The sequence below is a fragment of the Diadema setosum genome, chromosome 8 (assembly GCF_964275005.1).
Source record: "Diadema setosum chromosome 8, eeDiaSeto1, whole genome shotgun sequence".
Lineage (NCBI taxonomy): Eukaryota > Metazoa > Echinodermata > Echinoidea > Diadematoida > Diadematidae > Diadema > Diadema setosum.
Window position 1 is genome coordinate 36,993,339 of NC_092692.1, and position 72,089 is coordinate 37,065,427.

General features: G+C 38.9%; 1 protein-coding gene across 1 annotated transcript; it reads left to right on the forward strand.

Annotated features, from left to right (window-relative positions):
* The first annotated feature begins 226 nt into the window (after positions 1–226).
* LOC140232277 (uncharacterized) lies at positions 227–32,801 on the forward strand. Its single transcript, XM_072312408.1, has 8 exons — positions 227–232; positions 1,376–1,569; positions 2,283–2,348; positions 3,666–3,771; positions 4,467–4,582; positions 5,804–5,895; positions 8,691–8,776; positions 32,492–32,801. Exons 2-8 carry the CDS (start codon positions 1,559–1,561, stop codon positions 32,621–32,623), a joined length of 609 nt encoding a protein of 202 aa, XP_072168509.1. The 5' UTR covers positions 227–232; positions 1,376–1,558; the 3' UTR covers positions 32,624–32,801.
* The last annotated feature ends 39,288 nt before the right edge of the window (positions 32,802–72,089 follow it).

Here is a 72,089-nt window from a genome sequence, read left to right on the forward strand (position 1 = left end):
AACCCATCTTTGATTCCCCTTCACAGAATCTTAAATGACATACACATTATATACTGATGTATGCATGCTCACATAAATATTTTGAAACAGGTCTGTTCATGCAATCCTACAGATGAACTTTTCTGTAACGTCTGCTTTAAATGACCAGGTAGAACAGAAACACATTCCTCTAGTTCCAGTGATTTTGGACTTCAATACTCATTTGCCTGAGATGGAGCATTTTGTAAAGGAGGTAAGTTGCTCCTCTCTCTCTTTATTTTAAAGAGTGCTGTGGTTCTGCACCATACCGTAAATGTAGAATATTTCACTGAGATTTTGCAAAAGTGTTTGCAAAGGTACAAGTAGCACAATGTCAATCAATATTAGATCTGACTTTGCCAAAAAACAGAATGATGTCAGACAAACAGAGTAAAGCCAACAAATAGAAGAGTAGAAGTTACATTAAATTCAGATGTAAAAAAGAAATTGCACCTAACTTTGTAAATCTGCATAGGTATTCTGCAAATGCTTTATCGTGTTTCATCTGTGAAATACTGAGAAACACACAGGTGAAACATGCAGGGTTTTGTAATATTTTTTTAATACCCTTTTGTCTGCTTCGGCATACGGTAGCCATGACAGCTCTATATTACAGATATTAGCTCTTTAGCCGTGCTTGTGTCAAAAAAGGAAGAGCATTCCATACAGCCTGACATTTGCATCAAATATTTGCATATTTGTTTTTGATTAAGTGGGTGTGGCCAAAGCCAGACACAGAAGTTGATGCTTGACTTCAACTTCGTAATTTCTTCTTATTTTATTTTATTTTTAAAAATTTTTTTTTTGCCTCCTCCTCTTCCCTCTGCCTTGTTGCTTCCTACCTTCTCTCCTTGATTCTTTACCCCTTCGCTCCCTCATTAGAGGAGACCTTCGGATGATTTTCAGATTTTTACATTTGAACAACTATAAATTAGTCATACTGAGGACAGAGTTACAGAATTTATGATAATTGAATGAAGAATAAGAATATTTTCAAAATTTATAACAAATTGCCATGAACAAGGATGATGACATGGCAGGGTCACCATAGGAATGCATGAGTTGGGGCTCAAGGAAGCAGGACAAAAGAAGAAGGCATGCATAGATTATACACAGGTGATCTCGCAAGCAAGCGGTATTGTAGTGGAATTACACTGCTACATTTCTGAAATATGTGAGCCTCCTGTGTCATCATCCTTGTTCAGTGTAATTTGTTTAAGGTTTTTTCAAAGTATTGTTTCTCTGCTCAAGAACCACAATGAATTCCACAAGTCTATACATGGAGCTGTTGATTAACGTACTACATGATGTGAAATTGTGAAAATCGTCTGGAATGCCCATTTTAACCTTCCCTCAGGCTGTGGAGGAGCTTCACAAGAAGGGTGTGTTGACTGATGAGGACCGGGATGCCCTGACCTACCGCCCCAGGGAGGATCCGGACGAGAAGTCCTCTGGCAAAGGGGGCGGCAGAAGCCATCTCAGCTTCCCCTACCCCGACATCCCTCTCGTCCGCTTCCTGGCCAATCTTATCGAGGACTGGATGTGGAATGGGTGAATAGAAATACATGGGGTCATCCCACTAGACTGACACCCACGAGTCATACAGCCCACGAGTTCGACATTGAAAACAGGTGCATGAGTCATACAGCCCATGAGTTTGACACTAGGTAAAAACAGCCTACGAGTTCGACAGATACAGCACAGGGCTTAATGTGTCAGTCTCGTGGGCTTTGTGAGCTTAGTGTCGAACTAATGGGCTGTATGACTCGTGAGCTGTATGACTCATGGGCTGTATGATTTGTGAGCTGTATGACTCGTGGGCTGAGATGCATTGTTATTATAACAAGTTCGACAATCTGATTTAATCCACGCTGTAGTCTCTTTGATCCCTTTCCAACAAGTTTCTAAAAATCTCCTTTATATCTGAAACTGGACTCACCAAGCTTCTTTGAGTAATTAATTGAATGCTTTATACAATTTGTCTTAAGATTTATGTGTCAGTCGTGGAGAAAATCACACGTAAATGAAAAGATTATGATGATAACAAAAAATGTGATGATGATGACTCAGATAGGGCTAAAAAGTAATGATAATCATAATAATGATGAAGTATATCAAGCTTCTGCAATTGATCTGTCAAAAAAAAAAAAAAAAAATCAATTACTTGGCCATAGTCCCGTTAATACAAAGTTTCTTGAAACTTATGGATGAAATGAGTGAAAATTGTGTAGCTGAATTTGTGTTCTAATCTTTCTCTCCCCCAGGACCTGCACAACTCGTGAGCTGAAGGTTTACGAGCACCTGGATGAGAGGGACGCAGACAGCAGGAGGTACTCTAAAAGCAAGATAGTTTTTAGCATGAAATTTTTGCGAATAGGAGCTGACGCCTTTTTTTGTGGCATAAAATTTTTGTGATATTGCCAATGGTGTTCAATGCGTGTGGTGTAGACAAGAATTTTGTCATGCATTTTAATTTTGCAAATTTTGGCTCGCGTGAAATTCACAAAATTAAAAAGCACACAAACATGTCTGGTTCTGAAGTATGTGATGCCACACTGTAAGACTGTAAGCTGCAGTACATAAAAACTGCTATCTGGGCAATTTAAGGCCAAAACAGAAGAATCACATTTGGTAGTCATGTTACCAGTTTTACTACTTGCATGATCATCTTTATGACCTTTAGAACTGCATTTGTTGTGCTTATGAAATTTTACTCTTTCTTTTTAGACTAACATTTAGACTAACATTAAGTGGTCTGGAATTAAGAGTCACATGTACATTGAATGATATCGCTTCAACTACCGCAGTTTTGTCCAAAACTTTCAAAACAGTATGATTCTAAATGGGGCAGTGTTTAATTATGACATTACATTAAAAGAAACCTGAACTAATATGAACAAAAAAATAACAGTGAGAACATTTACTGTCATGAAAGTCAGATAACTTGAGAAGAGGACGAAAATTCATATTTATCTTTTCACTCTCATCAGCCCAAGGATTAATCCTTATGTTCCCCCTCACCTCCTAAAAAAAAAAGCTTAGAGATCATTTCCCTCTCATGAATATCTGAGCAAATTAATTTCTGCTCATTCTAAACCTGTAGTAAATTTCACTCAGCTGTGGGAGGCTTCCAGTTTATCCCAATTTTCACATTTTATCTACATTTCCAAGTTGTGAAATTGTTGTTGTTCCAGATGTGATGCCCTTGAAAATGTATGTGTGACCATTCTTGCATGACAAAACCAACAAAAAGTTGCAGACCCTGATTTTACATGAGGACTCAAATAGGTGTAACTAGTCAACCTAGTCAATCTTGAGTTTATCATATTTTCTGAAACAAGCAATCTCCTGCATTATTCTAATGTTCTGGATCATGAAACGAATGGGAAATTGGGTTTTAGCAGTTTTTAGCAGGAGGAGGGGGGGGGGAGGATGGGGGTGGGGACTAATGAAGATACATGAAGAAAAACAACTGTCATTGCCTGTCTCTGTGGCCAAGCACTGATGTCCAGGGTACATGACTGCTGAAAACAAATGAATCAAACAAACAATCAAGCTAATAATCAAACTGATCAAAAACTTCTAATGTAGAGCCAGTTCTGCCTAGACTCAACTCCCAACTGTCCTCTGTCTTGTTTTCTATGCAGGAAGATGGTGATGGACACTGTTTCCTGTCACATGATGGGCCTGAGGTCCTCGTGGGATGGCCTGGAGGATGACATGAAGAAGTACAAGATTGTCCAGCTCCTAACGGTCAGTATTACTGACCAGCAGCAGGGGCGGATGCAGGAATTCTGTAAGGGGGGGGGGGGGGCACAAAAAAATATTTCTGGTGCTACTTCCGGGTTTTGTTTCATTCTTTCTTTTTTCTTTCTTTTTTCTTTCTTTTGTTTTAACAAAGAGTAAAGGGGGACATGCGCCCCGTGTGCCCCCCTCTGGTTCCGCCACTGACCAGCACTTGGTACCATTTGCTGACTATTACTAGTCACCTGGGGCAGTCTACACTATCTATTACTAGTCACCTGGGGCAGTCTACACTATCAAAAACATGATAATTAATTTTGGAAATGCTGTGACTTTCCATTTCATATAGATGCTTCACTTCATTTGATGCTTCAGTAGTGCTTGAAATGATATGATATTAGATATTTGAATGTGCACCTACTTGTACATGTTTGAGATTCAGGAATTTACTCTACCATCTCATGTACACATATATGAACAATGAACTCCCGTTATAACAAAGTCCCCGGAATCGGCAGTTTTCTTTTGTGATATCGAAATTTCATTATAACTGAACAAATAAACAAGGAGAATGCATAGAGTGAATAATGTTGCGGCCTTAATTTTTACTATGTTGTAACTGGAATTTCGTTATAACCGGGGTCGTTATGACAGGAGTGCACTGTAATCATATCATGTTATGTCTGGACCTTTTTCTCCACCAGGATCTTGGCAAGAGGGGCATGATGGATCTCGTAGGGGTGCGGGACACCGTCGGGACCCAGCTGGTCTTCCCTCCGACTCGAGACATCTTGGAGGAGAGTTTCAGGGAGCAAAACAAGTGAGTTATCCTCCTTTCGTCATCATCATCATCCCCTGCCTAAATTTAACCCGTTCCTCCCGCAATTCTACCAAAGCCTTCAATGCTCCCAAACGAGATTCTTTTTGTAGGTCAGCAGAGAACGGACAGGTTGGTAATCCGCCTGGGCGAGTGCAGTCAAGCAGTACATGTACCTCCTTTCCACGTTCAACTACATGTGCCATCAAACAATAAAAATATCGATTGGGCACAAGGTATGAATAGAGCGTGTACTGATGGACGCACAAATTCTTTTGTTACAGACAAAAGATATACCTGAATGGGGTCAGCGAAAGCAAATTTCTACTGAGCTCAGCTTTGATTGCTATGTACATCTTCATAGGAGTTTGATAGCAAAATAAGTGCATAATAATTGCTGATGATATTGCTATGCATGCTATGCATGCAGTTTTCAGACAAAAAAAAGCCCCCACTGATATTTATAGAAGAAACTCAAATCTTCCTATCAAAAGCCATTTTTCCTGGCAACAAAACACAAATAAACATGAATTTTGGCCACGAATGCAGGCACTCTCGTCTGCATTTTGGGAACTTGGTATACCAGGTTCTGTCAGGAATGGGTTAATATAATTAGGAATGATCTCTAGTTTTTTTAGAGCTCTGTGTGAAGCCTTTCCAGTTGTAGTAGTACTAAATGTAAGCTTGTGTGCTTTTATAATAATGCATTCAATCAAACCTATGGGCTGCTGTAGGTATGCTGATCTATTGAAAGCGAGGTGTAAAAACACTCTCAATTATAGCAAACCTCTTTATCTATGAGTAATCCAAATATTGCTTTGTGTCATGATATAGTAGAGGATTTTTGGAAGCAAGAATTATGTCCCGCAGAGAGCAAACATTTTTTGCCTGATTAAAAAGAACACATCTCACACAAAATAATGATGAGAAACACAGGGCAGGTTATTTCAAGATGGAAAATACCAATTTTTGCATTTCTTGGCAGTTTATAATGTATTTTTTCTGCCAAAATAATATCTTTCAAATTTTACTTCAGATACATCAGACAATCACTTGTGATACAATTTTAATCTTGATGGTAACTTTGCCAGTTCAAAGGTGCCTTCACATTGTATGATTGACAAAAAAAAAAAAAAAAAAAAGCTTGAAGAATGTACAACGTATGTAGTATGTTAGTTTTATGCATGTGATTTCTCTTGTATGAATGATGTGATGTCATCATAGGTCTGGCAGCGCTCTGACAGTTGGAGCGAGGGCACTAGCAAAGCACTGCCATCGAGATGAGTCTTCGAACTGGTGGGGGAACCTGTCTGGCTGTAAGTATGGTATCATTATACAGTCAAACCTTTACCTGTCTAATACATGGCCGGCGGAACCGTGGGGGCCGTGTCTAATACATGGCCGGCGGAACCTTGGGGGCCGTGTCTAATACATGGCCGGCGGAACCGTGGGGGCCGTGTCAAATACATGGCCGGCGGAACCGTGGGGGCCGTGGGGGCTGGGGCCCCCACACTTTTTGTGCACCATACAAAGGAATGCATATGGTGTCATCACTTTGGGCCCCCACACTTTTTTTTTTTTTGACTAAATAGAAATAGATCGAGATCTTGAAGTGTGAGCGCGGTAAGGTTATGTTTTTCCACTGAAGACCTTTTTTTTTTTGTCAATGGAAGGGGAGAGATGAGATGAGCTGAGGACCTTTTTTTTTTTTTTTTTTTTTTTTTTGCTTGTTACCTTATGAACCCCGGAAGTGGGCCCCCACACTTTTGAAAACGCTCCGCCAGCCCTGTAATAGGGACTACCTGTCTATAGAGAGGCCACCTGCTGTATGCAACCACTAAAAACAATTCCCACTGAGAGAAAAAGCACGTTAAAGAACCCATCTATAGGGGCTAGCTGTCTATAATGGCCACTTTTTGTCTCCCATGGGTGGCTCCTACAGACAGGTTTGAGTGTTTTATAATATTATTGCACTTTTTATGTAATTATAGGACAGAAGAAAGTACACATGAAATATAAAATGATAAACTGACATGTCCCTTCATAATGCTCAGTGCCCTTTATATATTGTAAATTGAAAACAGACTTCGGGCAACGTTTGGTTTTGCCAATAGTCCCTTTCTGTTCAAATTGATGACTGAATGTGACTCGGTCGAGAGGACCTTGGGAGAGCTACACTGAATTGACGGCCAGCGCATGTGCACACAAACATCTTATCAGTTCATGGATTTGAAATTTGTTCACATGTGATGTGTGCCAATGCGCTGGCCGTAGTATTCAGTGTATGTAGCTCTCCCAAGGTCCTCTCGACCGAGTCAAATTCAGTCATCAACTCGAACAGAAAGGGACTATTTGCAGAACCAAACGTTACCCGGAGCCTGTTTTCAATACTTCAACTTAATTGGTAAGTCTTCAAATTGAAGAAATTTTTGGATTTTAAGTTGATATTTACCCGCGATACTAAATCTTTCATGATCCTGAATACTACAGTGCGAAGCCCCATTACGCTATGCGTATGGGGCTGCTGGTCGCAGTTAATTGCATGATTACTAAGACATGAGAGCACTTTGGGGCGAGTAAGTCTCACAGTGTTAGTTATATGAAAGGTACTTTAACCTAAAACACAAACTAAGACAAGGAAATTCAGGGAAACTTTTGAGGTACCAAAATTTTATATTATCTTTAAAGCTTTAAATGTCTGTGCATTGCAAACAAACACTAAGGGATGATGAAAATTGTAACTGGCCAATATGACTGCGCATTTCTGTAAATCCAATTCTGTATACGCCATATATTTCGGGAGTCTAAATTTTCGCAAATTGAGACTTCCCAATGATTTCGGTTAAATTCGTGATCATGGAGTTCTGTACTGAACGGAGAGAGGTATTTGCATACGTCACGTTCATATCGGGATCAGAGTCAATATTTTCGCATGTCTTTAATTTTGCGAATAGCAGCTGACTCGTTAAATTGCGAAAATAAAAACCTCACGAAATATTCGTTCTATACAGTAATCATTTGAATGAAGATGTTGACTTCATTTTAATGTTACTACAGAATGTCAGACAATGAACGTAAGATCCTTCATCAGGTATATTGATCTTAATTGTTGTGATTTTGATTACTCATGTAAAAAGCAAAAAAGAAAAAGCACCTCCAAAACTTAAAGGGAAAGTCCAGACAATTTTCATATTTTCACATCATGAAGTATATAAATCAGCAGCTCCGTGTATAGATTTGTGGAATTTGTCGTCATCCTTCGGCAGAGAAACCAAACAAACAAATTGCGGTGAACAAGAATAATGACATAGGAGGCTCACATATTTCGGAAATGTAGCAATTTAATTCATTACAATACTGCTTTCCCAACAGGTTCACCTGTGTAGCATATTGTAATGTATGCTTTCGTCTTTTGTTCTGCTTCCTTGAACCCCCACTCATGCATTCTTATGGTGAAGCTACCATAGGACCTATGTCATCACCCGTGTTCATTATGATTTATTGTAAATTTGGAAGCGTTCTTATTCCTCATCCCAATCACTATAGATTTTGTAAATCTGTAGCCTTTACCGTATGTCCAAAAAAAAAATTACAACGGGACCCTCTGCAATGATAACTTTAAAAATAGTGAATCAATCCAAATACAATTTCAGGGTACGAAGCTATAACTCATTGCCCACATCATACAGAAAACCCCATTCGATTTGCTTCAGTGGTCAAAGAGAAATGAGGAATTTTGTAGAGCATGTCAGAAATCTCTTCCCTCCAAGTTCTGTGTATTGTGCTCACACACAAGAGCATCCAAGTGCTTTACTGGCAAAAACAGACTCGTGACATGCTTTACAGCAATCCACATTTCTCTGTGACCGCTTAACCAAACTGAATGGGGTTTTCTGCAAAATACAGCTAAGATGTTATGTTTTAAGACCCTGAAGTAGCATTTAGACAGTTTAATCATATTGGGTATTATCAATGTGAAAATCTGATTGTAATTTTTTGGGGACATACTGTATAACCCATTTATAGTTCAAGTAAAAGTCTGAAAATTAAGCTGTGCTCCATCCACTTTTGTTGGCTTACTGTGTATTTGTCCATTTTCTGTACATTTCAGCTGAGACAGCAAAGAATGAGAGTGCTGAAAAAGTTCTGAGGAAGATTCTTAACGATGTGGGATGGCTAAATATTCACCAGCTACCAGTGAGTACAAACCACTTCCTTCGTACACTTTGACCACTAAGGTCAATCTGCCGTCAAACTATTCAAAGAGGTGAAACACTTCAAACATGAAATAAAGTCAGAAACAATTTAAATCACTGTGAAAAGAGTCTGTGATATTCGTTTCTCTTTAATTGTGGAATAAGAAGCGTTAAAACACTTGTCAGCTGACCAGATGATGGGTGGTAAAGTGAAACAAAAACACAAACATTTTTATTTTAAGAGATTGAAGTTATGATCACTAAAATTACTTCTTTCATTCACTAACAAAATCTGTGATGTTCTGTGTGTATTTTCTGCGTGCACAGTAGGTAGAGCGCCACCACATGGTTGAACTATGCTAAGTTTCCCCCAAGTTAATTTTAGATGTTGGTATTGTTAGTCCCGATTTAAAGCATTATGGAATATGAAGTAATGGAGAGTGTAAACCCGATGACATGAATAAATCTGCAAGCGAATACTCTGTGATTAAAACTGTAGAATGGTAGATGGCTCAGTCTGTATTAGTGTGGCTGTACTGCAATCATCGAGAGGTACAATGTTAGAGGAATAAGCCATGAACAGTGGTGTGTGTTTACCACGCTGTGCCCTCCTGTGGTGGAAGGCAAAACACTGTTCATCAACTAGGACAGAAATGGAGGTCCCGTTTTTGAGGTGGTCCCAGCTCATTCATGCAGCATATTATCCTACCAATACTTCCCTTCTCACTGAGAGCTGGGCTCAAACCTGGTGCAATAGTCACACACACACACATACACACACACACACACACATACACACACATACACACACACACACCAGAAAATGGGCCAGTGACATGTTGACCCATTGTTAGTTGCCAGTGGTAACTACATGTAGTAATAGTCAACAAATCAAATCAACCCAGCACATCATGCCATTTACAAAATGTATGAATACTTTTCTTGCAGCATGTACATCCAAAGAAATATTTGAATCTCTCTTAGTAGTTCCTCCTATCAATACTATATCTTACCTTGATCTTTTCATTCATCACCCCCTCTGCTGTGCAGTAATCTACCTGAATGTTTAAAAAGAACTGATTTAAGAGAAATTCAAATATATGTTAAATGCTATGTTCATCTTATAGTCTCATGCCTTAACTTATGCAGCTGGTAATTGTTGTTACATGTCTGAACATTCTGAAACTGTACTCTCTTCTTTCCTCTTTCTCTTTCTCTCAGCACTTAGACACATTCTTATGTGATAAGTGCATGATTAATATTGTGAATGATAATTAATGATGATAATGAGTAGTAGTAGTAGTAGTAGTAGTAGTAGTAGTAATAGTAGTAGTAGTACTAGTAGTAGTGGTGGTAGTAGTAGTAAAAGTAGTAGTAGTGGTAGTAGTAGTAGAAGTAGTAGTAGTTGTAGTAGTAGTAGTAGTGGTATTAGTAGTCGTAGTAGTAGTGGTAGTAGTAGTAGTAGTACTGGTAGTAGCAGTAGTAGTAGTAGTGCTAGAAGTAGTAGTAGTAGTAGTAGTAGTATTTACATTGAATGGTGATATAGCATGATATATGCTGGACTTTCATTAGATCTTTTACTTTTGCATCAGACACGCTTTAAATTTGGCAGAAACGTATCTCATTTTCCAAGGTTGAAAATTAGCATTTACTGATGAATGACATCCTCGAAGACTTGAAATTACATAACTACCAGTAGATGCAGTTGTGATAATCAACTCTTATTATTCTATAGATCTGTAACTGTTAGGGTTGCTTCATGAATGTGTTGATGTGCATCATCATTTGCTTTCACAAATCTCTAGAATACATTTCTGTTGCTTGGTTAATAAGCAGGTGCATCATTTCATATTTATTTTTACCAACTTGTTTATAGTGAGATAGCATTAGGTTACCAAAAATATTCATGCATGTGCTTGGCGGGAAGTTGTATTCTTTACTGTTATTATTTGGAAGTGAATAATGGGATGATATTATGTCCATTAGGTATGCAAATGAACAATCTTTTTCAAAGCCTTCCCTTGATACCATATTTACTATTTCTTCATAGTATATAACAACTCTTTATATGGTGCAAGAGAAAGCAAGAATTCAGATGCCGACATATTGGGGTGTGGAATTGTCAGAGTGTGAGATGCGTGAATGTGTAACAGTGGTATTTTCTCTTCTCAACAAATAGTGCAAAAAGTTGTGGGAGAAAAACACTAGTGGCTAATGCAAGTTGTAAGCAATGTTGGGTGGACTTATGGATCTTGCAAGGACACAGTTAGTTAAACTTGCTGGCTTGATTGACTCGCAACAAACTGTCAACCGACTTGAGCAGATCAAGAATGTTCTGTGATGCAGTGACGCCATATTTACAATGGCACTGGGATATGGAGAAGAATTGATGCTGTATAAGCATCAGACAATGGCTTTTGGGCAGAGATGGAGTGATTGCATGATATGTGGCATTAAGGTATCGAGGAGAACGGCTGCCATAGGGGCATTAGACTGGTGGATTTGGTTTCCAGCCCCTGGATTAGGGGAAGAATCCCTCATCCACATAAGTCTTTTTGACATTTACAAATCTACCGCTATCATTCACTTCCCGCGGGGGAATATGTCTGGTTCAGACAATCATGTAGTCTTACCCAAACCCATCTAAGACAGACACCCCACTTCTTTCCAGGCTCTGCGTGATGTACGTGTGATGACCTTCAACAAGTGTCATCTCTCCGTAAATTGATCACATGACACATCTAGTTCCAATATCCTTTAGGTTAAACAGAGTCACAATCATCCAAAAATGGTCACACTTGTTTGAACACAATAAAAACTCAGTGTGGGCTTGAATTATAACCAATGTTACACACACATACACATCACACACACACGCACACACTCACACATACACACACACACACACACTCACACATACACACACACACACACACACACACACACTGAATCACATCACAGTGTTCTCTGTCGTGAGAAAGAAGTTTATATGTAGAGCATTCATTGTTTCAGCTATATGAAAGATACCTTAAGCCAAGTAAGCGAGTGGAAATGCACCAACTATTATCAATATCCATTTTCACACGTTTGTAGAAAATGTGAGATTATCGTTTGACTTGTCCTATTTGGACACAGATGGCATTGTATTGTAAGAAATTGAAGAGTTTTTTGAAAATTTGAATAATACAGATACATTCAAAGCCCCTTTGTGCCCAAATTTCCAAAGTTAACTAGGATTTAGTCATGTCTGTTGCCTTCTCGGAAGCAAATAGGGACTGTCGCATGGTCATATTCTTAAAGAGTAAAATGTAAGTTAAATCTTTCCGTAATATCTTTTTGCAGACACTTGTATTTCCATTCTAGAAATATACTTGTAGAAATTATCATAACAAAAGAAAAGTACAGAAGAATACCCACAATGCTGTGCATTATGAAGTCTTTCACCTGCCAAAACAATGCATTTTTTTTTTTTACTTCCACACAATAATGAGGACAGCTGTTTATTTCTATTAAAAATTACATTAACAAGAATTTGTTTGCAGTTACAATAGATGGTTGTTGTCCAAAGTTACACTTAAGTTGCAACACTGTGATGAAAGGATAAACTGAAAATTATGGAATTTAATATTTATGACAGTAGTAGGCCTAGTAATGAAATATAGACAGTAATAGAGAAGCCAATTGTTTTTATATGAATGCTGTAATGTGATTACACATATTGTGAAATAAGATAATGCAAGTAAATGTAACAAAGTTATTTGAAATTTGTTCACTGTTACTTCAACGGAAACTTCAACGGAATTCGTTCATTCATTGGGAAGGTTTAGCGCATACTGCTCCACAAAAGTCGGGTTCAACTTTTAGCTTTTAAAAAGAAAACAACAAAATGACAACCCTGGGCAATTTGTTCATACTTTGCAAGATACAATGAGTTTATGAAGCAGAAATACAGCGACTTATCGGGCAGAATGCATCTTGTTATGCTTTATAAAGGTCCCGAGTTGCATTTGCAGATGACATACTGTAGTTGCTCGGAATGGCATTTACCAATGTTGCGCATGATCTTTAATGAATTCAGTATTCTCCCTTGTGTCTGTGACGTAATGCTTTTGTTAATTTTTGTTTCATGTGCTAGTTAATCCTCTTTGCCCCTAATGGTTAACTTCTGTGACAGTAATTTGTTTTTCTCTGCGGTTGGTGTGACTCCACCAAGTTTAACACTGTCATCCCTTTTTCAAGCCACCGAAGCCGCCTCAGAAAAAAAAAAAAGAAAAAAAAAAAAGAGAGAGACACAACGGACACGCATGAAACGTGATATCTGTGTGTAAATCATGTTCAGCGACTAAGATATTTGTCATATTATAAAGTACATTCATTAGCGTTGATGTGTAAGCTGTGTGAATGTCCTCCACATATGTGTGCCGTGGCTCGCGGTCATCTGTCGTATGACAACCGTGGTATTCATTGATTCCACGTGTTCGCATTTTCTGGCACGATCGAGTTCGTGGGCGACTTTGCCCTCGTTTCGTTCGAGTGCTCCTCTGGAGCAAAGAGACAAAACAATACGAAACAAGGGGGGGGGGGGAGTTACCATGGTAATTCCTGTCATTGACCGCGTCAGATGCGAGCATTGTTTTCGGAAAAAAAAATATGGAATTGGAAGTGATGTTGTCATCTCTTGGGGTTTACACCCTCGTCAAGTGTTCCGTGCGCAATTGATTCACAAAAAGCGCGGATGATTTTCTCGGTCACTTTACCCAAGTTGACTTCCAGCCAAGTCAAGGTCGCTGACTCCCGTAATATACAAAAATAAGACAAATTTGATTGTAACTGTAACGAATGCATGGTAATGGTATCGACGAAAAAAAAAATCACTGAAATGACCAGAGTGGTTTTATCGTTCTTCAAAATATTGCTGAAAAAAGGAATTCAAAGGCGAGATACAGTCGTACGATTCCGTGAACATGTGCATATTTTGATGGTGAACATATCAATGCCACCATGCCCTGTTTTGATTATAAGTCTTGGAAATCAGTCATAACACTGGCTTGATAAAACAGAGCCCTGGAGTTGCTATGCTGGAATCTTATGCATATTATTTAGACTGTTTGTAGCTGTCTGTCAAATCGTATTGTTTATATTAGTATCATGTAGAGTGACATTTATTTGTACCTGAATGTTGATGTGAGTAAAATTTCTTTGTGGGGAAAAAGAAAGGTATCAATTACATCTTATCTCGTGTGAACCAACCTTATCAAACTAACATAGTAATGATATCGATATAATGATGATAGTGATGATAATTGTACTAATGATAATGATAATAATTGTCTTAATGATATTAATAATGCCTACAATGACAATGATAACAAATATATTTATGATGATAATGACCATAATAATGATGATAGCAAGAACTTTGTGTTTAGGTTAATGTTTAGCACGCATCCACCAAAAGTAGACGCTCGTGGCTCATACTTATCATGAGGTTTATTATAAAGAAGTCCGTTATTAACGCAATATAAACAGTGGGTTGATAATGAGCGCCCAAAACTTTTGTGTCGGGAGTACCGTTAAACTTGTAGACGAATGATTATCTTGCATGTGGATTATTTTTTTGTTATGAATCCGCACTTATAGCATATGGATGTGAGGTACACTTTTCTTGACCTGTAGTATAGAATAAAATCCACAATTTGGAGCAAACGTCCACGCAATAAAATACGCTTAAACTTTTTCTCGAGCAAAGTGTCCCTTTTACACACGTGGTATTTTTGATTATCTATAGATGATGATATAGGTCTGTGGGATGGTGCTTCAAACATCTTTTCTTTTCTTTTCTTTTCTTTTTCAATTTCTTTCACTTTTTTAATTCCCGATTCAGTTAGGCCGTACCTTTTATTTCATGTCTAACCTCTTTCGATTTTTTTGCTTCATTTTTTTTTAATGGATGTCCTCGAACATGAATGCATTTTCACTATTAAATATCGCCTAAGATACCAGATCACGCCATAAAATGTGAATTTCCATTACATTGGAGTTGAACACTGAAAAAAGAAGGAGAGAACAATACAGGACAGTCGGAATGATGGCCCTTCAGTTTTACAGCGGATGGACTTATGACAGCTTTCAACTTATCCACTCATAACTCATAAACTGACCCGTTGAGGTGCCTTCAATAATACCCAATTAAGTGTAATTTCTTGACACAGCCGCAGAATTAGCGCTTTCCCCTCGATCTACTCTGCCGGTAACCCCCCGGCACGCAAACGGGGTTGACTCTCCCGTGTCGCGTGCGATCCCTATTAAATAGGAGATTAACACCTCATAATCCGGACCAGAGATATTCGGCGCTGGTATGAGTCGAGTATTATCTTGAAATTACTTGTGAACGTGTGAAGGGTACGATCCGGAAATGGAACGTTTAGAGCGTGTCTAAAACGAGTAGAAATGGATGCAAACAACCGTAAATGTGACGATTTTTCAGGGGCCGAAATGTGGGTAACTCCGAAAGCGCAACTCGAGTAAACCACACAAAATACACGTTTATAATTGTACAATCGTATGAAATCGTGTAAAATGTTTGTTTTTTATATACCTTGCAGTGCAATACGCCGTGTGGTACAAAGACAAACTTTACAGGAGGTATTTATAGTTTGTCGTGATGTGAATGACACAGAAAATGATGTTTTGATTGATGGCTTCAAAGTTGAAGTTGTACAGCATAAAAATGGCGTGCATGCTGCTATGTATACTATAAAAAGTGGTACGGACGAACTGTAATAGACACGAAACCCGAGTTTTGCATCTGCAAACATGATCGTCTGCATTTTTCGGCTTCTCGCGAAATGAATGAGTTCACGGACTACCTTCATTCAGAGAGAGTGAGTGTGCGATGATAGCAATTCGTATTTTTAAAAACTAGGGCTCCTAAGCCGACATCACAAAGGAGGCAGGGGAATTTTTAGCGCAATGATACACGGGACCTCTGGCTTCTGACCAAGGCTGAAGCTTTGGCCCAATTATTCATGTTACGCCACCTGTGCTTTTTGTGTGTATCCAATCATTATTTTGTCGGCAACGCTCCGCTCTAAATCGGTGCAAAATGAGGGCGTCTATACTTCGCCCGTTTACCATTATCGTTTCCCGCGGCAAATATTATATTGTCATGGGCAATGAAATACTGCGACAGTGATCCTCAGACGATTATGGTGAGAAGTCAGCTATCTCATCAATATCTCGTTCTGTCTCTGTCTCTCTCTCTCTGTCTCTCTGTCTCTCTCTCTTCCTCCTCCTTTCTGTGTTATTTTGGGAGGGCCCTTTTTGAAGGTGACTTCTATCTTTCTTCATTACGCAGAAAGAAAAAAAAAATCAGTGAAAATATCACACACGTTATGTTTCATGCTTACAACCCACCGGACATAACAACCTTGTTCTCATTACTCTGATTCTCTTCAAATTCTATTGACCAAGGTGATCTACTGCTATTGGAAGACAGCTTGCATTCTTTCTTCATAATTTTCTTTTGTAAGGCTGATTTTCTTTTTTATTCAGCCACATCCAAACAGGATATAGTCGTATAGCATTGATAGTAACATAGAGGGCCTTTCAGATGTACACAATGGTAAATGTTTCACCAAAACCAGACCCAAAATGATAAAGTTATGCGGTTTCAGTGCTCCCCATTTTTAAGATACGCCACCACAACATCCAGTTGGCAGAGATGAAGATGTAATAACATCAGAAGTCTCCCACTGAATTGTGCACGAATTCCCGCAATACCTCCCGTTTTGATTTGATTTTTGATTTGATTTTATTGTCCACATCTCAAACACAAGTAACACGATACAATCGATTTAACATAAGACTGAACATACAGTCGTAATTTCAAAGAATACAAGAGAATACAATTTTACAAACATGAAATGTGGGGGACCTACTAAACTGCAGAGCTGGTAATGTGTAGGTCCCTATATAGATGAAAAAGTTGGTCTTATTAAACAAACAACCTAGGGTGCGTTCGAGCGCTCTAAAGCAAACCAAAGCGAACTGAACCAAAGCGTACCGTACCGAACTGTGCCAGATTTGGAGCGTTCGAGCGCTGTGTTGAGAAAGCGTACATCACGAGTTATTTTTAGAAAAAAAGGTCACGCATGTTTTTAGCAAGAATGTCATCCACCTGGCGCTTGAACTACTTACACCTGTCCCGAACGAAGAGAATGATGTCTTTGCATTGTGACGTATGCGCATGATACGCGCATGCTTTTCAACGAACTTTTGGGTCCACTTTTGGCTCGGTACAGTACGGTACGGTACACTTTAGGAGCGTTCGAACGCTCCTCTGGCGCGGGTACGGTACGGTACAGTTCGCTTTAGGAGAGCGCTCGAACGCACCCTCTAGTAACGAAAACTATGGAAGGAAGGAAAGGGACGTAAAGGAAAAGAAAACCAAAAAGAGCAAGAGAAACAAATAAAATACATCATTTTGTTCAATCATTGCGAATAAGATAATCTTTGCGTCATGCTATTGCAGTTGTGTATTAACCCAGCAGTGATGAGGGTGGTTTTTTTTGGGGGGTTTTTTCTGTTGTTGTTGTTGTTTTTTTTTTTTTGGGGGGGGGTGGGGTAGTAAAGAGTTTACGTTGCTAACAACCATCGACTTAAAACAGAATGTCAGAATGTATTTCTTCTCTAACAAAACATTTGCCGGTGTTCGGTTAGTTGATAACAGCTTCGTCCCTTTTAGATTGGGTGTATGCTGTGAAAGCATGTTACACTATAAATTCTTTATTCATGTCCGATATCGATATCAATGAAATGTCTACCATAATGTTAAACTTTGAGGCACCACAAAGCATTCTTTATTTTATGTCCGATATTAAAGAGTGGGATGATTTTGGTTTAGATGGGAATTCAGTTGGGTCCCACCTTTTTTTAACCACTTTGTTTTACTTTTTTTGTGATATCTCATCCATTTCAAAAACGACTTTCATCAGATAAGCTTTGGCTGATATATTCTAGTGCAAAGCAACACAAAGTGATCCTAACAAAAGGTAGGTCCCATCTTTTATCAGAACCGTTTTCTTGTACTTTGTTTTTGGATATCTCAGCCATTTCAAAACCGTTTTTCATCAAATGAAATTTTAATTCCTCTTAGAATTGCTTGCTCTTTTATGTGTATTTCATATGAGTAGTTGAGATTTAAATTCTGAATCCCCATCTCAACCAAAACTATACCATCACTTTAGTGAAGCTTCTACGATTCGTTTCGTCTGATTTCACTCCGTTTATCACAGACAGCTTGAACACTGTGTAGACACGATGCATTTTAAAACGTCAAACACAAACTTAACAAACGTTACACACGGTCCATATTTATCAGATTCCTGCACACACGCAGCTTCTGAAAATTTCGAGATGAAGCACAACTCTTGGGTTCTCTGGGTTGAGAGCCTAGTATTATCTTAGTCGCAAATAATGTTATGTTAAAATAGATTTGTTCTGTCATTTCTTCTTGATATTTTGAGCTATGAAATACGTCACGCTATCAATAGTCTCAGGTACTACCTTTCATACCCGGGAAGATTAGTACAATAATGATTGAATAGACTATGTCAGTGCTGTATATACTGTACTATGACAGCGCTATAGTGCAGGGATATATTTGTTTTCGTGTTTGTTTAATTTTCCTCATTAGAATTTGTCAGTCGTCAGGGTTTTCCAAAATTGACAGGTTTGCGATCATTCACTGATTGGGGTGTAGGTTCGCAGTACTTTTCGGGGTTATCTGCTTCACACACACACACACACACACACACACACACACACACACACACACACACACATGTCGTTAGTCCCTATCTACGAAAGAGGGGGCTGAGTTCGGCGCTATCGGTATACACCAGTAGGCATCTCCCCCCTATACTCCTCGCGTCAACCTCATTTTAATGAGTATGGTTTCGCCCGGGTTCGCGAGAAGAACAAGGGTTCAGCGGCTGTTTTTCTCATAATTCAATGAAATGGATTTTCTTGCGAACTTTGCACGCAATGCCGAAATACTATGTATTTTCCGTACCTTGAGCTTCACGCTTTACTGCCGTGGTGTTGCGTGCATCGTCTCAGTTGGAATGGCGAGCGTCGGAAAAGAAAAGATAGGGGGAGGGGGGGGGGGTGCATGTCACATGCCACGCCAAATTGGAGGAAACTAAGTGGGAAAACAAAGACTCTGCTGTGAAAAACAAATGGTAACGATGACGGCCGGTGTACGCTCGGCACGCTATTTTGTGATCAGCGCAGGACGTAATCACAGTATAATGAACTTTACACTTGTTTTGGCGCAATTTTACAATAACTCGAAGCATGGGCTATGATTGTTTTCTTCATATATATATATATATATATATATATATAAGAAGAAAAAAAATCGGTTACGAAACAAGCGATGTCTTTTGTTAGATGAAATCCCGAGATGTGACGGGATCACATAAGTGGTTATCGACTCAGGATGAGGCTGAATTTGTGTCTGCATTACGCTAGACTATATGGCAGACTTGGGCCAATCGGGGGACGAACCAGCTGAAGAAATCGTTTGCTCACCATCTTGTCTTGTGATGCACCTGCCGTGTGCTATACAAGATCGACGCGGATTGCGTGCGGCGCTAATGCGTCCGCTGTTGTGCGTTGACACCACAACACCGTCTGTTGTGTCTGGCAGAGACACGGTGTCATTTGGTGATACGTGAGCGCGAAGGAGAAAAAAAAAAAAACCCACACACACACACACTCACACGAAACAAAGAAAATGCATACCCTCAATCGTACTAAAACCAAAGAGAAAAAGGAGAAAATGAAAACAAAACAACAATACAATTCATATTTTGGAGGACACGAACTAAGAACAATTTGCAACAGTTGAATTGTGTTGTCTTGTGTGGTGTGGGTGTGTGTGTGTATGTGGGGGGGGGGGGTACCATTTTAGCTCTGAAATGAATTACGTTTCTAAGATCACAGCTCCCATTTCGATTCAAATTGTTTGATCATAATTATATGTAATCATACCAATACTCCGGAGACAAAACTGATATTTTTTTATGTCTGTTTCTTCATTCTTTTTTTTTTTTATTTTATTCTAGCATCTTTGATAAGTGCAGATTTTCCAATTGACGCCAAAATTGGGTTGCTTAACTATGTTTTCTACTGTGCGTCAGTGCAACTTCAATCATTCGTTCATTTTGTGTGTGAGTTTTTGTGTGTTTGTTTGTTTGACTTTTTTTGGCTGAAGTGTTTAGCATCTTTATAAGAGCATATTCAGCGTGACAGTTTTCAATGTGGCTTCATTCTTATGACAGTTGTGTATTTCTACATTTTTTTAACCATCACTCAGTCTTCTATTACGTGTACAATAGGACGATATATATATATATATATATATATATATATATATATATATATATGTGTGTGTGTGTGTGTATGTGTGTGTGAGTATGTGTGTAAACACGTGTATGTGTGTGTGAATGTGTGTGTATTCATGTATTGGCCCTATAACACATTCATTTTGCTTCCCAAATTATAGATTGAAAATTTTTAGGTGAAGCGATTTAAATGAAAAATATATTTTTAGCACTGTAAAATTAAACATTGGACGCATATCATAACCACGGCTAGATGAACGTAGATTTACGAAACCGCAAAATTAATAAACACAGTGTGTTTTCTTCCACCGTCCTTGGTAACTATACGATCCACAACATGGCAGGGCACGTCACTTCTCGACCCTGGAACAGTGAATTTATAACCCTTTCCGAGAAGTGAACGTTTCCGAACAATTCACCATGAGTTTATTTTTATGATCAATCCATCGATCCCTCAGCCCAATAAACAGTTAAGAGTGTTGCCATGATTGCGTGATTTGTTTATTGCACGTATTTTACGTGTTCTGAATTTGGATAGAGAGAAAAGTTAAAGGCATAATTTACCATTTGCAGATGATACAAAACCCAGCATTAATGCTTTAAAATAGTTCTAAAATGTGAGTTAGGGATAGAAACAACCACAGTAAAAAGTTCAATCGGTAAAATCGATGTTAAGTATTGTTAAATATACAAAATGTGAACAATAGTTATAATAAATATGTTTCCAGACCAAACCATCTACAGTTATATGGTTTATTGAGAAATATACTGATATCTCCTTATATTTTAGGCTTTATTGAGAAATTGTATATGGTAGGATGTTTTGTGGTACAACAGACCTACTCATATCCATCAAATGTGATATCTTGAACATCTTTTAAATCGCTGCTCCCAAAGGTAAACAGGACCTTTAAGTTATGGAAAATCAATCCTGTATGTGCTTTGAGTGTTGAGTGCTAACTGGTACAGAAAATCCATACTCTGGGTCTCCAAAGTCTCGGTCAAAGAAAGGATGAGAATCTCGCATTTTTTCATGAAAAAAGAGATATTAGTAGGAACAAATGCAACTTGTGAGAGGTGATGATGTCATTACCATTTTTCTATTTTCCTGCGCACAAATCTGAACTGTATACTCTTTTTCTTTTTACATAAAATCATTAAGAATAAGTTGCATCCTTCGCATGAATGTTTGAAGTTTTGCAACAACCTATAAAGGAAATTTAAGAAAAGAGCTTCGCTGTCGACGAAAAGTTTTGATGTATTTTTTTCTAGGTAGTGATATCGCCTCTCTTGTAATATGTCTATGTGATTGCCACCAATTTTACTACATGTATTTGGTGAAAATATTTGAATTTAAAATTCCATAAATTCGGTATTTCATGACCGATTTCATAGAAAACTGTATCGTTCGGTTCGCTTGAGTTTGCAACATTCTTTACAGTCAATTTGAACCTAGGAAAAAAACTGTGGTCAAACAGATGCAAATTGTGAGCCAAATGGATCGTAGAAAATCTCCCAACTATGATTACATCCGTTGTGCACAGGTGACACCAATTATTAATAATCCCAAAATATCAATTTGCAGAAGCATAATAAAAATACATGTAGCAATATAAAATCAACACACAGCACACGGAGTGCCGGGACGGAGCACTATGCGTTTTGTGATCTCTGAATACCGAATGCCATCGAGCGTGGACAGGGTTTTGTACGTTTTTGATAGGATATATAAGGAGAGAGACAGACAGAGAGACAGACAGCGAGACACAGAGCTGCAGTTCATGGTGTATATATTATATATTATATTATATTATGTTATATTATATTATAGTATAGTATAGTATATTATATTATATTATATTATATTATATTATATTATATGTATATTATATTATGTACAAAGCTAAGGTGAGTATAGAGGAGTTTTCAGAAAGATTACAAGTTCAACCTACCATGAAGCCAAATAAGTGTTAATGTGGGTTGACCCTCAGCATTCTAACGATTCACAATCACAAAAAAAAGAAAAAAAAATCACGAAACATTTATTGCGTACGATAAATGCTTGTTTTGCGTTTTATCCTTGGTTCTTGACTTAATGTGTTTTCTTTCACCTTTGTTTTTGTTTTGCATTTGTTTTTGTGTGATGCGTCGGGTTCATTTTTTTTTTAACTAGAATACATTCAGGGTTCTTCGTTGACGAGGAAATTGCCTATTGAAAAGAGAGAGCGAAAATAAAAAAATCACTGGCTTGTGTTGCAATTAGATCACAGTTCTCTCTATTTCCCATTTACCTTGGGATTTATTTTGATCTCTGTTTCTAGACAATGCGGAAAACAGGCAGTAATTCATTAAGTTTCGCGGCATGTGTTCCGTATTGTTGGATTGTATAAGTTGGTTGGGGTCACGGATGTGTAATATCAGTGGCGTCTGAATGCACACACACGTTAGGAAAAAAGTCAAACAGAAAAAAAGCAAATAGCAAAAAAAAAAAAAAATACGTACATGTGATGACAGTATATTATCTGTGGTATAAATACAATGGAGAGGGAGGATGAGAGGGGAAAGCAAAACTTAGCAGACTATTCCATTGCTATAGGATAAAGGAAACGCGGTCTTCTGGTGATTACCGTATGCCTCGGATTCGAGTGGAACGTCCCTGTTCCGTCCATGTTGGCTGTTGTTTGCTTTTGGTTTTGTTTTGTTTTGTTTTGTTTCTTTCATTGTGCAGTATGTGGTCTCAAAGTGGTAGCATTGGGATCTACTTTACACTTTATGTACCGCCAGGTTATATATTTGCACACACGCACACACACACACACAGACACACTCGTATATTTAGGCCTATGTATCATATACTAACACATTTGTATATTGATATAGAAGAGAAAATTGTATATTCATCATTGCCGTACTTGGCAAAACTTCCTCTTTCATGATAATACGGAATATTGTGCATATACTTTGCTCTGATGATTTATCGTCAAGACCAATATGTATTTATTTATATGTATATATGTGTGTGTGTGTGTGTGTGTGTGTGTGTTTCAGAATCATTGTTGTTGTTGTTGTTGTTATAATTTTTGGCGTTGCATTCAAAGCTCGAATATTTCACGCCAAACAATTCATTATTTTATTTTTAGACACCACGTTAATTTTTTTTTTAACTTATCATAAACAAAAATATTTTTCAAAATATGTGTTATAGAATAAACATAAAAACTGTCCTTTGCACTGGTCCACTCAACCTGCCAACCGCTGTCTAATGGTATAATCTTGCCAACCCAGCTATGTACATTTAGCAGGCTTCTCAGCACAAAGGCCTAGGCCACTCATATACACGGAGAGCAGGCGGGGGGCGCAAAGATATCAGAAATTTTTAGAAACAATTTGAATAATAATCAATTTCTCATACTGTAATAATTAATTTCTCATACTGTAAGCACTTTCATTTGGAGCTTAATTAAAGTGAGTTTATCAACAATGTTAGTGTGCTATAAATACAGCAACAAAAAACAAACAAAAAACAATGATCAGAATCATTCTCGCATTACTCACTTTATATACTTATCGACTAGGCGAGTAACGTTTGTCCGCCTGCGTACATTCCTGTTTGTACTATAACCAGGGAGGTGAGAAGAAAGGTCTCACCTCCCTGCTACAATCCAATTAGTCCCATAAACCATATTTCTTCAGTTTGGTGTGGTACATTTGTATTTGAGCCAATATGAGTTCCTGTAAGCATTGGCAGTTGAGTTTCAGATAGGCAGCTTTTCTCCCTTTCATTATGGATAACTTTCTGTGTCAAAACTGGGGGCCGGAGGTGAGAAATACACGGTTAAGAAGCTCATCAGGTGTGAACCCATGACCGGTGCCTATAGTGCTTGTAATGACTTCGTAGGTCATCCATGAATTGTCCTCATGCAGTCATGGGGTATATTGTCAAAGGTCACGACATTTTGAGCAGCATTTAAAGAAAGAAAACAAAACATCAAAATGTAAAGGTTGCTACATGTCCAATTCATAATCATTCCAGGCCTTTTGAACATGATGCGTTGAAATCGCAGCAAAAATAACCATAGCTTTTTATGTACCCAGGGTAGCCTATTTCATGTTGGCCCTGCTCTTGTGGATTACCCTGTCATATTACAGACCCTGCATTGCCATCAGGTTTCCTGGTGAACACTTGGATTCTAGGTACTGTTTACCATCGGGAACGGTGATTGTTCAGGGAATTCTTCTCTTTGTCACAGTATTTCATTTTATGTTACTCTGAAAATACTCGGGGATATAGAGGATCGGGGGCAGTGTGTCACTTCATGAGACTAAGTTCTATAGGGATTTATATATAAAAAAAAGAAACTTCTGGTAAATATAATATATGTATATACATGTATATTCCACACGACATAATTTGGCGAACCACGGATATGAGACCCATGTCATGCTGACAAACCAATAGACTATAATATCCCTCTAATTGAATGGGTGGGGGTGGAGGAGGGGGTGGACAGGAGGTACGTAGGTTCCCGAAGCCGAAACTGGTATGTTCTATTTCCGGGTATCTTTACCGCATCCATGCATCCAGTTACTGCCGGAGTTGGCAAGCCTCTCGCTGTTTTGTACAGAAATTCGAGGCATTCAGGGAATGAGGCAAACGAGGAGCTGTAGAGCGGAGTAGGTTCCTGTTCATCACATCGTTTTCGAGGTGGCCTTGGACCATTAAAAACTGGGTTGTTATTGGTTACGGCTGGCATGTGAAACCGGATTACGCCTGAAATTGATGATGTTAAAACCAGTTATGTACGACATACACGTACTACCTTCTACCTAATTGTTATCGTTACTTTCAATAACTATAATAATCATTGTAAGAAGTAATAATTGAGTGTATTTTGATATTATCGTTCCCTGTATCAGATGTAATGTCCATGCCTCTACCGTGAAGAGACATTATGATTACGGGGTGTCCATCCGTCTGTCCGACGTAATCGCGATTTCGAGAAGACCGCGCGATATTATGTTCTTAATAGCTTGCCCAGGTACGCTGCATGATTATGCAGATGCATTGATGAGATTCGGGTCAAGGGTCAAAAGTCACTAAACTTTGGCAGAAAAGAATAGCATTTGCCAGCTGTAATTAGGAATGTCCGGTGGAAATGCAATGTGGCTGGAGGGGTAGTCATAGAAGATAATCATTTCCATGAAATAAAATGGTAAAAGGTCCCTGTACTTTGGAAAGTCATTTCCAATCATTATATCAGTTAGAAATCTCCAGTGGGGGATATATTAAAGTTGGTGAACAGGGTAGCTCACTTCTTTTAAACCTCCTTGGTAGAAGTAAATTTACAAGAGTTGTTATGGATCTGAAAGCGGTGACAGGGCAATCATTGTCAGTTAAAAAGCATAATTCTCAAGTCATAACCTCAGCTATTGGAATACCCTTCCGTAATGATAAACAGTAAGCAGGAAAGAAACAATTCAAGAGTTGATCGTCTGAAATAGCGCGAGTGAAGGGTGAAAGGTCCAGGTCAAAAGTTATCCAAATTTAGTTAAGTTTTCTGGTCAAAATTCTTAACAGGAGAGTTCTTTTTGGGGAGGGGGAAAGGCAACCTTTTTAGGTTTGATTCTATATATCCTTTTGGAAGGAATAACTTGGAAAGTAGTTCATTTGTGCACAGAGAATTAAAGGTCAATCAACAATCATATTCCATTATCAAGATTTTTATGAGCTTCATCAAAATAGTATTAAAGTGTCATACTGTCATGGCAGATTATGATAAATGCCCGAAAGGTCGACTATATATATTTGTATACATCCCTGTCAACTTTATGTGTGCAACAATCGATTTCACTATTTATTTCACAGTAGGCTTTACTTTTGCTTCTTCCTTTGAATATCTCATACTTCGACGGGTGTAAAATGTCGGGAGCTCGATCTGTTCATCTGATGACCAGAATGCTTCGGAGAGTCGCATCACTCACCTGCTCGAGACTATATCTGTTACATCCAGCATTCCTACAATTATTTCTATATTCTTGTGATTTTCCTCCCTTGGTAATATACGTGATGGTGGTTGGGATTATAATGACGAGTATCATTTTCAGCGCATCGGTTTTGTCATCATAAATATTGTTGTATTAGATGCTCCACACTTCAAGGGGAAAAAAAATAACCGTGTCTTGAATGTGTATCGAATGATCCAACTCGTTGTCGTGCGAAATTCTTGATAGCCTTAATTCAATTTACTCGTTTTCTCTTCTCGTTACGTGAGTCAATTGGTGTCGATTTCAACGGACACCTTCCCTCAAAGGGATTCCAGCAAAATGGCTAATCAATGCTATTAGCCTCACGCACTACTCGTATTATTGATGACATGGCGGGTCACAAGCCTGCCTCCCGGGAAAATTATACGTCCTACAATTAAGCGAGTAGCATTTAGTAATCATACTCAGAGCTGCTTCTTGTCAGGATTAATTGAACGCGGTTTTTTACTTTACTCAGCGCTGCTTAAAGGGATAGTACAGTTTTGGTTGAGATGAGAATTTGGGCTTTTAAAGTTTTGCAAGATACCAGAAAACACTTATGATATAGCACAGAGCATACCATTTTAAGAGCATTTCAAAGTTTATTTGATGAAAATCGGGTTTGGAATTACTGAAACATCCAAAAACAAAATAAAACAAAGCGATCGTTCCAAAGTGTGGGTCCCACACTTTATTAGAATCGCTCTTTTTGGATATCTCAGCCATTTCAAAACCAATTTTTATCAAATAAACGTTGAATTGCTCATAGAATTGCATGCTCTTTCATATTTTGTATGAGATTTCTTATTATCTCACCTAAAAATGTTAGAAACCTGAAATTAGGTCTCAACCAGTACTGTACAGTCCCTTTAAGTCTCATCCCCTCCCCCTTTCCTCTTCCCTGCGTCGACAAAATATTTCTTCATTTCCGTGAGAAAGGGCTGCCCCCTTCAGGCTGGTCCTTAACACAGGGCATGGGGTATGCAGAGTTCGCGTGCGGTGCGTGAATCGCTCGCGTGCGCTGGATAAGCAGGCGTAATTAAAAGTCTGTGCCACGCGATTTCTCGGCGCCGCCATCGCGAGAACGCCCGGGCGTGGGCCTTGCCTTGATAATCGTGACCTGTTCCTCTGACTCGATTGTCGTGTTCATACGTCGTCAGCAGCCGTAGTCAGTCAGTGCTCATTTGCTGCGTATATGACGGTACTAGACGGGAATTGGTCAGTCAGAAGTTGGCAAATTTCCGCCTCTTAACCTTCCGGCGACCCTACCCTCCTGTCCCCTTTTCTTCGCGATCACGTTTTTATTTCGTCGGGGAAATTACCCATGAAAGGATCGCGTGCCGTGGCCGCGCTGCGAGCTGCACTTTTTGGCGTGATGTGATTCACGCGATAACCGTCGCCTTAGTCTCTGCCACCAGACATTCCTCGAATCATCATTACAAGCTCACATCATTAATAAGGATGCAGGACTGTTCGAGTAATCCGTGTATGCATTACGCACGTGTGGGTGGATTATGCCTTCTTCGGACAGATCGGTCAGATTTACCAGGGCAGCAGTTAGGGGGCGTTGTAGTCTGTTGGATTTGACAGGGGGATTCCCCCGTCGTACGAATACAGGCCATGCCAGACACGCAAATTCTCGCTTGAGTCGCGCCACCTTTTGGCACTACCAGTAAACGCACGTGCACTCGTTTCCTTCTTTCTCTGAATGACGAAGGTTTTGGTTTTGCTCTCGACTTTCTCTTTTTTCAGTATTACGTGAGATCATGGAAAAATGTATAATGTTATTGAAAGTACTCCCAGCATTCATGGGTGTTTTGTTTTTTAGAATTGTCTTATTACAAATACTAAAGATCGGTGTGTCAGCATTGTTGAAATATGAGTGTCAACAGTGAGACTAGCCCACTTTGTTTAGTCTTGTCAGCCCTTGTGTTCCGTCACCAGTCATTCTCTCTCATGACATGTTCTCATGTGTTACCATAGAAACAACAGTTTAAAGAGCAAACAAAAACAACAAGGAAAACGACACGAAACAACACGTGCTGAGTCATTTCGCGTGTTTAATGCCAAACCAACAATTTACACCAAGTGATACTCGCATGTGCAGCCCTGTCTGTCTGTCGTGAAAGAGGATTCCGCTGAATGTCGAAATTCGCAGAAATGTGTGATCCTGGCACGACCTTCCCGCGTAATGCCCGAATGTGCTTATCATGACACACGCCAATGGTCTTCCTACATCCCCTTGGAGTCTTCATCTATATTGCATGGTTAAAGTTCGAATAATTGCTACCGTTTTATTTCAATTTTCAAATGTTTGAAAAAAGGAAACATTTTTCTCGAGTGATCACATCACCATGCAGGATAAATAGCCCCACACATCTGTTCATCGTAGGTTTCATTTGTCAGTGAGACATAGAGTCATTAACATGTTCAAAGGGTCGTATTGATGATGAAATTCGTCCAGGCATGTTACGCGGTCCTTCGCTCTTTCCTACGAGTTACATCAAATAAAGCGACAGCATAGAATGATGTGAAGAGGCGGTCAATGACTTGTGCGACTGTTCGGTTTCGATTGTTGTATTTTCAGTGAATCAGCTCTAGATCCTAGGCCATTATTTCCATCACAAGGACACCCAAAAATCGCGATCGAAAATTTTCAACAATTATCACCGACTCTGAATAAAGGCCATTCCCGTCTTCGTTATCGCGTTTGAAAGGTCCTTACTAACGCTTCCTCCCAGATAGACAGCGTCGAGAGGGCAGCGTCGTCGGTCAGGCAAAACCTCTCGTAAATTCGACAGTCATCATACTCTTATTTCTGAGCCTGGCGCGAAGCCGGGGGAAATTAGCCGGGAATCGCGTCAATCGGAAGAAATTTCAGTAATTTCCCGAAGTGGCAGCAGAACTTCTCCGCCCTAATTCTGCTCTTTTCCTGAGTGCTGATTGTATATACCGAAGAAATATGGAGAGTAAAGAGCGGGAAGGAAAATAATGGACAAAATATGAAAAATAAAAAACACAAAACTTTCAGGTCATTGTCACCGAACAGCGTTTGCAAGTCTGCCAAGCCGTTACTATATTCAAAGTTCATATGCTGAGTTCATCTGTCCTATAGAATTTCCCGTACAAAGTGATTAGAAACGGCCTGTGTAACACGATGTAATGCGGCTGCTCGTTCATTAACCCGTAAATGCCAAACTGTCCATTAGCTCTTGTTGGCCCAAATATAAGTGTGCCCTATACGAGCTCTCCCTGGTATTTCCAATTATTTTTTCCCTTTCCGTTAATGATACTACTAACCAGGAAGCTGGGGCTCTCCCATTATCCTGCTGTAAGAATATGTACTCAGTGCTGACAGATATGCAATGTGTTGAAGAATATTTAAATCTGCGATTTCATGACATGCCCCATGGATTCTCGTTTTCAAGTGAAAACCTCCATGGTCATGGTTGTAACATAATTCGGTATTCGACGTTGGCCATTATTTTGTACACTGCAAAAAGTCCGGTTTTAAATAGTGAACACCGAGCTGGTGTTAAATTTTCGGTGCTCATTTATGGTGTTAAATCAACACCCCCGGGTGTCATTTCCAAATTTTAAACTGTTTTTTGAAGAGTTTCTTAGTAACTGCACTTCTTGTTGATTTTTAATTCAAACAAGACGATCAAGAATTTTACATTAAAATACTAGATTTTTGAAAAAATGTGAAAATAATTTTACACCAAAGTAACACCAGCTGGTGTGGTCCCTTATTGAAGCTGGACGGGTGTTAAACCATTGATATTAACACCAACAAGTATCAAATCAACACCATGTGGTGTCATTTTTTAATTAACACCAGTACAGTGTCAAAATAACACCAGGTACAGTGTCAAATTAACACCACGAAGTGTCAGGTAAACACTTTTCAACACCATCACAGTGCATTTTTAACACCTGTGGGTGTGGTCCTTTATTGAAGTTTGATCGGTGTTAGATTTAACACCCGTGGTGTTAAATCTAACACCCATGTTTTTACAGTGTATAATAGCAGATTAAACGTTCCAGTGTCCAAAGATACCCGTACCAAAATATATCCCTGTAGTTAACGCAACCTTTTCCCGTCTTCTGAATTCAGGTCTTGTATATTCCCCTTTCTTTAGTCATTGTGAGTAGAAAGGTGTAGCGATTACATTTTTGAGTACCAAACCCATACACTCAAAAAGTCGGTGGCGTCATAATTAGTATGAAGTATGAAGGCAATAAACTATATAAGGGTGTAACGATTTTCAAGAAATCAGAGAGATGGCAAGTCGACAAAATACAAACTTAAAACAGAGGTGCAAGACTATGATTAAAGGGTATGGACGCTTGGGCCCAAACACGCAAAATAAGCTAGTTTCCATGAATTTAGACTTTTTTATTTTCTTCATGGAATCGAGAAGATACTTGAACTTTGACCAAAACTTGTCGGGAATCATCAGTGGGGGTAGGGGATCATAGTGCCCTGCTGGAAAGAACCCGGTGTCCCACAATGTGTTCAAAATATTTTTGACATGATCATGTCTTACATGACGTGAAAGCACTCGAATTTAACAGTGTGAAGATGATTTCACACTGACGTGGGTGGTGACATTGCTCAGTCGGTAGCGCGTCTTCCTCCAGATCTAAGGGTACCGGGTTCGATTCCCGAGTTTGACAGAGCAGTGTCGTGTGTAAACATTCTGTCCCCTCTAATAAGAGGCAAAACACTCTGTCACAGTGTTTGAGTTAGCCACAACTCACGCACGTAAAAGAGCCCACGTCATTCATTCATCGCAAAGAGCAGGGTGCCAACCTGGTATAGTGGTCTCCCTACACACCCGCACAAGAAAACCTGCGAATAATGCCGATCCCTAGTAATTCGTCCATGGTGACTAGCAGTAGTCAGTAAATGGTATCAACCAGGCAAATTGCGCCGTACACTTAATTGAATGAATGACTGTTGTGTGGTTTTTCTCCGTATTCACCTAGTATGTTCTATTTCACACTGAATTGATGATTCACAACGTGCTCACAATGTTAAAACGTTCGAATTTAACTATGTGAAGAGAAGTTTCATTGCATTTCACATTGTGTTTCACATTGTCGGACACTTTTCTTTCCAGCTAGGGTATGTATAATGTGATGGCGGTGCCTCACGCGGGGACCCTGGGGCAGGGTCCAAATACCCCAAATCAGCTAATTTTCTTTTCTTTTTCCATTTGTTCATCTTCTTGTCAACAGGTGACAAGATTTTGACCACATTTGACAAAAATGATTAATTGGGAGGGGGAGGCGTAAGTACCGTTCTAAATGCATTCAAAACAACGCGTTTATTCAGAAATTGTGATGGTGTAAACAGAAATAGCGCGATATTTTGCAATATTTGGGTCGTGATCTTGTGCGAAAGCACGCGAAGCTGTACAGAGTGAACGGTGACCGGAAAAACAATAATAACGTGCATATCCCACAATGTACTGCGCATGTCGTTCCTTTGCTATTTTCACCAGCTGTGATGTGCCGTGGTATATTGAATTGGTATTGTGGTGTAGTAAGCATACCATTACTTATTTACATTCGTAGGTCTGCTTTTCGCAAGAAATCGCAACCCAACTTTCGAAATTCATTACAGTGAGAACGATAAATCTAAAAGATTGCGACCCTCATCGGGACCAAGATTTCGAAATTTGTACAATGAGAACGTACGGGTGTTTCCCGAAGGGGTCCTCAGAGCGTAGCTAAAACGCCAAATAAGGGTTTTGCCCACGGGGCCTGCAGCAATCACCGAATCTGAAGATTGGATTTCGGTGTACATTTGAAGTCCATTTACTCTGTTTTGTGTATTTCTTCCCTCGTAGCACTTGATTTGAAATCTAGTAAGAACGTCCCAACAAACCTCAGTCTGCACAGATGCCCACGGGGAATTGATTTCCAAAGAAAATAATTATGTATTATGGATATGTTTAATGTTATATGGGTGTACACTGTTCAAATACGTCCAATGAATCAATCGCACTAAGCACGTGTCGTTGTAACTTTGGTCTGTGGCGTAGCGGTCCCGGACAAGCCCCCAATTTCGATTTTCCTTGTTGTCGTATCTTTGTGTGAAAATTTAAGTACGTAAAAGCGTGCTGTCTTTGGGGAGCACATATTTATACCAGTCTACTCTCCATGCATTTTTAATTGCAGAGGGTAAATCCTATTACCTCCTAGATTATGCAGAGATACGTTATTTGTATTGGAATTACCTTTGATTTTGTTCTCATTCTCTTTTTCTGCAGCACGCCTTGCCCATTATGGAGGTTCGCAACATCGAGGGATACGGAGCCCGCTGGTCACCCGACGGAAGGGAGTTCCGTGGCTTCTTGGAACCGCCAATGGTGGCTGGATGGGAAACCGGATACAGGCATTAATAATGGCAACTCCTTTTTGGCGTCCACTTCCATCTGTTTTGTTGCCGTTGTTGCCTTTTTCATTGACGCGTCTGGAATATTATAAATGTCAAGATCATCTCAATCTCATAAATGTCAAGATCACGAGCAATTTGGCGTTCTGCTATCCGAGGGTAGTCTTTTTCGACACTACTCAGTATGTTATCCGATTCCATCTGCTTTCTGTCCAACGCAATATAATACGTTGCCTTAAGGGAGAGGCTTATTTCCTGTGGTACATCAATCCTTGCCAGATTTATTTTCTTTTTCATTCGATTGTATGGTTTACATTTTTTTTCAATAAAAGTTATTACAATAAGGGAGTATGTACGCCACATATGCGTGCATACATGTAGAAAAGAATACCAAAGAAAATTTAGCTACAGAAGTGAGATAAGTCTCTGATAAGAACCGCTGGCCACAAGCTCACCAGCCCCTTTGGTTGAAAAGGTCACGACAATCTGAAGAGCAGTCTTCACATTACAGGGATCAGAGTTTGTTTTGTAATCAATTTCACAGTAGTTATTTAAAGCCGCGCGCTCGTGTAGCGATAACAACTAGATTTACTGCCTGCATTTAACAGCAGTATGTACTGTATTAACCTAATTTTAACATACCTGAAACTGAAATACCGTCCTTTGTTTTGTTCTAGGAAAGGTCTGACATATCGACAATACGCGAGGATATAAATGCAAAATTGAACGCGATATATATATATATATATATATATATATGTTTATTCATGTATATACATAACTAGTTTCAGTTTGTTTCGTTTTCAGTTTGGCGACTCAGTTGTGTATGGATTGTGCTTCTTTTGCTGAATAGATATCTTTTTGTCAGTTATAATAAGCGTGTCTCTAACGAGCCACCCTTTTCCCACTGAAGTGGCATGACAAGAAAGCTGGCATGCAAATTGTTATTTTGTTCCTGCCGTTTACTTGTCTCGATATCTCATTGTTCGAAGCACTGTGACACATAAATCATCTGCAAAGCATTTTAACTCTTGGTGTTCGACGGAAAAGAAGCAACAGTGATTACCAAGTAACACTTAATATCTGAAATACTCTTGTGTAATCCATATATATTCGGTTGCTTAAAGGTCCTGTTTACCGTTGAGAGCAGTGATTTAAAAAAAAAATGTTCAAGATATCACGTTTGATGCATATGTGTAGGTCAGTTGTACCTCAAAACATCCTACCATGTAAATTTTTTGCAATAAAGCCTAAAATATAAGGAGATATCACTATTTTTCACATTAAACCGTAACTGTAGACGGTTTAGTCTGGAAACATTTTTATTATAACTATTGTTCACATTTTGTATATTTAACAATATTTAACATCGATCATACTGGTTCAAATTTGTACAATGTTTGTTTCTATCCCTAACTAACATTTTAGAACTATTTTGAAGCACTAATGCTGGGTTTTTGTTTCATCTGCAAATGGTAAATTATGCCTTTAAAAGTTGAATTTGTCATTTAGCTACACTGCCTTTCTTGTTTACGTGCATTACGATTTATCATTGTTAAGTGTCTAGCCAAGCAATTCAGCCGTAATTAAATATGGTAGATCGATCAGGAATGGACGAGGAAACAACTCAAAGCTTTCAAGTAAAACGTAACCGCACAACAAAACACTGTCACCACTTGCAAGGCCAGTGGGACCATTTTACTGCCGGTGATGCTATCCTTTTATGGTATACGCAGGAAAGATTGCAAACGTAGACAATTGCGGAATTAACAGACTCGACCTTTGCAATTTGTTGGATACCCCACCTTGCACTGCTGGGTCGCGGAAGACCTCCTCGCGCGTGTAGCGGGGAAATTCCCAACGGTTCTAGCCGAAATCTCAGACATCGTAGGAATCGGTAAAACGATGAGCCAGGGTTTTCAAAGAGTATTGACGCCCCGTAAAGGAAGCAAGCAAGCAAGCGAGAAAAGCAAATCAAAACAAAACGTAGGTGATAATGGAATAGGTCATTCTAATTTGCGGGGTCACGTACATTCTGCCAGAGTTCACGGGGTTGCCAACACGTCAACCGACACTCCCGGTGAACCAACTCCATGTTCGTGACATTTGCGTTTCCTCGCTGATTTTTAGCAGGACTTTATCATCGATGGAATGTGCTCTGCCATCCGCAACCCCGCAATTTGCCTGAAAGTTTGAAAGTGCTGGAGATGAAATGTCCGATCAATCAGCGGTGTCGACATTGGAAGGAAATTTCCTTCCACAATCGTTACAACCTTCAAACCTATCGGAAGGATTCACCCAACCAACTTGAAAGTTATCGCAATGTTTCTTGCCAAAATATAATCCGTTACACATTTGCGAGTAAGGACATGCGAAGATCTGAAGCAGTAAGATCAGGTGGACACATCGATTTCTGTAACATTATCGGTCTTTCCTATAAATATAAACCCGATGCCCAAAGTTTTCTATTGTATGTCACTTCAATGAATGAAGTTTGAAGTGCGATGCAAACGAAGGAACCACTTTTGATAAGCGTATAAATATATGTCATCCTCTGTGTAAACTTGGGTGATGAAATAATGGAACATCTTGATAAGGACAAAAAAGGGGAGTCTAGAAATATAATACAGCAAAAACAACCACTCGATGTTATTCTTCATGAGTTTAGATTGTTTGCCTGAAGGAAATATAAATCCAGTGGGATTGAGGGGAAGGAATCGATCCATGATATATGAACGATTTTGCAAGTGGTTTACGCGACGAGTTCAGGAAAATTGTTTGAAGAGAGGAGAGGTGCACGGTCGTGATGATTGACCTGCTTCAGAGCAGAATCACTGAATAAATCGTACATTCAATTCATGACCGCACTTGTTTGTGTTCACTAGCAAGTGTATCTCACGCCTGTGTTTGACAATAGGTTGTTTGTCTGTATACAACATACAGTCATAACATGGGAATGCGTATGAATCCTGCAATCAACTGCAACTCATTGTTACGTAGGGTCGCATGTTATACAGCATATAATGGACAATTTTGTACAGAGAAACGCTACTCCACGTTCTAGTTGACTTTATGCACATGAAAAGATTGTAATTAAAAATGTTTTAAAGAGTCAATTTTGTCAATATTTGGAAAAAATTAACCCCCGTTCGCATGTGTCATCGGGTCTGAACTATTACAGGTCTAAAAATAAAATAGATTAACGTTATTAAAATGTTTGAATTCATTGAAACAAAAGAAGGAATGATCAGAGATTTGTATGCCAGCCACGTGGGAAATGTGAGAGGCGGTTACATCCTCTTGACTGTAAGCTAATTTGCATGTGTGAGTGTAATCAATACCAGTGTGATAGCGTGTTAAAGGATTTAACACGACAAATTTCATAACTGTCTCAATGTTTGTCCGATTTGAATGCAATTTTCGTTCTGCCTGCATGCTTGATTATCAGCTTTGGTTTTCTGAAAGTGAAATTGTTTTATTTGCTGCATATCCATGTGCGTGAATGTGTTACAAATAGCCTATGAAATAGCCTTAGCGAAAAAGAAATCATTCCTGGGGTTACAATGTGGAATGATAATATCATTGTGCAGTGTACTCTTGCAATGTTTATGAAACGTATATGTGGAGAGTGTATAAGATGAAAGTAAAGATGTATATGATACTCAAATAATGCATGTATCTGTGTGTGAGCATATGACGATGTGTTTTACTTTCTACTGCTCATTAAAATAGAACACGCAATGCTCAGTGAAATCTATTTTGTATAAATTTTTTAAGTGCAAAACTGCAATAAAGAGTCTATATTGGTTGAAAACATTTGCCTCTTGTTTGCACAAATTCCTCGTATTCGAAATGCTATGATCAGGTAATGATAGCTGTGATATTGTGTGTAGGAGTTTGCGTAGTCTCCTTTATCGCTATGAAAAAGTACAAGCATGCATTTGCTGAACCCGCAGGCACTTCTGGTAACACGTTGATAATCAGTTTCGGGAAACGCGTAGGAAGAAATTTGCGATGTTGAGCTTCCAAAAGGATTACATAATAACGAGCAATGGAATGCGGATAAAAAAAATAAAAAAAAAACAACAAGATTGAATACCATAAAATACGAAAGGTAAATGTGGGGCAGGGAATGAATATAATGTAGGTGGACAATATATCAAACTCAAGATATCAGCACAATCCCTTGTACGGAAGGACACGGAAAAAAACAGATTATTCTGCTATATCACGATGTAACACTGAGGAATTACGCGTTTCCCGCCGCAAAAACGACACAAAACGCGACAAACGATACAGTAACTTGTTGCGTGTCATTATTTTGAAACAGCAACGGGGAAGTTGTGAAATCTTCAAGTCTATCGTAATTTCACGAAAGAATAGTACCAGTCACCATAACACCCAATACATGAATGAGGTGATGTCACCGCACTCAACTCTCCTCTTGCTTTGTGCAGCAAAAATCTGTGAATTCATACAAATATATAAATACTTGGTCAATAATGTACCACCTCCAGCCCTTGAAAAATTATCTTGCTTCATAATGTAGCTCTCGCAAAATTTTGACGCAACGGACGTAAGTTATTTCCTTTCTTTTTTCGTGAGGAATTGTTTAATACAATGTATAAAAGTTTTGTACACTGCTGAGAAATATAACGTCATCACCAAATTCAAATTGTAACCTCCAAACCATGACTGAGGAATTTTTTCGTACGAAATGAATCACAAGTCCAAATATGGATGATATTTCAGCAGGTTGGATGTTTTATATGATGCTGAGAAAGATACAGAGTAACCATGGCAACAGTACGAAATTTGTGCGAGGAGGGATTCGACGTCAGAAAAGAAAAACAAATCTCAAACAAAAGCAACTATAGTAACCTACAAACCATGACCGAGGGCCTTTCGTCGTACACGAAATAATTCACAAGTCGGCAATCTGGATGATATATCTCTCATCATGCGCTCTTTAGACATTGAATCGTTTGCTCCTGGGGGTTAATGGATTTTGGCTTCAGGCGGACCCCCTAGTGCCTGGGAAAAGAGTCGAGTAGTATATTTCCTGGGGCTTACGCGTCGTAAAATGAAAGTTTCCCCTGCCTAAAGGAGAGGTCTCCGTTTTGTTCTTTGTACTAGCCTGACATTAGTTTTTCTTTTTCCCGCCGGTGGTGTCTTAAATCATTCTATACCGCGAAACGGACGTCCCACATAGGAAAACGGTGATATCAACTGAAAGCAACTAATACCCCGTTTATAGTGCTAACGGGTTTCAGAGCCTCCTCGAGGAGGTTCGAAAACCCACTCTGAAAAAGCAGCCTCTTGTCTGTTTATACTGCTCACCAAAAGCAGACCCTAGCAGGCCCTAGCAGGCCCAACCTTCTCCTCCCCTCTGATTTATGGCGCGGGCTTTTGAGTGACAGTGTGCAAGTTGAAAGGCTTTCTGCAACGGGGATTGGTCGAGATGGCTGGGTTGTTTATGTAAGCAGGTGATGACCTTCAGCAATTACCTCCGGGTCGGCCAAAAAGCGGCTTCTCGAACCCCCTTTGCGTTTATACTGCAGTCGAACCCCCTCGAGCCTGCTCTAGCGGGTTCTGAAACCTCCCCCCATAGGAGGTTTCAGCACCCGACCCGACCCGACCCGATCGGATCGCCTTTTCTGAATTCTGTCTGTTTATACTGAGCTGAAAGCCTGCTCGAAGCGGCTACAGGGGGTTTCAGAACCCGCTTTTTCCTTAGTATAAACGGGGTATAAGAAACCAAATTCTCTCATTTTGCGAAGTAGACTTTTGAAACTTTCCTCTCTTTTTCTCTCGTTTCAACTGTGGTAATTACTACTGCCCTGTCGTGTTCTCTGCTCCTTTTACCTTTCTTCGCTTTTTGATTCTTTGAATGTGGCAGAAATTACCTTGACTACAGTACACATGTTGATGAAGAGACAAACACGTTTTACAAGTATAGGACATCAAAAAAGTTGTAGGCGGATTGTGGTACAAGCGTAATGAATGATTAAAAGAGTGCATAGATCATAGAGGAGGGCGTAAACTCGACCACCAAAGAACGATATAAACAAAACACGTTGACTGATCTGCAGGAGGCAACCAGTTTTGCATTAATCATCAATTCTGACTTCACATGCCGTGAGATGTCAGAGAGTCTACAATCTTTCTTCTTTTTTTCCGTCATCCATGTGTGACGTCCATCGAGTTATATTTTGATTAATCCGTTCACTATCATGTTTTGTCCATACGAGCAAGATTCGAAAAGACCACTTCTTCCTGATACTCTTGTCTATCGAACTGCCTTCAATAACCTCTCCATATAAAATTATCTTTGTTTAAAAGAAAGTATTGCATGAAGAAGCGATAATTTTAGCGTTTATATCGTAGCAATTGGCACAATGTGGTGACAGGAAATGTTTATCTCTTTGCGTGTTATCATTGATAGTTTATGTCGGTTCAAGTTCGCCTACTCCATGCTCATGCTGCTTTTGATAATCACGTAGAGTAATATTCAATAATTTAAAGAAAAATGAAAGAAGATTTTATTACATCGGAAAAGTTATGATTCACATGAGAACGATGACAGTCGAAGGCACATGAACCGTAATTGCAATGATATGTCTTTGTACTCGGCCCGTCAGCTTATATGGCCCGAATTCACGAAGATGGTACATGTACAATCTTTGTCCACATGGACAAAGACCGTACGTAGTTTTGTATGGAGCGCCAAGTGTCGCATGGCCTATTTCGTTACGAAATCAGTCATTTCGTAACGAAATGAACATGCGACACTTGGCGCCCCATACAAAACTACGGTCTTTGTCCATGGTTTAAACCGTGGACAAAGATTGTACCACCTTCGTGAATTCGGGTAATAATGCTTGTTTCTATTCTGTTTCATGGGTCAGTGCACGGTCGCGTGTTATGCATAAAGTTTACGGGAGTGTGAGTATCTGTATGCGTGTTTATTTGTTTTAGCAGGTAGGCGAGAGGACTTCTCGCCTCCCTGGTTTTAGAGCCCTTTTACACCGACTTTTGGGCCGGCCCAGGGCCGGCCTAAAAGTCGGTGTAAACGCACGCTGGCCCAAATGCGGTACCAAATTTGGACCCGCATTTGGACAAGCTCCGGAGGTGTCTCTTGCCGGCCCTGGGCCGACCTGTTCTCGGTGTAAACGCACGCTGGCCCAAATGCGGTACCAAATGCGAGTCCCGCTTCCTTTCCGCAGCGATCGTGACGTAATTGCGTAATGTTATGTGTGCTTATATCGTGCATGCTGTCTTGTCTTGTCTTGTCTTGAAGGAGCGGAGAATTCTGTCCTGCAATGTCTCACAATGTTTCATCTCTGTAATTTTTTTTTCCTCACTCCAGAAAATTTGTGCATAGGTAAGGATGGTGAGAAACTGTGAAATTGATTGTTGTTGGGTAGTGGCGGTGATGTGACGTTATTTTGTGATTTGAATTATCCCAAAATCCATGCTCTGTGTCGGACAAAATAGTCATTACATCCCCAGGTATTCAGTTCACAGAATTGCATACGTACACAATGAAATCATTGTTCACATGCAGAGCGCCGCTACCGTCAGAATATTTATATATAGGCCGGGCCAAAGTCTCGTTGTAAACGCACACTGAGTACCGCAATTTGGGCCGGCCCTGGGCCGGCCTAAAAGTGGTCAGGCGGTATAAACGGGGTCTTAGTGAGTGCGTGGGTTATGATGAATGGGCACAGAAACCGTTACGTCACCTTTAATAATGTTTCTATTTTGAAACTCTTGCTCGCTGCTCATGCAGCGTTCCGAACAACCATGGAGGTACCTGTTTGTTTGTACCTCCATGGAACAACTGTTATATCGACTGAATGATGTCAGTTTGTCGCGTCCTTGTGAATGTGTCAATGTCATTCATGCCAAGACGTCATCTGCTTCCCGCCTACTTCATTCCTCACCTGACGTCACTCGTGTTTTAACAACATAAACAATCGAAGAGTACCCACTCTTTCCAGATCGTCACCAAAGCGGGATTGAAAAACAGACAGGCATGAAATAGCGATGACAAAGTAAGCACTTATAGGGAGATGGTTGAGATGAGGATTGAGCTTTGAACTTTTTTGCGAGATTGAAGAAAGCGCTTGTGAAATGTTACAGAGCATACAAAGGGAATTTAACGTTTATTTGATGAAAATCGATTTTGAAATGGCCGAGATATCCAAAAACACAGTAAAACAAAGCGATCCTAAATAATAGGTGGGTCCCGCCTCTTATTAGGATCCATCTGCATTGAATATCTCAGCGATTTCAAAACCAGTTTTCATCAAATAAAGTTTGAATCCCTGTTAGAATTACATACTCTTCCATATTTCATATGAGGTTTCTTATTATCTCAACAACAAAAAAGTAGGAAACCTGTGTGTTTGCGTGTTTATTACCTGATGGGACTAAAGCAAAGGATCGACTTCAATACTGTAGCTATAGTTCAGAACTCACTTTGGGTATGGTTATAAGTAATAATGATGAATATGGGCAACCTTATTGTAATTATATGATCAATAACAACATGTATGTTTACATGTTTATATAGGCCTACAAACAAACATATCTGTATAAGCATAAACAGATATTTCTAAAGAGATATCTGAATACTTTTCGGGCATACTACGAAAATGGGAAACTTTGTAATTTCAAACAGAAAGGATCAAAGGACAGTGAAGTTCAAGATAGTGAAGGAACCTATACTTTAATATTTTGTCACCTCCCTTTGATTTCTTTGTTAGATTGTTTTAGTTGTATTTCATTACGTTATTTTTTTCCGTCGGTTAACTGGATGTTTTAGTTTCTTTCTATTATGTTAGCTTAGGTTAGATTATGGGATTTGCTTGTCAAACGGAAGAAACTAATACTTAACAGGTCAATACAATACACACAGAAGCAAATGATAGAACAGACATGAAAAAAGACATATCTTGTCGAAGAGAGAGGAAAATAAGACGTGATTATTACATTCATGTCTCGTTTGACGGAACCCTTTCGGAAATAATAATGGCCGCAATTTACGACTCCATCTTATTCTGCCAATCAATCAATTCACGAGCTGCAATCAATGTTGACCTTTTTGCTGGTGACGAAAGTGAATAACGAAGAGAAGAAAATGCATTGGCTCCAATAAAATGCCTGAATTTATGGACTTAGGACAGCTGCGTGACTGTAGTGTTTCAAGGTTCAATATTGTCATTGAATTTACTTTGTTTTATGTGAATGAACAAATCAGAGAGGAAAGTCCCTCGGTGACATCCTCAAAAGGCTCAACCTTATTATTGGTTCGTCTTCCATATTCAAACATGTCAAGAGGGTACATCTGACAAAGGACGTGTTTTATCCAAAACTATCAGCAGAATAGTGGAAGGAGGAAGAGGGGGGGAAAAGGGATAGTAAGATCATAAAAAAAAAAACTAGAAAAATATTGTCTGTGTGTGTAATTCAGTGACCAGAACTAGGAAAAATAAGGGAAATAGGATGATGATGATGAAGGAAAGAGAAGGAGAAGAGGATAACCATTATAGTATACAGTAGGAAGAAAGGGCAAAGATGAAGATGAAGGGAATTATTAAAACAGTTAAGTAAGAAACCCTCTGGAATCTAGCCAGCGCTGAACCAACTGTATCTATATGCGCGAACTATTTCAATTACAGTCGGTATTGAATTGTTTCCGTCGCGGAGAAACTATACGCACGCGATGCATTGTCTACGGGGGAGCGTAGATGGGTCGTGAGTATAGGCCATGTAATATTATGTGTGTCAGTCTTCGCAAAGTTCATGATACATGTATGATGATAATGCACGTTCTTATACGGAGCAGTCAGCATGACTGCAATAGCATTTCACTCTGCGTGAGCAAAAACATATGGCACAATGAGTAAGAAGAGACTAAACTATTATTATAGAGAACCCCCCCCCCCACACACACACACACACACGCACACCCACACACACAGTTTACATAGATTTTGTGTGTGCCGAAGAAATTTTTATTGGTACATTTTATCTTTTTCCTCTTTTTTTTTTTGGCTTTAAACGTGAATCAGAACCTTTTTACATTCGCAGTAACCGATCTCGCAAAGAAAGCAAATTATATCATTACAATGAAAACTGAGTGCAGTTAAAGATCAGACATCATCCACTGACCTCGAGCGTGAAGGATCAATGTCAGTGAGAATTACATAATTACATAATTTGAAATGAATTACAAATCAAGGGCTCAGGATAAACGAGAAATAAACTTCACTTGGCTGTCTCCGGTGGACTATAGTCTTGCATAATGACCCTCTGCTTCTGTTAAAGGTCTTGTTTACCTTTGGGAGCAGTGATTTAAAAAAATTCAAGATATCACTTTTGATGCATATGTGTAGGTCAGTTGTATTACAAAACATCCTACCATATGAATTTTTTGCAAAAGAGCCTAAAAATGTAAAGAGATATCACTATTTTTCTCATTGAACCATAACTGTAGACGGTTTAGTCTAGTATTTAACAATATTTAAAATCGAATATACTGGTTCAAATTTTTACATTGGTTGTTTCTATCCCTAACCCAAATTCTAGAACTATTTTGAAGCATTAATGCTGGGCATTTGTTTCATCCGCAAATGGTAAAGTATGCCTTTAAATGTTACGTTATACACGGCGTCTATTAGTGCATTTTTGTATCAGTTTGTGATGTACAACTCGTGCCAGCTAAGTGCGAGGTGCGTGGGAGCAATTTGCATTGACTTTGCTCGCAGTCAAAGTGAAGAATGAAATACAAGCCTGACTTCTAGTTTGCCCTTGATCATGAAGAGAAACATGCATTACAACTTTCAAGCGGAAAGATATGTAATAGAACTCTCCCTAGACAAAACATCATGTATCAAATCAAAACAAAAAAGCAAAAGAAACTAAAGAACCAAACCAAGGAGGTATGAGAGAACATACCTCCTTGACCAAACCAAATAAATCAACAACAAAAAAAAGAAAACGAAACTACACAAAACAAATTTCTTTTTGATGAATAAACAATGTTACTTTGTTTACAGATAAAATTCTTTGCTAATGTCAGCTATATCAAATCTCTTCATCTGTATTTTCATTGGCTCACTTTATTTTGCACCTTTCAATAATGTTTCTTCACCCTCTTTTCTTCTCTTTTTAATTTCATGTGACTCCGCAAAGTACACACTGCGAAGCGTGAAATACAAAACACACACACGCGGATTTATTTTTTTTTATTTTTTTTTATTTTTTATTTATGTTTTATTGAAAAAATTATACAGAATCACACTATTTACAACAATTAACTTGATTAGAATAACATAATCACTGAACAATGTAAAGGAATTGTTCAAAAAAGGCAGAACATTAGGTTACCATATACAAATCAGATCTTGTTCAAGAGCGATATTCCGAGATGGGGAAGGAGAATAAAACAAACAAACACGCAAACAAACTAATGAGTGACCAATTAACAGTTTCATCCTCCCTTCCAACTGAAAAAAAAAAAAAAGGTGCGTGCACTGCAGAGACTGGAACAAGCCAAACCAGGGGGGCGAGAAGATCTACATTACCCAAACATAACTTGAACTTCCACAACAACTACACCTCCCCCCCCCCCCACACACACACACACAACCCACATATCCTTGTCTCAACACATATACACTCATCCCCCACACACATACCCTTTAATGCAATGTAGATCACCCCACCACCCGACCTGGCCCATTCCAGCCACAATGCACTCTGTAAGATGTCCTGCAAACCCTATATCCGATGGTAAAGTTTAAAAACAATCATTATCAATTCGCAGGAGGTCAGGTCACGTCAATGCCAAAGAAAGCTACCATCTCAGAAATCGCCCCTGAAAAGCCCGAATCGACAACATATGGCAGCGTTACTAGTACAGTGTGTATTGTACTACATGCACTACATGCGACTACAAATGAATAACGCAATATGGCCTTCTATAAAAAAAAAAAAAAAACCAACCAAACAAACAAACAAAATATGACACCAATAAGCAGTCAATGTACTTGGTCTATTACAATGGCATGAGGATTGCATGGAGGCATAAATTTCAAAACGCCATTTCTTGAAATGGGAAGTTAATTTATTTTTCTTTTTTGCTATGTAATATTCAATTTCCTTCTGTTTTTTAACAAAAGATTTGAGTGCTACTATATTGGGGAGACTATTACCAAACTTGCAACTGTAGATATGATATTTCATTAATAGAAATAAATATGAAACAAATTTATCATTACCAAATCCAAAAAGCTTTTCAAAATTGGTTACATTAATGATTGAACGGTTATACCGTGAAATTATGACAAGGAGGTCCTGCCAAATTGGGGTAACCTTTTCACATTCACAAAATAAATGAACAATTGTTTCCTCCTTTTTATCACATAGGGAGCAGTTAGGAGATTCCTTCCGTTTAATCTTAAAAAGAAAATCATTCAACGCAATGGCTTTGTGGAAAATCTTAAAGTAAAAAGACCTTAGTTTGGTATCAATAGTACAAAAAAAAAATAGAATTGTGTACCTTTTCCCAATCCGTAGCTACTGGTACAGACAAAATTTCACTCCAAAATGCATATCTTTTGTTCGGGATGTGGGAACCGAGTTGCCGATTTATTTTTGGTAAACTCTTTCTCTCTGAGAAGTCTTACGATATACACGGTAGTTCCTACCATCTTGAAGCAGTGTTCAAGGGATCAATAGGCATAGTCTTGATAACAACATATAACATCATGATATAGGCTTAATCGTAAGCCGAGTAAAAATCTCTTTTAATTAGTGTAACATTCATTCATCATTAAAGTATCGAAACTTGCCTAATCATACCTGATCATTTGCAAATAATCATTTTTAACGTTCATATCAAACGGATATGTCAAAGATATAGGACCCAGAGAGATGAATGATTCATAGATAAATGAATGAATGAATGAATGAATGAGTAAAATTAAAAAAAAAAGTTAATTAATGTTAACGTCTCGTATGCTTTCCCAAAGCAGTTAAATTGATCACATTAACAAGTTATATTGAGCTTTTTAGTAAAATGTTTCATACACAACAATAACGTACCAAACATAGCATCGAATATTTCTGTTTCTTGATTCCTTTCTTTTTTTGTCTTTACTTTTCATTTCTTTTCTGTAATTACTGAAAAAATTCTCATTTATATGTAAATGTTTACTTTACGAGTAATTTTTTCATGTTAAGTTTATTTGTTTGTATGGTAAATGTGGGACCGAGTTAAGAAAAGTTGAATTTTGTAAATACGGCTGAATGGGCTATCCTCCGTTTCTTCATGTTGTATACTATGTATTTTCTTATATACACTGGCGTAGCCAGGGGGGGGGGGGCGATGGGGGCGGTCGCCCCCCTAAGATTTGGACCGGGGATTTGGGAGGCGAAAAAAAAAATGCGTGTATACTGTATGCATGCACATGAAGCGGGTCTCCTTTGCAACCTTTCATCAAATAAGATACTTTTTTTTGAATATTTCACTCAAAGTGTGCACCAGGGGGGCGTTTCATCAACGAGTTCGTCGGAGGTTTTCACCGACAAATCTGCTATCAGCCAATCAGACGCAAGGATTTCAGTAGCTTTTAACAGTTGTCGGTGTAAATCACTGACAAAAAGTTTCATGAAACACCCCCCCTGATCGTTGAATTTCAATTCAAAATATGCAAAATCTCTCGTGCTTGGGAGGGGGTATCCCCCTCCCAAACCCTCCCCCTCTGTGCCTCTTTCCCTAGCTTAATACACTTTTTAGATTTACACACACACAACAACAAAATTATGAATAATTCTGAGTGCACAAGACTTATCACTTATATTCCGAAAACTCAAGGTTCCCTCATGTATAAGGGGAATTTCCCCTTTTAATCGACCCTTTCCTCCCTCAGTCCCCCCCCCCCCCCATCCGTTTTTTTTTTTTTTTTTTTCCTTTGGTGATTTCCCAATAATGTTGATTCCATCAAATATGCGTAAACGAGATATCTCAATTTCAACCTTAAAAAGGCAAAAGCTCCATCGGAAGGGAAGGGTGGAGATAACACTCGCCCACGCCTTCTCCCTTCTCGCCCGCCCCTCCCCCCCCCCCTTCCGCCATGCATAGAAGTAGACTGTGGCTATACCCAGATCGCTTTATTTCAATTCTAAAAACGCAAAAGCTCCGCGAGCGGGAGGGGGAATCCCCCTTCCCCTAAGCTCTACCTCACTAGACTTTATACATACACACAGATGGTGCACATTCGGAATAAAAGCTAAATTTTTAACACTTATGAAAAAGTATTGCACCAAAAATTTGCACCAGATCGCTGAATTTCAGGTCTGAAAACGCAAAATCACCTTCGTGTGGGAGGGGATATGCCCCTATCTACACCCTCGTGTGCATGCTTTTTCTGTTTGATTGCTGAACTGCAGACAGCGTTCATGATATTCAGTGTATGAATTAATACAACAAGATTATTCAAATGATACCATTTTATAGGCAAATTGTTCGATAATAATCTACACTAAAATATACTGCAACCATAAACAAGTGGGACTGTTTCAACTCGTTCAAACACGCAAAAACATGCATCAAATTGCACCATTTGCGACATCAAAATGCAAAAAGTTCTCACCGCGGGAGGGGGGACACCCCCTCCCACACCCTCCCCTCCCCCTTCGCTCGCTCGGCTCGCTCGGGTTCAGTCGCGTTCATGATATTCAGTGAAAAGAATCAATACAAGAAGATTATTTAAATGATACCATTTTATAGGCAAATTGTTCAATAATAATCTACATCAAAATATACTGCTACCTTAAACAAGTGGGACTGTTTCACGTCGATAAAACGCGCAAAAACATGCATCAAATTGCACCATTTACAACATCAAAATGCAAATAGTTCTCACCGTGGGAGGGGGGACACCCCCCTCCCACACCCTCCCCTCCCCCGTCGCTCGCTCCGCTCGCTCGGGTTCAGTCGCGTTCATGATATTCAGTGAGAAGAATTAATACAAGAAGTGTATTTAAATGGTACCATTTTATAGGCAAATTGTTCAATAATAATCTACACTCAAATATACTGCTATACCTTAAACAAGTGGGACTGTTTCACGTCGATAAAACGCGCAAAAACATGCATCAAATTGCACCATTTGCAACATCAAAATGCAAAAAGTTCTTACTGTGGGAGGGGGGACACCCCCCTCCCACACCCTCCCCTCCCCCCTCGCTCGCTCCGCTCGCTCGGGTTCAGTCGCGTTCATGATATTCAGTGAGAAGAATTAATACAAGAAGTGTATTTAAATGGTACCATTTTATAGGCAAATTGTTCAATAATAATCTACACTCAAATATACTGCTACCTTAAACAAGTGGGACTGTTTCACGTCGATAAAACGCGCAAAAACATGCATCAAATTGCACCATTAACAACATCAAAATGCACAAAGTTCTTACCGCGGGAGGGGGGACACCCCCCTCCCACACCCTCCCCCCCCCCTCGCTCGCTCCCTCGCAGACTAACCGCCCCCCCCCCCCCCCCCCCCAAGATGAAATCCTGGCTACGCCGTTGCTTATATATTGTATATTTCATATAAATACGGTAGTAATAAACAAACAAACAAGCAATTTGCAGATTGGACAATACGATGACGTCATGGCCTCACATTTCTCCGCTCGTCTGTAGATACTAGAATATCACAATTTGTGTGTATGTGTGTGTGTGTGTGTGTGTGTGTGACGTATTCATCATCCTCATTTCCTCTTCACTTTGCATAGTCGTCTGTACTGATATCTCACAACAGTTGAACAATTAGGTGTGAAAGAAATAACACCTTCTTTAATTCAAGTCAAATAGATGACGTACGTGCAAGATTTTGAAACACAGACTTCCCCAGATATGATTTATTCAAATATGTAACTTTCTCATGTTTTTGTTCTTGTTGGGGTGGTTTGGTTTCTTTCTTTTTTTTTCTCTCTCTTTTTTTTTTTTTGAGTTTCGAATCAGATTGTACACTTTTTTGTTCACTGGACTGTAAAGCTGTCCTTCCGTTGTCAACTTTGATCAGCAGCAGAGTTTCCCTTTAAGTACATTTGAATTCAGTTCTGCATTTTATCAGCTCTCTGACACTCGGCCTGTGACATGATTTCCATGTTTGAACACGGGCTGAATATTATGTATAGGGTCAATTTAAAATTCAACATGATCGCAAGAGAGAAAAGGGATTTCTTGTCATTTTAAAGGTTGAAATTCGACACTGACTGACATCATTCGATCATGAGGGCTCAAAATGGCACTATTTTACAATTTTACATCGTTTACTAGCTGTTATGTGAGTTGTGACCCAGGAGCTATGGCTTTTTCATAGTATATTCTATGACTGCATGAGGGAGGAGACGTTAATTTGGGTTTCTGTTCTTCTTTCGGCAGACAAGGTTTTAGGTTCGCTCACATCAAAGTCACAGAAAATCTTCAAAACTAACAGAAATTATGTAGGCTAAAATTTGACTATGAAAGTATTTATAGCCGAAGGCGATGCCCTAATTTTTCATACACAAGCATGCGCGGAGAAATAGGTTCAATTTTCACCTTTATCAGTGTCACACTGAGAGCACCTTTACGGGTGCAACTTTGCACCTTTCAGTACAAAAAGGTGCAAAGTTGAACCTTAAAGGTGCTCCAAGAGTGACAATGACCTGAAAGGTACAAAGTTGCACCCGTAAAGGTGCTCCCAGTGCGAAAATGATAAAGGTTCAAAATTGAACCTATTTTCCTTGGAGTGTACAGCAAGTTTTTCTGGACTATCTAGAAACTTTCTCGTAAGACTGCCAGATAAGAAAGAAATTCACATGGTGTATTCGGACTTGGTGCCAAGTATTATAACATTTTTATGAATACATATCATTGGAATACTTTGCATATACACGTATCAGGGACAATATTCATAAGTCTAAATACATCAGTTGGTGGGCCTAGTCGCAGAGAATGATACGGAATTGCGATTGGGATAATCAAGCCCAATCTTTTTAATACTATTGTGGGTTCAAACAAAATACGTATGTTCCCTCTTCGAAGCTAATCGTCATCGACGGCAGGGAAGCGAAGAAAGTCGCTTCGCCGTGTGAACACGTGCAACGGAGGATGCCAGTGAACTCGGCCCAGCCTTGACATACATGGCCTGCCACCCGCATGCACTTTGGGTTTTTTTTTTTATTTCATATCCTCTCTCTCATTCTCTCTTTACGGATATTTTTACGTCTCTCTATGTGTTCTCATCAGGGAATATATTGTTTTTGCGAGTTGACGCCACTCTACAAGTCCCCAGTCAGGGGACATGTCACCGTTTCGCCATTAACATGTATATTTTGGTCTTTCTTCTTTATACTCTGGACATAAGGCAATTATTCTGACTGCTTTCGTTTTGTGACATATCCAAAACTATTGTGCCAAGCATGCGCACATAAATATATTTCTCCATATGTTCAAATCATCCCATTGTCTGTTGATATATCTGTTTATTCTTCAATTTTGTTGATTCATCTTTATGGTCCCTTTGCTGTCACTTTTAGTAGCCTCCTCTTTATATCATGCCCGTTAAATCAGTGCCATATTGAGATCCATGTGTCTAGCAGGTGCATCCACACTCATTATTATCGTTTCCAATAATTTGGTTTAAACAGTAGATTTCGCGTGCTAAATGTCTACTTTATGTTGTATTACAAGAAAAAGATTTCCTGACAGTTGATTGTTGTAGTAGTTGATCATGATTAGCGAGAAGTATTCCGAGCCCTTCAAATGCTGACCTCTTTTTTTTTTTCGACCACTGCCAGATGTGTTTGTCGGTCACCAAAAAGTGGGAGCACATTTTGATCTTCCCTGTTTTAGTTTTGTTATTATTATTTACTCCGAGAGCATACGACAGTACCGTACAATTAAGAATTACAATTTCTTTTCTATTTCATTTGACGCGTTGAAATTTTATGACTCCATCCACTACAGACACACTCAGTATTGGCAGTAAAGACATGATTATGATAATTTTCATATCTCGGTATTTTCTAAAGTAGGTGAATTTACCGATGCAAACAGGTGACATCGTTTTGTTAGATCTTGCCAAGTCGGTTCAATCTGTACTCTTCCATCTTCCAGCATCAAGAGTTTGGATTAGATTTATTATCATTATTATTATTATTGATACCAGTAAGTTCGTGTTCATAGTCATTAAAGTGCTTGGGATAGTTCTATCGTTTTATCCTTGATTTTGAAAGCAGAAGCAACAGAGACGCCTGTTCAACGGGAAAATGCTGGCTGTTGATCGAGTACTGAATACCTTTCAATGCATGAGCACTCTAATAGATCGCACGCAACGATCTCGTTAACTTAGCGAGCGGCGCAAACTCGCTTCGAAATTAATGTCAGTCATATCTGAAACAATCGTCCAATTTTGTTGTTGTTGTTGTGTGTATGTGTTTGTGAGTGTGTGTGTGTGTGTGTGTGTATGTGGCTTTGTGGATTGGGTTTTATCATTTATCATAAGTATTGAATGATTTCCATGTCAGCGAAAATTTATAAAGGAAGGTTTTAGATGGAATTCGTTATCTTACTTTGAAACACGGAGTTGCAAAGGACGGAACTGGTATTGACAATGATAATTATACTTCTTGTTGAAGCTTCCTCTTCGTCTGTTGAATGGTTATTTTGTCATTTCTATCATGTGAGAAACATTAGGTGTTCAAATGTGATATGTCAGATATCGAAATAGTCTATTCAGTCAAGACGTGATCGGTCGCTTTGTTTTCATTCTGAAGAGTCCACCTTCAATTATAATGTCATAACACTGACTGCCATGTGATTATTCTCCATGAACCACGCTGCAGTGAGAGTTTTAAGCGGTTGATGAGTGCCGGAGGCTCAAAGGCACGTTTTATTCCGCGGTCTACCACTGATGCCAGAACGTTCCCTCACGTCCTCACGACCCCTCACGTTCCGATGGGGTCCCTCACGTTTCGCACATTCTGATCAAGGTCTTACACGTTTTTAAAGTTCTACGAAGACTCTGAACGGATATAGGACGTGGACACCAGTCAGAGATTTCGGCAAGACCACCAATTCCCGAGATGAAATTAATAACAATACACAGCACTGTCGTACCGCTAACTTCTAAATACATGTATTCGTTGATATGGTTTTTGAACAGCAACTATCCTCTAACTACTTTAGACTTAAAGGGAAGGTAAACCCAAAGAGCAATGTGGATTGAGTGAAAGCAGCAACATTAGTAGAACACATCAGTGAAAGTTTGAGAAAAATCGGACAATCGATGCAAAAGTTATGAATTTTTAAAGTTTTGGTGTTGGAACCGCTGGATGAGGAGACTACTAGAGGATATGACGTATGAGTGGACAACAATACAAAGAAAATATAAAGGATATTCAACAAAAATTCGCTTTTCTGGAATTATGAAAGAGCAGTGGACCAACCGCTTTCAGAAAGCAGGGGGAATAATTGCTACCCTTAACATATGTCAATGTCAAGTTGATGGAATTTGTAATTTTCATGAAAAATGGATTTTTGTAGTATTTTCTTTATATTTTCTTGATATTGTAGTCCACTCATACGTCATAACCTCTAGTAGTCTCCTCATCCAGCGGTTCCAAGACCAAAACTTTAAAAATTCATAACTTTTGCATCGATTGTCCGATTTTCTTCAAACTTTCACTGATGTGTTCTACTAATGTTGCTGCTTTCACTCAATCCACATTGTTCTTGGGGTTTATCTTCCCTTTAACTACTCGAAGAACTTATACGGTAAGGTGTTTTGTGTGTTTGTCTGTTTATTCCCCCCCCCCCCCTCTTTTTTTTTTTTTTTTTTTTTGTCGAAGAAATTGTCTTTGTCCGTCTTGGACGCTTCAAACTGTTAGCATTCATGTAGACACGAGAAAAACCACTCTTTAAGAAGTTGAAATATGTTGAGAATTTCATGTGCCGAACAAATGTCGATAATTTTAGGCGTGACGTAACCGACATACGGTGGCATACACTTTTCCGCAGGCGGATGTCCATTTTGCCTTTTTCTTTTACTCTTTTTTTTTTTGCATACACTAGAACGTGCAAACTATTAGTAAAATGCTTTCACATCTCTTTGAGTGCCGGTATTGGAAAACTGACATTAAAACATGTTTATCATACGGGGGAAAACTGTAATATATTAATGATTCTTTACACGATTATTGTCATTATTTTCATCCTCTGTATAGTCGTGTCCATAACCACGATAGAAATGCTTTTTAACAAACAGTAAAAGAAAGAATATATCAGGAATATGATTGATCACAAAATATCATATCCATCTCGTACGCTATTAAAGGGTGCATTCAAAAGTGTCAAAAGCTATCGATTGTAGAGTAACTTACGGCTACAATGTTCGAGATTTTGGGTTGAGCTTTTTTGGGCTGAGAGTATATGACACCTTTAATGCAGGTGTTGATGCTCAGCGGCGGTACTAGTCTAGCGGGCGACGTATTTTTAGTCTAAATCAGTGATTGGCAGTCAATAGAGGGCGCGACGATGTGGAAGTCAAGTTGACTAAAAATACGTCTAGTAAGAAACCTCCGAATAGAGGCGTGGAACCGGGTGTGGCATGACAGTTGTCAGTCGTCAACTCTCGAAGTTTTATTGGCTGAGCATCGGATGTCAATCAAAACACGTCGCAGAGCCCGAAGAAATGCTAGTCTACTCTCCTAGGTATACTACAGATAATCTTTCAATAAAAATACAGTTTGCCTGTCTCTTTCAGCTTACTACAGTATTTTTTCACCTCTTCTCCATTCTTTTTAAGGTGTATTACAATTTACTTTACTTCAAATAGAAAAGAATGATGGTAATCAGTGCAACTGACTTCAGTTGTAAATCTATGAGGGTTTTGCACGTGGAAACTACGCCCAAATTACTGCCGAATGCAAACCTTCAATTATTGGAGTAAAGTCTACTTGATATATACTTTAATTGTACGTTTCGGAAATATATCTGATATCATTACTCCCCTCTATCATTTTTAACCTTGAGTTACCATATATTTTTGTATCAAACTTTGTAAGATATTTGCTTAACATCAATAAAGCTGCCGTCAAGACATCAATCTCTATATCGGAGCACCGTAGACTTTAAACAGGCATTTTCTGTCGTGTTCACGCGTGATCACACTGTCACGGAAGAACTCGTCCGCGGTACATGGGCGTCCAAGGGGAAAACAAAGAGGAGCTGTGACACAAAAAGATTCCTGCAAAGCCAAAGGCACAGGTGAACCATGGTGCATCCTTTGCAATCATAAAATTACGAGATGCCTTCTACGTGGTGCTGGCAACAAGTAAGGAAGAACCGATTCAATCTTATTCACATTTCTTTACAAATGCAAATTAGGACATCTTTCTGACCATTACGAATGCATGCCAATGCAGAAAATTAAGCTAACCAATGTGGCTGATGCATACACACACACGCAAAGGAGAAAAAAAAAACAAAACCACGACCTACTTACGAAACTGAAGCATAACACGAACGATATGTGACCATGGCCAAAGCGCCGGAAAAGACAAGTGATGGCCATTTTTTATCCAATTTCCCGGTTGTCAAATCAAACATCCACGAATGTATACATGCTTATATAGTTGGTAGCTCATGGTAATTCCTATACCTCATTTTCCTGGTTTTCATATCTTAGAAAGTGCTTCGAGGGACGTTATACATTGGTTGAAAAGTTAAAGTTATATTTGCAGGTGTACAGTAGGTCAACGTGGCATCACAAAATATAGACATTAGGCAAATGTTTGGAAATGCGCGAGCACCAGCAGTATTTTTAATATTTTTCTCGAAAGTGTGAAATATGACTAGGAAGTATAGGCGTGAATGGGTAAAGCATACTCTTTGAATATGGATGCACCTCGAGTGAGCCATAAGGACATCTGGAATTTACAAAATTGTTGCTCTGAATGCAGTGACGAACGATTTCAGATAGAAGCTTCGCTTGCGTGTGGAGATTCACCATTCTCACTCCGTAGAAGATGTTAAACACGATACCGCTTTTACGCTTCGTGAAAGACCCTGTTTTCTCTTTTATCAGCACACTATTATAGTTTTCTTATCAAGCTTTATCCACCATGATTTTCTGCATCTATTTAACCAAATATCTGTATAAATAACTTGCGTTAGTGGTCAGCGCACCAAAGCCAGAATTTTCATTGCTTTGATATACGTTTGCCTGAAAAAAAGACACTTATTTTCACAATGTCCAATTCAGCTGACAAATAAAGTGACTCTGTTCGAATAGCGAAACATGGAAATGCGATCTTCTATAAAGCTGTAGAATATTCTGTCCAGCGGCACATACATCACCAGTCATGATGGAAGTGCCTAAATAGAGTAATAATTTATCGAGTAATAGATATGAAGTGAAACCTTGCATTCTATATGTGTGCAAATAGGCCGACAAATTACTTATCTCAACGACTACTGTAAAATATGCTATCATAAAACGCCAAGAGTCGTTTAATAACTATGGAGATATAGCATGGACGATTTATAATTATGATCATGGTGAAAATGGCTTAAATCTATGATGATTATTATAACATATCAATTTGGGAGCTAAATATATTTGTAGTTTATGGATAAATGATGTAAATTTGTGACAGAGGCGCTGAAACGCTTTCTGTATTGCCCTTCTTTTGAGAAAATAAGGTTGCCTGTGCTTTTCCACCATAATGTGCAAGACGAATGGGTCAGTATAATAACAAGGAAAAGTAGAAATTACGCGGTGCGTAATATATGTCCCCGCCGGAAGTAGCATTTAGTAGCAAAATGTACAATATAGGTAAAAAGATCAAGGTCAAAGGTCAAAGAAGTCAAAGGTCAAAATTCTATGTAGAAGTTTTGAAGCCCTCACCTAGTGCCATCACATAAAGCAAACGGAATCGAAATCGGGTTAGAAATGGCGAAGGAGTAGCATTTTGTAGCCAATGTACAATATAGGTAAAAAATCAAGGTCAAAGGTCAAAGAAGTCAAAGGACAAAATTCTGTGTAGAAGTTTTGAAGCCCTCACCTAGTGCCATCACATAAAGCAAACGGAATCGAAATCGGGTTAGAAATGGCGAAGGAGTAGCATTTAATAGCAAAATGTACAATACAGGTCAAAAATCAAGGTCAGAGGTCAAAGAAGTCAAAGGTCAAAATTCTGTGTAGAAGTTTTGAAGCCCTCACCAAGTGCCATCACTTAAAGCAAACGGAATTGAAATCGGGTTACAAATGGCGAAGGAGTAGCATTTTGTAGCAAAATGTACAATTTAGGTCAAAAATCAAGGTCAAAGGTCAAAGAAGTCAAAGGTCAAAATTCTGTGTAGAAGTTTTGAAGCCCTCACCTAGTGCCATCATATAAAGCAAACGGAATCGAAATCGGGTTAGAAATGGCGAAGGAGTAGCATTTTGTAGCCAATGTACAATATAGGCAAAAAATCAAGGTCAAAGGTCAAAGAAGTCAAAGGTCAAAATTCTGTGTAGAAGTTTTGAAGCCCTCACTTAGTGCCATCATATAAAGCAAACGGAATCAAAATCGGGTTAGAAATGGCGAAGGAGTAGCATTTTGAAGCAAAATGTACAGTATAGGTCAAAGGTCAAGGTCAAAGGTCACAACTGAAATTCTTTATAGAAGTTTCAAAGCTCCCATGTAGTGCTATCATATAAAGCAAACAGAATCAAAATCGGGTTAGAAATGGCGAAGGAGTAGCATTTTGAACATTTTGATCACACACGGACGCACGGACGGACGCACGGACGCACGGACGGACACACGGACGCACGGACGCACGGACGGACACACGGACACACACACGTACGGAGCCCGTTTCATAGTCCCCTGCTCGAACTCGTTCGGCGGGGACAATAATATGAATACAGTTTAATCATCCATAAATTTTATCTCAAATGGCCATGATATAGTCGAGATAGCATTTATATTAGAAAGCAAAGGGGATTAAAGTTATGTTGGCTTTGAGAAAAGCAATAAGGTTGTTCAATCTTGCTATTTTTGCCCATATTTTCTAAACTGGAAATTTATTCCAATAGGCCTACATTTGCAAATAGGCCTATATTGTGTAATACACTATGTGTCATATGATGTTCACTCACCTGAACCAAATTCGGTTTGTAGTTCAGTCATAGTACACATAACAATGTGATTAGTTAGTTACAATTGAAGAGTTTGTTTGCAAAAATCGATAAGTCCATATTTGCCAAATGGAGATAGTTGCAATTAAAGGTCAAGAAAAATAAAGAGAATAATAGGAAAATATTTGCTTCTTTTGACCATAACTTCAAAAATGTACTTTTATAATATAGTGACCAATATAATCATTTAAAAGGCATTATTTTGTACTTTATGCAATGTTATGACAGAGACCGTACTTCAAAATCTTCAAAAATGAACTTATCGGTTTTTGCGAACAAACTCTTCAATTCTGCCAGTGGGTTGCAGTTTGCTCCAGTGCAGGGCTTGTGTTTTGAAGTGCACTGATCATAATTCATAATAATGTTGCTTATATTCCCTTCAAAAACAAGAAGACCAATTAAACACGGTTTTTATTAAGATGCGAGCGAACCCTGACGATAAGAGCAGATCATTTAAAAGGAATCCTAGAAACTATAAAAAAAAATGTTATCGAAATGCTGTGTAGGCCTATCCAACACAAAGAGATTGATACTATTTATTAGTAGCAGTAAAAAACATGTAACGAGGCAATGCAGATCATTAAAGGCAATGTTTACCATTGGGAGTAGTGATTTAAAAATGTTCGAATTATCATGTCAATTTTGATGCATTTGTGTAGGTCAGTTGTATAAAAAAGCCCCAACCAATAAAGCCTTACTCAATAAACTAAAACTTAATATGGTTTAGTCTAGCTACATGTTTTATTATAACTATTGTACCCAATTTGTAAATCAACAATACATAGTACTTAATTTTTACATTTGTCGTTTCTATCCCTAATCCAAATTTTAGAAATATTTTGAAGCACTTAAGATGGACTTTTGTTTCATCTGCACATGGTAGATAATGCCTTTAATTCAGTAAAGTATTTTGAACTTGATCTACTCCCGTATCTAATCATTATCACTGTCACTATTCCCTTCTTGTGCATCAGCATACTCGTTCATAGGCCAAACATCTGAGCCATCTTCAGACGTGAGATCATCAAGTTCAATGTTCTCTCTTTATGAAAGCTCAGTTTCACTTCTTCCCAGACAAGTGTAATAAAGTGTTCCTGTATACTTCAATATATCAGCACATGAAAAGTGATACCTCCTGAGAAATCCATTCTTGGTCATAATTATGTACGTTGCATTCAGTGATAATTTTGTTTATGGTGGCCTGGGGCAAGTATGAGGATTTGTCGTCAGTACTCATACTTGGCATTTGTCACCTATTGAGCCTCATTCCCCTGTCGGATGCCCATTTTTTTTTTTCAGTTGAAATAAATCTTGCAACTTGATATAATCACGCTAAGACTTGACTTATTATTATTTTTTTTTAATTGGCAGTCATCTACCAAAAGGCGTAATGAGTCGGGACTTGAGAGTATTTGGTAGGTCGTTTATTCAGAACAAAAATAGTAAACCGCCTGAGAACCGTTCGGTAACGTATCGAAAGCTTTGGAGACATACAAAAAGATGGTGTCAGTCTGGACCTTCTTGTCATGGGCAAGAAAAAGATCATACATTGTTCTGAGGAGCTGGGCAATTGTTCAATCAGTAGTCTAAAACGGTGATTAAAGGGCGACGGGATGTTGTGATTCTCCAAATGTTGCAAGAAGGCTTACATATCATCTGCTCATGTTTTTAACACATCACGGATGTCAGGGAGACAGGTCTATAATTGCCTGGTTGATGTGTATCATGCGTGTCCTCCAAATCCAAAGCATTTGTAATTTTGAGAAAACTTTTTAATATACATAGCGATTTAATGCATTATTTAAGCATATTGTTGGTTGAATCGATCTTGTCACTGTTGCCCCTCATTTTCGTCACCCTATATATACAACTGTCTCATGTATTTAAAGGACAAGTTCACCTTCATAGACATGTGGGTTAAGTGAATGCAGCAATATCAGCAGAACACATTAGTGATAATTTAATGGAAATCGGACAATCCGTTCAAAGGTTATACATTTTTGAAGCTTCTGCTTAGTCATGGCTAGATGACAAGACTACTTTGGCTTGTGATGTCACATGTGTACAACAATATAAAAAAGTACATTTTATAAAGAAAATCAAACATGTTTCCACTTTTCTCGCATAAAAAAGAACAATCGACTTCTCTATTTCAGAAGGCGAGGGGGGGTAATGTTTCTTTAAATATAACGTAGGTCAGTAACAAGTCCAGGAAATATGCACTTTATTCAAAAAGCGAAGTTTTCCTCTTATCATTTTCCTCATATGGTTCTATGCATATGACATCATAGTCTTCTCATGAAGCAGTGATTGTGCAGATAATTTACAAATTCATAACTTTTAAACGGATTGTCAAGTTTTCCTCAAACTTTCACTGATGTGTTCTACTAAATATTGTTGCATTCACTTAACCCTCATGTCTATGAAGGTGAACTTGTCCTTTAAGTACATGAGACAGTTGTACATGTTGTACATATAGGGTGACGAAAATGAGAGAGTCAACATGACAAAAACGATTCAGCCAACAATATGCATTCACTCAATCCACGTGTCTAGTCAGGTGAACTTGTCCTTGAAGAACTCGAATGCAAAGCATATATCTCTGCGACAAAAACATTTTGAAATAGTTCATTGAGAAGCCTGTACGTCTAAACAAATTGGTGTAACGATTTGATGTAATATTTTAGCATATTGTTGGTTTAATCCATTTCGTCACCGCTGTTGCCCTTTTTCGTCACCCTTTATTCACTTTGCCATCATTTATTTGAGCCTATAATCTAGAACACTTGTCTCTGGGAGAAAACATATTGATGTAGAGCATTTGGAAGCCTGCAACTCTCAGCAAAGTGGTATTACGAGTTGACGCATTACCTAAACACATCGGGGCTTGATTAAATTTCGTCACCGTTACTGCCGTTTTTTTGGTCATCCTTCCTGGTTCTGGATGTAGTACGGTGCAGGACCTTGCGGTATACGGCACCGGGTGAGAGAGGGCACATTGGGAGCGTTGGTAGTCAAAGTGAAGAAGACTTTGCTCAATCTTTGCTTTGAAAACTCCCTTAATATACTGTTAACGACTTCAGCTGGAATTTAATTCCAAACCAGGATCGGTTTCATAAAAAAGAGGGAAACTCGGTCGGTATACTGATGTGTTACAGTGCCTTAGTGTGTAATTAGTTTGATTTGTAACGTAATTTTCGACATTTTTTTTGTTACGTTACATTCTTTATATTTCTTTGCTGTAATATTTCGCTTGGGTCTTACTTTAGTGAAAACAATTCTAGAATGTAGGGCTGGGACCAACCCCTCTACCGCTTTGAAGAATGATTTTAATCTCCGGACCTGGCATCCCAAGGTAAGAGTTGGCAAGTTTAGTTTCTCCCTCATGCACGTGGTACAGTCTGGATCGCGGATAATGTAGTAACTGCATATGAACCGTACAGCTCTTCGTTGTGGGTTTTTCCCCTGTTTGTCAACCCTTTGATGTATTTGAGCCATATAATATTCCAAAACACTTTTCTCTTTGATATAACGTCATGATATACGTAGCACGTTGAGAAGTAAACAAGTCTCAGTTAAGCGATATAACGAGTTGATGTACTAGTAATAAAGAATATTGTTGGCTGATTCGATTCCGTCACCGCTGCTGCCTGTTTTCGTCACCCGTCATTTACAACTATCTGATGCGTTTGAGCCCTCTAATCCAAGCCCACATGTCTTGCATAAAATGTCTTCATAAAGCACAATAAGAAGCACACAGCTCTTAGTAAAGTGATATGACGAGTTGATTTATTACTTGAGCAAAATGTGGGCTGATTCGATTCCGTCACCACTGTTGCCTGTTTTCGTCACCCTTTATCTTCAAATGACTGATGCATTTGAGCCCTCTAATCTAAAGAACACATCTCTTGGATATAACACCTTGACAAAGCACATTGAAAAGCATGCATATCTCAGTAAAGTGATATGACGAATTGATTTATTGCTTAAGCAACATGTTGGCTGATTCGATTTCGTCACTGTTGCTGCCTGTGTTTGTCACTATTTATTTACAACTGTCTGATGCATTTAAGCCCTCTAATCTAAAGCATACGTCTCTTGGATAAAACGTATTGATTTAGCAAACTCAGAACCAGGCAACTCCCAAAAAAGTGGCGTGACGAGTTGATATATCACGTAACCACATTTTGATCTGATTTGATTTCGTCATAGCTGGTGAATTTTTCGTCAACCTTTACGTACAACTTTCTGATGCATTTTAGTTGTCTAATCCAAAGCTCATGCCACTTGAAAAAAATACTGAAAAGGTACATTGTGATATACGACTGTAAAACTTGTATAACAATTTGATGTATTAGCTAATCATATCCTGGACTAAATCGATTTCGTCACCGTTGTCGCCTTTTTCGTCACCCTTCGTGTAAGACGGCATCATGTATTTAAGACCTCGAATGCAAAGAGCATGTCTCTGGGAGAAAATGTCTTGATGTAACACATTGCGAAGCATGGAACACTAACTAATTTGATATAATAATTTGAAGCATCATTTAGACACATTGTTCGCTTCCGTCACCCTGATTGCCTTTTTCGTCACCCTTTATTTACAACCTCATCATTATTTTCGACCCCTCTAATATAAACACATGTCTCTTTTATAAATTTCTTGATAAAGCACATTGAGAAGCATGCAGCCCTCAAATTCAAAGTACACGCTTCTTGGATAAAAACGCCTTGATAAAGCGCAATGCGAACCATTCGGCTCTCTGTAGAAAGGTATAAAGAGTGGAGTAGTACTTGAATAAATTTCAGTCCAAATCGATTTCGTCACCGTTGCTGTCTGTTTTCGTCACTCTTTATTTACATCTCCCTGATACAAGTGAGCCCTTTAATCTAAAGCACAATATGCCCCATGGAGAAAACGTCTTGCTGTAGCACAATGAGAACCATGCAACTCTCAGCAAAGTGGTATGACGAGTTGATATATTGCCTAACCACATTTAGGATGAGTAAAATTTCCTCACAGTTGCTGCATTTATCTTCATCCTTTATGTACAACTTTCTTATGTATTTGAGTCCCCATAGCAAAAGCCCATTGGGATACATGCAACTCTGAACAAAATGAACAATTCGACGTATTAGCTAATCATATCGTGGACTGAATCAATTTAGACACCGTTGCTGCCTTATTTCACCACCCTTCATGTACAATTAGTTTCATGTATTTGAGCCCTAGAATGCAAAGCACACGTTACAGGGGGGAACTTCTTGATGCACTATAAAGCACACTGAGAAGCATGCAACTCCGATCATAGTAGTCAAACGATTTGATGTATTATTCAAGCGTTTTGTTTGCTGAATCGATTTCGTCAGCGTTCTCCTTTCTTCTTTTATTCGCCCTTTATTTACATCTCATCATGTATATTAGCCCTCTAATCCAAATCACATGTGTCCTGGAAAAAAAAAAAAAAAACTTGTTGATATAGTACATTGAGAGGCGTGTAACCCTTAGCAAAGTGGTATGATATTGTTTTACCATAGCACATTGTAAGTTGATTCGATTTTGTCACCGTTGCTGCCTTTTTTCGTCACCCTTTCTGTACATTGGTCTGATGCATTTCAGCCCTCTAATTCAAAGCTCATGCCACTTGGAGAGAAATTATTGATATAGCACATTGAGAAGCATGCAATTCTAATCAAAGCGGCAGAATGATTTCATGTCTTCGCTAAGCATATTTTTGGCTGAATCGATTTTGTCACCCTGCTGCCTTATTTCGTCATCCTGTATTTACAACGTCATCAAGTATTTGAGCCTCTAATCCAAAGGGCACGTCTCTTGGATAAGATGTCTTGATTTGGCTCGTTGAGAAGCATGCAACTCTCAGCAATGCTGAATTACGAGTTGATGGATTATTTAAGAATATTGTGGCTGAATCGATTTCGATACCGTTGCCGCCTTCTTTCGTCACCCCTTATTTGAGGTATTTGACCCCTGCAATCCAAAGCAAGTGTGTCTTGGACAAAACGTCTTGATAAAGCACATTCAGAAGCTTGCTACTCTAAGCAAAGTGCAAAATAAGTTGAGGCATTAGATAAGCACATTGTGGGCTGATTTAATTTCGTCACCGTTGCTGCCTTTTTCTGTCATCCTTGGTTTACATCTGCATGTCTGATGCATTTGAGTTATGAGAGTGGGAAGGGGCTAATCTATGATTTGGGCCGTATTTCAAAGGGGATTATCAGCACATACACGAGTGCTTTATTTTTGACCTTTTTAGTTTGTGTATCTTTGTCATTATACTTGTCTTTGTGTGTGTCAATGCGTGTGTGTGCACGTGTGTAGGCATGAATACGTGTGCGTGTTTTCGTTCAATTTTTAATGCATAATATTCAACCTTTTATTATTGGTGTCACATCAACGTATTTTGTAACTAAAAGAAGAATATTTAATTTTCTAAATAATGAATCTGATTTTATTATCAGATTAACGATCCTTGAATTGATGCATCCCAGGAAGGACACGAAGGAACATAATCATTTCTGAAATCTTGTCAGAAAATACGAGTATAATTTATTTGTGACAGGTCGAATCATGTGAATGTTATTTTACCAACCACGCCTTACCTCTAAACGAGATCTTCCAGGCGAAAATCGTACAAGACTCTTTAGCAGAGCCATACGTGTCACTTCTAGCGATTTGGACATGGACACAAATCTTGCGTGTTGTGCCTCAGTTGCGTAATACGTCTTGTGCGTGTGTGTGTGTGTGTGTGTATGTGTGTGTGTGTGCGTGCGTGTTTGTATGTGTATTTTACCACAGTTGTTAGCTTGTTGATGATACTCAATTTAGCAATACATAATATGCATACAGAATGGCCACAAATATGTCCTCATATGCATTGTAATAAAATGTGATTCAGATTGAATCGGTTTATCATTACTTGTTGCCAGCACCACGTAGATGGCATCTCGTAATTTTATGATTGCAAAGGATGCACCATAGTTCACCTGTGTCTTTGGCTTTGCAGGAATCTTTTTGTGTCGCAGCTCCTCTTTGTTTTCCCCTTGGATGCCCATGTACCGCGGACGTGTTCTTCCGTGACAGTATGATCACGCGTGAACACGACAGAAAATGCCTGTTTAAAGTCTACGGTGCTCCGATATAGAGATTAATGTCTTGACGGCAGCTTTATTGATGTTAAGCAAATATCTTACAAAGTTTGATGCAAAAATATATGGTAACTCAAGGTTAAAAATGATAGAGGGGAGTAATGATATCAGATACATTTCCGAAACGTACAATTAAAGTATATATCAAGTAGACTTTACTCCAATAATTGAAGGTTGCATTCGGCAGTAATTTGGGCGTAGTTTCCACGTGCAAAACCCTCATAGATTTACAACTGAAGTCAGTTGCACTGATTACCATCATTCTTTTCTATTTGAAGTAAAGTAAAATGTAATAAACCTTAAAAAGAATGGAGAAGAGTGAAAAAATACTGTAGTAAGCTGAAAGAGACAGGCAAACTGTATTTTTATTGAAAGATTATCTGTAGTATACCTAGGAGAGTAGACTAGCATTTCTTCGGGCTCTGCGACGTGTTTTGATTGACATCCGATGCTCAGCCAATAAAACTTCGAGAGTTGACGACTGACAACTGTCATGCCACACCCGGTTCCACGCCTCTATTCGGAGGTTTCTTACTAGACGTATTTTTAGTCAACTTGACTTCCACATCGTCGCGCCCTCTATTGACTGCCAATCACTGATTTAGGCTAAAAATACGTCGCCCGCTAGACTACGGCGGTACAGGAGGTGTAATTGGAAGATAGGAAAAAAAATTGCGTGGGGGGGGGGGGGGGGAGATGAGGATAATGTTATCTCGACGCTGGAGTTGCTGCGACATTTATGATTTCGATGGCGGACGAGGCTTCCATGTTCCTCGCCCCCGACGACCTCTCCCGGCTATCGGGTTCCAGCCGCCAGAAATTCCTGCCGACTCCCGACCGAGTCACCAACCCGCTCGCGCCATGGCATGAACGAACCGAAGGTCGGGCATACGTGACGCGAGATGTGTCGTCTGCGGGTGAAAAGCTGTGATCGATCGATTGGAGGGTCGTATCGCAGCAATGTGTAGTGATGACAAATAGAACGTTACGCTGTACTGGAGTAACTTACTGATCTGGGGGGCATTTCATGAAGGAACTTGTGGGATAAAATGTTTGACAAGTCAATTATATCCGACAAGTTCAGAGAAATCAGCCAATCAGACTAAAGAATTTATCAAAACTTGTCGGATATAATTGACTTGTCGGATATTTTATCCGACAAGTTCCTTCATGAAATGCCCCCCTGATAGCCGTTTGTAGGATGAATGCAGAATTACATTAAGATATTTGTGCATTGTTGTGTCTCATTCAACATATATATTCCATCGAGCAAAAGTTACAGGGCTTTTGTTTTCAAAGATCGATTGAGAGAGGTCGTGCACCCCATATAAATTTTCGACAGGTGAATGAACGCTTGCCCCGGACACTCCAAGAGTTTCATTCATATTCATGACGGTACATAAGCATAATATTACATCAACTCATGTTATCACATAAACCTCTTTCGAGCAACCAGTAAAGAATTTGCCTTAGATATGATCAATATTGATGTTCCTTCTCGAAAAGAATGGAAGTATCCTACCTTCCATATGATAATGAAAAGTTAGAGAAAGTTAACGAAACGATATCATCCATCACGGATTAACCCTGTGGCACTTTGGATTTGGTCGAAGTTTATATGACTACATGAAATGTACAGGGATTGGATGTGGTTACACTCTAATCGGTGATGAAGTTGAATATTACCGTGTGAAAAAAAAAAATGTAGAATTTCATTTTGTTTTCCTTTTTTTAAGGAACAGTAGCATCGGCAACAATCCAAAGTGGAAACCAGACAAGGTGACGTGTTCGTGTGGTCATTAATAGCAATGAATAAGAAATGCTTATATAACATTAATGCATGTGCTGTCTACCAACGGGAGCAATGACTTCAAGGTCCATTCGAAGGACTAGGCAAAGTGCCTCGCATAGGGAAGCAACCACAGCTGCCGGAGGACTCGAACTTCAACCCTCACAATTGAGAATCCGTGGTCTAAACTAGTGAGACGCAACGGCTCATTAAGACGTTATATACATCTAGCGTGTAATCCATGAGCAAATCTCCAAATTTCGTTGTTGTTTTTTTTTTTCAGATGGATTTTGAAGAAGAAAGAGATTGTCATTGTTTGCCATAAGTTGAAGGCAGAGGTATGGTAATTTGCCAAAGCCTTCTCCATTTTCCTTCGGCAGAATATGGAATAAGGTTGGTGGCAGCCTTGATAACCTCAGAATACGGGAGGCAGTCAACCTTTCGCTGCAATCAACCCCCTAGATAGCAATCTCCATCAGATAGTTTGTTGATCGACGGTGTTCTCATGTTCTTGCCCCAGCTTCCCTTGCCACCTTCTCGATCACCGATGAAAAAAAAAAAAAAATGGAGACAGAAGGAGAGTTCTTGCCCCCAAAACTTGGGACGCTATATGAGCTCTAGCTCAAATATCGTCGGACGAGGCACATTGCGCGGGATAAACCGGGAACACTAGAATCGTGAGAAATTCACTTGAACCTGGGCTTGGGCTTCTCAAATTGAGTGTTGATCACAAGAGCAAATAACTTAAGTGGTAAATGAAAGTCACGACAAGATTTGAAAGGATGCAGGAAAAAGAGAGAGAAAATAGGAGAGGAGAGAGTTTTCTGGAGGATGGTCGCGAAAATGATCGAAGTCAGATGATGTCTCTCGAACGCTGATGTGATCAGGGGGGGGGGGAATAACTCCGTAAAGCGCTTTAAAGAACTTGGTTGAAGACAGTATCAAGCTATGAATACAATGTGATATAAAGCTGCTTTCAAAATGAAGGCAAAAAGGGGCGAAATGCATGCCGTAACACAATTCGGCGCGTGGGGAAATTTTCTGTTAATGGAAGCGGAGATAACCAAGTTTTCCTGTTTCTGCTGTCAAATCAATGTCAAATTCAAAACAAAAACAAGAAACAAAACAAACAAACAAACAAACGTTTAATCACCGAGACCAGGTATCACTGACTATATGACTGGTAAAAATTGCAGCGACAATGGAATGTCTGGATATTTCAAATTTTAAACTAATCATTATACGTCATCCTCATTTTGTTAAGTCACTTCAAGGTCCCAGAAAAACACTGTCTTACGAAAACGATATCGATCAGCAAAGTTGTTAGTTTCACCATGGAGCTACTACTGTTCGTAGCTCCATGGTTTCACATCCCTGTGACCTATCTCTTCTGTGGCCCGCCTTATGTCATAGTCCTTTACCGTCAATTAAGAAAAACAAAGTGATTGTAATTGTCCTTTTTTTTTCTTTTTTCTTTTTTTTGCTCGTTTATTTTCTGCATTGTTCAAATTATTTGTAAAGACCTGTTCCCGCTATGTTTTCTCGATTGTCTCAAAAGTGTCCACTCGACCGCAGACGACCGGGAGGAGGGTCTGAACTTTGACACACATACGTGTTTCCCGTCAAAGCATCGATCAGAACTCAAGCGGGAGGCAATGTTTATCACCGTGTTAGGAGGCGTAATCTAACGAGGGCGCGTTGATAGAGCTACAGCGACTAAACCGCCTGACAGAGAGAAAAGAAAATGACGAGGCCACAGGAATGAAATCAAAACGGGAATGGAAGATCTAATATTACATTTCTAAACTTTTGCCGTTTTTTTTTTCTTTCGTCAGCTTTTAAGACGTTCATTTAGGGTTGCCGGGTAAATGGCCTCAAATGACACGGAAGTTTTGGTAGCGGAGAAAGGGAATTGACGATTAGAACAAAACAAAACAAAACAAAACAAGAATTTGAAAATGTCTGTATGATTGTACCGGCATTTAGCGAACCATTGATTACAAGAGGTATTCCTGTCACAGCCTGATCTGAGGGATGGACATAAACCCGTAACTTACTTGAGTATAGTGCCGGTGATGCCAAGTTTTACTCTTTTTTTTTTTTCTTTCTTTTTTTACGTGTGTTGCTTGTTTTGAATTTGTAATAAAGTGCGCACTGAGGTCAAGTAATTGTTGCTTTGATTTCAATGTATAACTTACTGACTTATTACTCTAACCTTGTTTGTATTTGTCTTGAATTATGTCGTATCGATCCGCATAGCACCATCTTCCTAGTGAAGGTATATATCACGAGTATCTTATTGTATGTAAACTTTAAATCAATCAAAAAGAACGGCATAAGTTGGTCTGCTGCCGGTCACTGAGAGAGACCATCATGTGATTTCCACAATACATATTGTGTACATTATATATCTATGATAGAAAAAGTTGGCAGTCTTTCGACTTCACAGTAATATTTTTTAATATTGTTTAAAATCATAATTCTACTACATCGTCATATGAATAAAATGTGTTAAAGACACAATTTGTCTCGTCGTTAAATAGGAAATGCAACCTCCTTCCCCTATGAAATTCTCACATCTTAATCATCACATCCTACGATTTCGTCTTATTGATGTTTAAAACGGAAATTAATTGGAAGATTTGTGAGCAAATGAGGGTTTATGTGCTAGGCCATAGCATGTTACCCAGTCCGTTTGTCTCATTCAGTTGTGACACAATATCGATGTTTCGCAAAACACGATCATGTAAACACAAAGAATAGAAAAAGCCAGTGTGTTGTGTTTGTTTTTTCATAAATGACTTTAACAAACCGTTTTCGCTGTATTATAGAGACTTATTCGTCATATTTAAAACTCAAACGTTTCATCAAAATTGTTATAGAATATCAAAAACTTTAAACCCATGCGTGGTAAACCTGTGATTATGAGCAACAAAACGTATACACTTTGTATCAATGAGGAAAGAAGATGCGCAAAGAAGTCAGTTGCAACACTTTGCACCTAAACGCAGACTACAAAATCGTTTTTGCGATTTGTGATTCCAAGACCGGACGATGCATGAAAAACACTTGAATATTTCATCTACTTATCTATTCATTCTTTTTTTTTTTTTTTTTTTACTTCTGCAGCTTTCAATGCGTGTATAGACATACGAAATACTTTCCCAATGAATTTTACGAAGAAGGCATTACAGTTAGCGAGGATAACACCGAATGATTTGTCAACACAAACGATTATGGCATATAATATTGATATGAATGGGGGGGGGGGGGGAAGTATAATCCAAATATGTTAGACCCTGGTGGCGAGCTCCTACAATCAAACCTGTATGCAAATTTGCAAAGATTTAGGGATCAATCCCCCCCCCCCCCCCCATAAACTAATCAACTCGATATTCCATTTCAATTGTTCGGTTCTTAAAACTTACATAAAAACGATATTGACATGAAGCGGCTGCCCTCATTAGAATTCTGCACTGTATGGACTGCTCCGACGAGTAAGAAAAAGAATGCTTACCAACATATGCCTTACCTCCTATGCAGAGTAGAAACAGGAAAATTAAGCCTAATAACAACAAAACGCGGAATCCTACCGGTGTGTACTTTACGTTAATTTATGGAGAGATAATTATTTTGTTGAGACTCTTCGAGCGCTTCTGGAATCCTTTTTATGGAGAAGTGTCAGGGTATTTAAGGGACGCTGTGGAAGACGGGTACTGTTTTTTTCTTTCTCTGCCAATCAAGTTAGTTTTATATATATATATATATATATATATATATATATATATATAACTTAATTATGTTATTATTAATTAAGTTATATATATATATATATATATATATATATATATATATAAGTTATGTTATTATTAACTAACTTATATATATATATATATATATATATATATATATATATATATATACAGTATATAACAGTTTTATTTGAAATAACTCCACACACACACGCATACAAGCTCACAAATGTCAAACTGACATACGATATGAAAGTGCACGTGTTGGTCTTTGGTTCCTAATTTGTCTGGAAGTTTGGAATTGGAATGTCGAGCAAATCTTCAGTTTCTGAAAAAAAAAATGCAATGCATCTCTTCTTGAAGCAAAGCAAGCATTCGCATGTAGACAGATTTAATGTTATTCCTTCATGCAGTAAATGTTTCAAGTTCCAAGTTTGTTGCATCTCCTGTCTGTAGCACATATACAATCGTTGCCCTTATCAATATCTCCCTTTCGCTGTCGCTCGGTTGCCATGGAAACTCTCCGTTCTGTTTCCAGCAGTGACGGATGACGCACCGTTCAGGCAGCCAAAGTTCAATGCCATTCGTCTCAAACCGAGCGGGGTGGCAGGCTCGCTGGACATATCGACAGACCCAGGGAGAGATTAAACTTTAACCCTTCGGTAAAGACCTCCCCCTCGCGAGCGACGGAGAAGATGAGATCGAGAAAGATGGAGGTAATAATATATTCGTGTTATCGTTCGCTATATTTTTTGAAGTTGAAATATGATGTCTCCTTGATGGATCTCGAATGGCCTTGTTTCTAGGGATTACGTATGCATCGTGAAAGAGATAAAAACGTTTGAGGTTAGTATAAGTATGCAACCCCGAATCCCCGATAATAGTGGTTTACCAGGGAGAGAGAAGAAACATGAGGGAGAACGGTCACAGACCTTGGCTGGATTTCCGAGGTAAACTGGTTTGTATCGTACATCACGAGATTGTGCATCCTATCGGTCCAACCAAGGAGTTATCAGACATAACTCCTTGGTCCAAAACAGTGTTTGCGTGTAATCTCTCCAAACGACAATCAAAGAAAACACGCACACCATGCTGTTGCGTAGTTCATCATTCTGTTAATGGTTTTACGCTGTGTCAAGCAATTTCCTCACGTTTATTACATAACAGCAAAGAAGACAGGGTATCAAAAGTATCGGAACGAGACGAGATGAACAGAAATGATAATTAAAAAACTTTGAAATGCTAGTTACACGAAGATGATTTGTGATTTTATCAAATCTATACTGTCGACACAAAAATAGGCCCAAAAAAGGCGTAAATAGGCAAAATTTACCATTAGAAAAAGAAGACCAGATGAGGCAGAGAGAGAGAAATAGACGGATAATTCCTTGCCAAGGAACTTCAGTTTCTTTGAATTCCCGGGGAGCGGGCTTATAAATCAGAGCTGGTTCCCGTCTGGTATTGGACCAAATGAAAAGTTTCCCCGCAACGTTCATTGTCACCAGGGTATACGTCATAAAAAACAAAGAGGAAGCAAACGGCGCAGTATTTCATTCACAATCGTTAATGGGAGGCGCTTTGGGAAGCACATCCGCTATCGGAAGCACATAATTGCAAATGTTGCGGATACCTGGCGTGGTTATAGTTCGTATGTCCAAAGGTTCGTTTTTCCAAAAGTTCGTTTATCCGAAAATTAAATAAAGGTCCGTTATTCCAAAGGTTCGTTTTTCCGAAGGGTCGTTATTCCGAAAATGAATATAGGGTTGGTTATTCCGAAGGTTTGTTTATCCGGAAACGAAAGAGTGTTTGTAATTCCGAAGTTTTGTTAATGCGGGAACTAAATAGGGTTCATTATTCCGAAGCTTCGTTAGTACGTACTTTCTTTTGATTCTAGGATTAACGAAACCTTATTTTATTTTCTGGCAAACGAATCTTCGGAACAACAACCCTCATTTCACTTTCAGATTAACAAACTTCGGAATAACGAACCTTCGAAATAACGAAACAAAATATTAATGTTAGAATTCATGAACCTTTTTTCATTTTCGGATTAACGAACATCAAGTTATACGGACTTTTGCGTTGCGTCGGATCATACGAACATTACAAATCACCTGGCGTATATGAACGGGGTCAATAAGAAACAGGTAGGCGGGTACGAGGTGAGTTTGGAGTGTCCGCAACTTGAAATACCTTCTTATCATATTCTTTCTTTTAGGTGTTGTCCTGAGCTTGAGAAGGTGGATAAAGCACCTATACCATTGAATACTATACCAATGTTGAACTACCATTAAGCATTTTAGCGATGGTAAACCTAACATTTTCCGTGTTAAATTTAACCTTTCATTTAATGTTAAATGTAACATTTACAAGAAGGTCTGAGGAGTGACAATTAAATGTTGATTTATCATTTCATTTCATAGAGTGAAGCAACATAAAATCTCTAGAGATGATCTCCACAATACCATAACAAATACAGTATAGCTTCTTCTTTTTTTTTTCTTCCCATCTGCT

Bases quoted from the DNA above. Each gene is read 5' to 3' on its own strand.
- LOC140232277 (XM_072312408.1), top strand. The intron at 3,772-4,466 runs GTCAGTATTACT...TTTCTCCACCAG, and splicing joins AGATTGTCCAGCTCCTAACG to GATCTTGGCAAGAGGGGCAT. The intron at 5,896-8,690 runs GTAAGTATGGTA...TGTACATTTCAG, and splicing joins GTGGGGGAACCTGTCTGGCT to CTGAGACAGCAAAGAATGAG.